The sequence below is a fragment of the Populus trichocarpa genome, chromosome 5, assembly GCF_000002775.5.
Source record: "Populus trichocarpa isolate Nisqually-1 chromosome 5, P.trichocarpa_v4.1, whole genome shotgun sequence".
Lineage (NCBI taxonomy): Eukaryota > Viridiplantae > Streptophyta > Magnoliopsida > Malpighiales > Salicaceae > Populus > Populus trichocarpa.
In genome coordinates, this window is record NC_037289.2 from 21,839,014 (window position 1) to 21,896,459 (window position 57,446).

At 34.4% G+C, this 57,446-nt stretch overlaps 2 protein-coding genes across 4 annotated transcripts; both read left to right on the forward strand.

The window, feature by feature from the left end:
• Positions 1-24,686: 24,686 nt before the first annotated feature.
• Positions 24,687-43,977, forward strand: LOC18099653 (protein SPIRRIG). The gene is made up of 19 exons (XM_006383615.3): positions 24,687-25,447; positions 26,737-26,806; positions 26,919-27,004; positions 27,823-27,958; positions 28,055-28,111; positions 28,395-28,568; positions 28,798-28,989; positions 29,153-29,218; positions 30,255-30,369; positions 30,565-31,736; positions 31,883-32,582; positions 32,723-32,825; positions 32,905-34,013; positions 34,131-35,781; positions 35,915-38,971; positions 40,716-41,024; positions 41,101-41,407; positions 41,550-41,696; positions 42,259-43,977. The coding sequence occupies exons 1-19, from the start codon at positions 25,272-25,274 to the stop codon at positions 43,432-43,434; spliced, it is 10,803 nt and encodes a 3,600-aa protein (XP_006383677.3). The 5' UTR covers positions 24,687-25,271; the 3' UTR covers positions 43,435-43,977.
• A 152-nt stretch (positions 43,978-44,129) lies between these two features.
• Positions 44,130-48,588, forward strand: LOC7476867 (pentatricopeptide repeat-containing protein At3g63370, chloroplastic). Of its 3 annotated transcripts, none has more exons than XM_024602353.2 (3): positions 44,130-47,625; positions 47,690-47,781; positions 47,871-48,588. In XM_024602353.2, exon 1 carries the CDS (start codon positions 44,432-44,434, stop codon positions 47,303-47,305), a length of 2,874 nt encoding a protein of 957 aa, XP_024458121.1. In that variant the 5' UTR covers positions 44,130-44,431; the 3' UTR covers positions 47,306-47,625; positions 47,690-47,781; positions 47,871-48,588. The 3 variants fall into 3 exon arrangements, with proteins under 3 accessions (XP_024458121.1, XP_002306801.3, XP_024458120.1); XM_002306765.4 differs by having other exon boundaries at positions 47,699-47,781; XM_024602352.2 differs by having other exon boundaries at positions 44,130-47,781.
• Positions 48,589-57,446: the final 8,858 nt, after the last annotated feature.

Below are 57,446 nucleotides of genomic sequence, written 5' to 3' on the forward strand. Positions count from 1 at the left end.
CTTTTAGTTTTGATGCGAGGCTAATATGGGTATTTGAAATTCTAGCGAAGTTACTGATTATTGTTTTTTTGTTTTGAAAAGAATGAAAATAATATTATTTTATTTTATTTTATTTTTAATATAAAAATGATAAAAAAATAAATTTAAAATAAATTTAAAATTTCTAAAAGAATACGGTCAAACTGCACAGGCCCTTGAAATGCGTGTTGATCCAGGCAGTTTTCTCAGTTCTTGCTTATTTTGGGTCCTGGTATCGAGAATAGGATTTTGAACGTTACATAGCCCAAGTGCGCAATTAATATATTCAGCTTCTACGTGCCAAACCAACAACCAGAGAAAGGGATCCATTAATTTCTATCCCATCTTGGAGTTTGGATAGGCATCTCATACCAACCATCGAATTTATTAAATTTTAATTTTTTTTATTTCAAATCAAAAAAAAAATTATGTATTTAGATTGTTTTTATTTGTTAATATCAAAAATAAATTTTTAAAAATATATATATTATTTTAATATATTTTCAAGTAAAAAATACTTTTAAAAATAATTATTACAACTATCTCAGTCTAAACAATAATCATTCATAATAAACATTCAATCACTCCTCGTGGTGATAATGGGTCACTTTTAATGTATTTTTTAAATGAAATTTTATAAAAAAAAATTAATTCAAGGCTATTTTTAATATTATGGTGGGACATGGTTAAAGATGTTTTTAAATTTTAAATTTTTTTTTATCTCAAACTTGTATTTGAGAAAGCTACACTTTAAAGTTTTTTTAAAATATAATTTTTAAAAACTGCAACTGTAAAAACTATTATATATTAAAGACACCCGTAGTAGTACCATCATGTATATAATTATTGAGCTAACAAACACTCATGGACAGACACTTAATAATTAATTCTAGATTTATGACTTGTGTTGATGTATGTACAAAATTAAGAGGGTTACGTTCTAGTCCCAATCTAAATAATGCATCATGAGAATCATTTACCAACTCTCATCAGTCGAGGAGTAAAAGCGTTTCACCTAACGAAAACTACTGGCATGTAGACCCGTTTAATGAGTAATCAAGAGGGGCACGTTTGAATATAACAGCAGGAATTTTGTTTTTGTATTTTAAAAATATTTTTAAATAAAATTAAAAATTTTTATGTTTTTTTACTTTAAATTAATATATTTATGGTGTTTTTAAATTATTTTAATGTATTGATATTAAAAATAATTTTTAAAATATAAAAAAATATTATTTTAATATATTTATAAATAAAAATACTTTAAAAAACAACTACAAATAAACTGTCAAGCTAAAAAAAAAAAAAAAAAGATTTTTTCATGTTATGCCCTCCAGCCACCGTTAAAATGCATAAATCAAGCTGGGAGGAGGAGACTATGATTAGGGGAAAGATTGATTTCAAATGAGAAAAAAAATAAATAAAGGCCTGGACCCCAGCTTTCCTTTTTAAATGATGATTAGTCCGAAACTCGCGCGCTTTCAAGTTCGAAAAATCAAACAGTGGGGGCCACTTCCACTCGGTTTTCCATTTGGGGTCTGTGGGCCTCGCTCGTCGGGATGGGAAAAGAAATTATTTAAATAATATATAAATTATTCGGCATAGTAAAATAGTGATTATTTGTTAAAGTATTTTTTATTTAAAAATATATTAAAATAATAATTTTTTAAATATGTTTTTGATATTATTATGCTGTATAATTCAGAATTATAAAAAAAAATAAAAATAAAAAATACATTTTTTCATCACAAAAACAAACATAGTTAGAGAAATTGAATGGGCTGGTGGAGTAATTTACAAGGATTTTATGTTGGAATAAACTTTAAAAAATAAGAGATTCTGCACAACACGAAATGATGAAAATTCAGTTTTATCGGCATAGATTCAAATACCAAATACGTTATGCTGCTCTTTCTATGAGTTCAATTTCGGTCATGTTTTTCGGCTCAACACATCGCCCACTGGAATATACATGCAGGCTTGGGAAAATTATATCCTGATTCTAGAGTTATAGCCTAGCGATGTTGAATTGAAAGATTCAAGCAATTGAATTTACATATAATAAAAAAATATCTAGGTGGTTAACGAGATTTAATCGTATTTCTTTTTTTTTTTACTCGCGTAAATAAATTAAATTATTTTTTTATAGACTAGTATTTTTTTTATTAACATGGGTGTCCGGTGTCAAAGAATCATCTCAACCCAATAGCTTAAGCTGTTAGGTGAGGTCCCAGGATATGATTTATATTATTCTCTAACACACACCCTCAAGTGAAAGCCCTTTGGACTTGAAACTTGCACAGGCCCACATTACCTTGTGCTTATTTTTTATCAAATAAATGGGGATGGTGAGATTCAAACTCGTGACCGCTTGGTCATCAAGGCTCTGATACCATGTCAAAGAACCATCTCAACCTAAAAGCTTAAGCTTTTTGGTGAGGTCCCAGGATATGATTTATATTATTCTCTAACATCCGGGTCAGCTTACGCGTACCTCGACTAATCCTATGTGCCCTGAAATTAACGACCATATAGGCCTCCAGTGGCCGTCATATTGGCAACACTATAGAAAAAACAAATCCCTTGATCTCAAACTCTTATCACTAGATCACCTCCTGCTAGAAAATTATAAACTAGTATTCTTGACACATGCATGGTGTGTTGATTTAAAAAAATTCTATAAGTACTAGAAAGATAATAAAAATACATTGTATGTGAGACAGATACTAAAAATATAGACATGAATAAAAATTCACTGTATCTTTTAATTAAATGTTCTTTTTTATATTAACAGATGTCAAGATGCATAAATATTTTTATCTTAGGGATCAAGTGTAGCATGAGAAAACAACCACAAATATTCTGTAAAGAAATAAGAACGAAGATCCAATTTCATAATTTGTTGAATTTTGATACAAATTTATTATTTATTATTTTATTCATATGTGGTGTGTCTGGAAATTAAGAATACAGGCATTAAAAAATCAATGTTTTGTTTGAAGAAATTATTTTAAGTTTTAACAGTGATGATAAAAGAAATTTAAATATATATTATAATTAAAAAAATCGGTTGCATGCAGCACCATGCTGGTTGTCTATGCTACCTTCAGGCAACGCATGAGACGTCGTTCGTATACTAAATAATGGCTTTCAATCTTTCATGGTATTGTTCAATTCATCATGTGGGTTGGCCATGCTACCCTTCAGTCAGTGCATTAAGTGTTGTTCGAAGGCTACATGATGGTTTTCATGGTATTTATCGGAGCATCCTCTTTTGTTATAATGCTGAGTGTGTGACTAACCAACCTCTGATTTTTTTTTTCTCATTCTTTTATTTTTATATTTAACTTTTCCAATTTTAAAAGTAACATTTCAATTTATTTTTTCTTAATATTTGGTTACAGTTTTTTCGATTAATTATTGATTATTTTATTTAAAATAATTTATAAAATTAGATTTTTTTTGATATCATCCCCTTTTAATTTTTTATCTATTAGATTTGGTTCCAGTTATTTTAATTAATATTTATTTTATCAACTTTTAAAAATGAATTTTTTTTGTGATTTCATCACCTTTAAGTTTTTTTTCTGTTAAATTTAATAATTATTATTTTAATTGTTATTTTATGTGCCTTTGATATTTTTTTAAAATTTAATTTTTTTCTGATTTCATGCTTCAACATTAAATTAGTTGAAAATTTAAATAATAATTGTAAAAGAAATATATATATATATATATAAGACAATTAGTTGCATGCAGCACCATGCTGGTTGTCCATGCTACCTTCAGACAGCACATGAGGTGTCGTTTAATTCATTACAGCATCCCTTTTATTATAGTGATAAGTGTATGACCAGCCAAACTTTGACTTTTTTTTTCTTTATCTCTTATTGCTTTCCACACTTGACCCTTCAAATTTTAAAATTAACCCTTTAATTTTTTTTTCCCTTCATATTTCATCATAGTTCTTTTGATTAATTAATATTTGTTTTATTTAAAATGATTTATAAAATTGGATTGTTTTTCAATGTCATTCCCTTTTAGTATTTTACTTATTAGATCTGGTTCTTATTATTTTGATTAAATTTTTTTTTAAATGAGATGATTTTAAAAGTTATTTTTTTTTGTAATTTCATCTTCCTTAAGTTTTTTTTTACCAAATCTGATCATTATTCTTTTAATTGCTATTTTTTTGTGCCTTGACAAATATTTTGAATTGGATCTTTTTTTATTTCATGCTTTAACTTTGAATCAGTTGAAAATTGAACTTCTTGATTGAACTCGAGTTTAGGATTTCATGGATTGCAAGTTTGGAAGATTAATCCATGTTTAGCACTTTCACCCCGGCTTGCTTGTTTTTTTAATCTCATAATCTCATGTTGTTTCATTTTCATATCTCAACAATTATTTGTTTAGATATCAAGTCGAGTTTTTTTTTTTCTATAGGATTTTTCACTACTTTTAAGAATGACCCAAGTTATATTAAATTTTTTTACTTGTCATTCTCTATTAGATTTAGTTTTTCTTATATTTTTTTAATTAAGTTAAGTTAATTAGTTAAATATAAGAGATGGTATTGACATCTTATTTTTTTATGAATAATTATTGCCTTTTTATTTTCGCTTTATTCACTGTCAATATTTTTTTAATTATACTATTAAATTAATCATGTTTATTGAATGTATTCATGTAAATAACTCGAGTTTTATTACTTTTTAAAAAATATCAGTGTTGTCAGAACATTAAAATTTTTATGTTATTAAAATCTAATTTGACATGTACATGTTGCACAGACCACCTAGCAAGGTACAATGCTTACTAGGGATTGACCTATGTTTTAAGGGTGTATTTGACTTGGAAGTGTAGAGGTTTTTTTGTTAAAGATACAATATATTTTAAGCACAAACTATATTTTTAAAAGCTATAAAAATATGTTTTTTTGCTCAAAAAAGCACAGGTCACCTCCTATTCAAACATGACAAGTTTGAATTTATCAGCATATAATTTGTATTGTTATGTGAAAAAAATATATCCCTTTTTTACAAAGCACAGGTCTTTTTAATCTTGACATGTAGATTTTTGTCAAGGTGATATAATATATTTGATATTTAATAATAAAACCTTACTAATACATGTTACGACTCTTAAATTTAGGGATATTTTTATCAAATATCTGGACGCGGGATTCATGTATTTTATGAATAGTCATGGATAAGAATTTTGCTTTTGTAATACCATGTTATTGGTTTCCTCCCCGACTCATGTATAATCAATTAGCTAGCTGTGATTAATATTTATTTTTATATTTTAAAAATATATTTTTAAAAAAATTAATATATTTTTAATTTTTTCTTCATTTTAAATTAATATTTTTCTAATGTTTTTAGATCATTTTAACGTGCTGATATCAAAAATAATTTTTAAAAAATAAAAAATATATATTATTTTAATATATTTCTGAGTGAAAAATATTTTGAAAAGTAACCGTAACCACACTTCCAAACAAACACTAATTCTTTAACTTATGTATTTCATGGTTATATCTAGTTTATTTCTAATGAAATCATCAAAACTTTAGGATTGAATTATTTTTTCTATAATTGTGTTTTGAATTGGAATGCGATGGGTTTAAATGTAGGTTTTTGTCGTTGGCCTGAAAAACAAGTTTTTTATTGGAACATAGAATTCTTTGATATTTAAATTAATAAATATAAAATGAAAAATAATGTATAACAAGGAGGAAATAATAGGAGAACATTAAAGAAAGTGTATGTTTTGTCTATGAACTTATATGAAGTTTTTGAATAAGGCTTGTGTTTGTTCACAGCTCTTATATTGAATGGTCTGAATTAGCTGCATTCACCCCACCCTTTTTATCTCGTGATTAATTTATTTATATATTTTGGTCATGTTAGTATGAAGAGTAGAGTGATATTATTGGTGGAAAAATTAATGATAGCTATTAGTCGCTATGTTTATTTTTTAGTTTAACGTGGGTGTCTGGCTAGTTTGTGCCCACCTCGACTAATTTCACGGGTCCTGAAGTTAACGACCATGTAAGCCTCCAATGGCTATCATATGAGCAACCACAGGGCTCGAGCCTGAGACCACAGAAAGAGCAAACCTCTTGATTCAAAGTTCTTACCACTAGACCATTATCTAGATGGTTAGTTGCCGTGTTTATTGTACCGTATAGAAAGCGCACGCAAATATATATATATATATATATATATATATATATATATATATATATATATATATATATATATATATATATATTGGCGAAAAAACTGGTAGCTCTGCATAGGCAAGATTCATTTGTGCCCGGTGGACCGGTGGTGCAACATGGAAGTCTTGGGGATAAATATATAAAGGTGTGTGTGTTCGGACAAGACATTGGATCTCTCTCTCTTTCAATTTTTTTTTTTTTTTTGCAATATCAATTTCTATATATATATATATATACATGTGTGTATATATGTATACATGTTTGTATCGCGGGAGAGATTAAGGCGCGTTTGTTTATCTTTAACTTTTATATTTGTGATGCAAAAAACTCAACAACATATTTGGTAATATATCAAATTGTTTTTTATACTATGATGTCGATTAACAAATTAAGTTTAAAATATAATTTGTGTGAAGTAGTTTTTACATATTTTATTAACCAGTTTCATAAAACGTTATTTGTTTTTGGGTTTCGAAAACGTTTTTAAAAAACTTTGAATTTTTTTTAATTTTTTACTTTAAATTAATATTTTTTGTGTTTTCAGATCAATTTGATGCGCTGATATTGAAAATAATTTTTTAAAAATAAAAAGATATATTTTAATTCATTTCCAAGTAAAAAACACTTTGAAAAACAATTATAACCACACTTCAAAATATAAATAACCAAATATTTTTTATATATTTTTTTTTGTTATCCATAACCTCGACCATAATTTTTAACATTTCTGCTTTATGGCAGGACGCTACATACACATACAATGTTAACTTTTCTATAATTTAATTGCTTTATGATAAAATTAGTCAATGTATTCACGTTATGCTGTGAGTGAGAATCCAAATTCATTTTTAAAGGTAAAAGAAAAATTTGTCAGTGTCATCATGTCATGAATGTATTTTTCAGTACTGATAGATTTTTTTAATTGACGAATAAAAGATAATTTTCGTGTTTAATAAAAGATAATTTAAAAATAAATGTAACGATAAATTATAAAAAAAAACAGTCAATGTAGAAACATCACAAAACATCCTAAATTTTTTAATAAACATGTTTTAACATCAAGACAACCTCTGGTCAATGTAAAAACCAGAATCAATGACTTTCTTTTCCCTCGATATTAAATAACTAAAACTTGATAGAAATAAAGTTTAAGAGCTATACATAAAATCCTTAATCAACAAAGACTAGAAATTGGATTTATCTATAGAATCATCAAGAAAATATTTTTTTAAAAAAATGAATTTGTGGAGTTAAATCAATAATCTCTCAAGTTTGATTTTGTATAGGTTAATCAATTTCAACTTTAATTGTTTTTTAAAAAAACTAGAATAAAAAGAAGAAGAGATAGCTTTAAAGCATGTCGTTGAATTCTCATCTACCAAATAAGTAAAAAAATCATTTCTAAATGATTTTTTTTTTATTTTTCACTTTTTATTTTTGAAATTTGAGTTTCATCAATTCTATTATAATTAATAAGGGAGCAAATTAAAGTTTCAACTCCTTTTTAACATTGGAAATGAAAATAGTTATAATAGTTATGTTTACAATTACAATTATGAATATAATAATTATAATCATTTCTGTCTCGTTTCCGACATATAAATTAGAAAATAATGGACGATCGAGGGTGTGAAAATGATGATAATTTCACAGACTTTAACGAAGCACATCATAGTGCATCATCAAACTACAAATACACGAGTAATCCGGACATGAAGGCTGAAAGAATTTCACAGTTAAGGTGGTTTATAAGAGAGTTATTATTTTAGAGTGTTTTTTTTTAGGATATATATAAAAATAATATATTTTTTTATTTTTTAAAATTTATTTTTAATATCAAATTAATTTTAAACAAAAAAAATCATGATTGATGAGAATTTGAAATTTTTATATGATGCCATCCAGAGGAAAAGCATTTCCAACCACTTTATTCAAACCAATGACCCACGAGAAACGATTCTAAAACGGTTGCGTTGCATGAGTTGCACAACCATTTGATTTTAGACGTGGTCCATGTGGATATTCATCGGTTCTTTTAGAGGAAGTGACCGGTTTATGCGTGATTTTTTTATTATTATATCAATTAAAGTTAATAAAACCTTGAGATAAATTGAAGTGAAAATCTCAAATCCAAACATAAATTTTTAAAAAACTATATATTTTTAAATGAGATGGTCACGACGACATGGTGCACACGATAACGATGAAGTCGCCACTACTCACTGAACTATCCAGACAAGCTTGAATAGTGCATCCAAACATCCAAACAAATGTATTTAATAAGAAAAAAAAGAAAAAGAAAAAGAAAGAAACGGTGAATGAATCATTGAATGCTGGGTTTACACTCCACGCGAGTGGAAGAAACACGCTAAGGTGGCCAGAAAGTGGGCAACTAAAATATGATGAGGCCATGACAAAATCACGAGACTGGCGGGGCATAAGATTTCAGAATCCACGCGGAGAGGCAAGGCTAGAACGAGACATGACATCTAATTTCACTAGTTCCAGTCTCTTAGCTTTTTTTATATTTTATTGCGTTTCAAACAGAGTAAATTTTTTTTAAAAAAAATACTTAATTTTTTTTTATGTTTCGTATTAAAAATAATTTTAAAAAAATAAAAAAATATTATTTTAATATATCTTTTTAACAAAAAAAAAAACTTTAAAAAACAATCATCAATACACTTTCAAATACTCATTTAATTTTAAAATTTAATTTGCTACATAAGCAGACTGCCCAACGGGTTGATTTTCGTTGATTTCTTTCAGTAAAACATGTAAAATGAGATTCGAATCAATCACGATGATTGTAATCTTTACAGAGAAATACTTATCTAATTTTTATTTTATCTTTCTATTTTTATAAATTATACTTTTTATCCTGTTTTACATCTTGAATAGTGTTTTTTATTTGATTTAAAATAAAAAAACATAATTTATAAAGATATAAAAGAAAACTGAAATCCAGTTAAATTATACAATAATTTTTGTGATCATCATTTTTTTTTCAATTATAGCAACGAATGTCGCCAACTGCGAGGACTTGTTGACAGGAGTGAGTAAAAAACTGAAAAATCAATTAAATCAAAAAAATTAAAAAAAAATAACCAAAAAAACCGAATCGTGAAAAAAAACTAATTAGAATTTTGAAATAACCGACCGGTTCGGTTTTATAAGATTGAAACTGAAAAAATCGAATTGAACCCAAACTAAAAAAAACCGAGCTAAACCAGTGAACCAATTTCGATTTAAAAAAAAAATTAATTTAATTATTTCTTTTATAAAAATCAAATCAAACTAAAAATAATCTCTCCTGTTTACTAATGCTACATGAGATTAGACCACCTAGGAGGGTGTTTGGGAGTGTGGTTGTGGTTGCTTTTCAAAGTGCTTTTCACTCAGAAAAGTATGCCAACAATATTTTTTTATTTTTTAAAAATAATTTTTGAGATCAGCACATCAAAATGATTTGAAAACATCAAAAACATATTACTTCAAAACAAAACAAAAAATTTAAATTTTTTGAAAAGTGCTTTCCAACAGCAATACCAAACCCCCTAATATTCCTCCAACCAAACTCCAAGAAAACTACAACCAGCAGCAGATAGGAAGGCAAAAACAAAGAATATAAAAGTACAAGCTCAAGCATTAACTACCCGTTTTTATGTTTTTCGTTTGGAGACGTTGGGCTCGAGGATTTGTAGACCAGAGCAGTTGGAGTTATAAAATTATTATCTAGGATATGTTTGATTACTAGAAAATAATTTTTTAAAAATAATTTTTTAAATTTTTTTTGTGTTTGTTTACTATTAAAAAAATTAGTCAATAAAAAATACTTTTCAGTCAAAAAAAATTTGGCTTAGTTTTCAGGAAAGTGTTTTCCTGAAAAATTTGGACAGAAATTACTTTCTGGAAGTTGTGAAAAATTTAAAAATGTCATATTATTTGATGATTATATCAAATTTGGTCCTCAAACTTTTAATTGCTATATATATTTTGTTTTGAATATTTATTTTTCAATTTCATCTCTTAAAATTTAATTTTTATATTAACTTTGGTCCTCATTTTTATAATTGTTATTTGCTTTTTCCTTATCATTTTTTAATTGAAAATTTTTATCTATCAAATTTGATCCTTATTATTTTGATTGTTATTTATTTTATTTGAAATAATTTATGAAATGTTAATTATTATTATTTTAATTTCTTCATCTTTTTATTTTTTTATTTTTTAGATTTGATCTCTATTATTTTGATTATTATTTATTTTATTTGAGATAATTTATGATTATTTTTTTTAATTTCATTCTCATTCAACTTTTTAATTTGTAAGATTTGTTCCTCATTGTTTTAATAAACTTGAGAAAAATAAAACATTAATAAGTTATTTTCCATGACATAACCAAACACTAGAAAGTGTTTTCCAACTTATTTTCTATTACACTACCGAACATCAGAAAATAATTCACTTTCCTGTAATTCACTTTTTCAGAATTCACTTTCCAAAAGAAAACTACTTTCCTGCAAACAAATAGGACCCTAGTGCATCTATAAGAGCTGGCCTCTTTTTTAATTTTTCTTATTTTTTTTAATTTTAATTTTTAATATTTACTCCACTTTAAATCTATTCTTATAAATTATTTTAATTTATTTTTTATAAAATTATCACATTCTCAAATAAATATTTTAATATTTAATCTATACTTCATTTTATAAATATTTATTTTTTATTGTATAATTAAATAATAAAACAAAATTTTTAAATCTAATAAAATCTATCATCAGATCCAAAAATTGAATGGTTAAATGGATTTAATATATCAAAATCTTGTTAATTTTTTAAATAATTGACATAATAGCATTGGCAAGAAAAAAAGGCTGGAAAAATACATAAAGCAAAGTATTGCGTTCCAAACGGGTTTGGCAAAAATTTGATTTGATTTTTATTTTTTTTATTTTTTAATATACTGATATTAAAAATAAATAAATAATAAAAATATTATTTTAATATATTTCTAAAAAAACATTACTTTAAAAATAATCAATGCCGCCCACACTTCGCATTGGTGTAGTCTTGCCATGAGATGATATTTTTTAATACCACCAACTACTATACAGGAATTGTTTTAGCTACGCCTCCACCTCCACCTCCACGCATGCCATACCATCATACGCCAATTAGCAGAAAAGTCTGAAGTAATCACTGTCCTGCCGAGTGAATCATCACTATACGCAAATTACCCACTCACTGGAATTGGCCTTTTGACAGCTTCCCGGGCAGACCTCGAATCAGTCCTCAACTATATATAGTTTTTAAATTAAGTCTCCAAACTATTATCTCAACAACTGCATTCTTTATACCTTTCTTCAATTAAACCCTCCTGATAAAATAATTGGAGACAACGTTGAATAAACACATTGTCCGTGGCGGAAAAAATTCTTGGTTCCGCCTAGAGGATCACAACAGAAAATTATTACGCGGTCTGCGGATGAAAATTAGCCAGGGATATAAATTTACAACCGATTTATTTTAAGAGGGATTTTTGTCAACGGTACTATTTGCAAAACAGGGAACTGTCAGATGTAGGAAAATGGTAACATCCTGAAAATGACAACCTCGCTGTAATGAGTGCAACTCACTTTTGGCATAAAATTAGAGAAAACCCATTGAAGTGAAAGCCGATCTCAAAATCATTGTTGTTGGATTTTATGTTTAAAAAAGGGTCTGGATTATTATGTCAATTTGTGTATTATTAAATAAATTCAATTTAAATATTTTATTAAAATAATATTATTTTACCTTTTTAAATTTCTTTGGAATTGACTTGATGAGTTTTGATGGATTAATCAAGTCATGAATAAACTTTGTAAATCAACCAAATTTTTTTTTCCGGGTTTTAACAGATCAAGATTTTTCTATTTTTTATACCAAACCCATAATGTTCATGGGCCAATATTTTTTTTCAATTTCTGAACTCTTTTTAAAGGTTCAGGTAGAAACACCCGAGCCCAAGAAAAAGGTTGAGCCCGGACTGAAACCCGAGCCCAGGTGCTTGGCGCACCTTTATGCTCATTAATGCTTGTGTAAGAGATATTTTGTTCCTCGTAAATATTGTCATGGTAAAATTACTCTTCAATCCCTCAACCCAATAAAAAAACAAGATTCAAGAGCTTTAAATACCCCTTGAACTACTATATAAAATACATGTTTTTTCTTACATTAAAAAGATACAAATTAAACACAATAACAACCAAAGTCTTAGAATTTAAAGTTCTTTAAGCATATTTATCACTATTTTTCTGTACTAAGCTGCTAACTTTATCATCGAAGGGTTCTTAAACACCCTAAAAGAAGATTTTTTGCAGGTATCCAGAAGCATTCGTCAAGAAAGTTTACTTAATATTGGAGAAATGAGCTATATACAAACATACTTTAACCAATCTAAGATTCAACCACTAAAAACACTTATCTTATAAATACTTCTAATTTTAACACTTCATCAATTGGCGTTGTCTGTTGGAAATTAATAAAAAAATCATCAATGTGCTTTCTCCAACTTGTTATAGACATTCTAAATCATTTCATAGCAGGTAACCATGATACATCCAAGCTTGAACACGTAACAAATTAGCATGGTGAGGTGAGTACTTTTGCCCAGCCAGACCTCTAACAACTAATTAATCAAGTACAACTCCTAACTCAAGCGATGCTAGCTACTTAAGGGCATAATCAAGCTAGACCGCCCCCAACAAATCCTAGCACCCTCATCATCAACACCCTTAGTAGCACTAGTACCCTCATGAAAACCAGAGGCCTCGGTACCGTCATAAAAGGACGCTTTCAATACTCGTAGACAATCACGCACCTCTAAAAGGTTTGGGCAAAATGACATTCGAGAAAGCGAGTGTATTTGAGGCATGATTCTTCTCAATACTGAGGGATTAATCCTACTTACCAATCCTGGCACACCTAAAAAGAATATCCAAGCTCTTTGGAACCAAGTAGATAAAAGATTGAAGATATATAAATTTTAAAATATTTCCAAGGAGATCATCATAGTCCTCGTCAAGTGCGCGACTCTCCCTTGTCCAGACAAGTTCTGAATACTTGAATTCCTCGAGATTATATCTCTATAAAGATGAGCCTTGATAACTATGCTAGTCTCGTCGATCCAAGGGAACATGTGCATAGTAGCTTGAGGTTAGTTACTGAGAAGAGTAATGCGATGTGCAAGATACTCCCTATAACTTTCAAAGGTTTAACATGTGCTTGGTATAACAACTTGAAACCAAGGTCTATTGCAGGATTCATAGATCTCTGTGCTAAGCTAGTGACATGTTTCAGCATAAGTATACCCGCGAAGCAGAGTTCCATGAAGTTCTTTAGGGTTACCTAATCATAGGGTGAATCCATATGAGCATACTTGAAAAGGTTTAATGAGGAGATGTTAAATGTAGAAGAACTATTTTAGCTAGTGGCCTTTGAGGCCTTGATTAGTAAGGTGAAGGAACATCTTCCATTAAGAGACATGTATGCCTTACCTGACACAAGCTTGCTTAAGGTTAAACAAGTCATGAAAAACCATATACAGGTGGAAGAGGTAAGCGTGTTGCGACACGAACCTTCCTATTTTTATAATGATAACTGACTTAAAGAACCTTATAGATGGAATCATTCCTTGATATGAAATTTGAGTTTTATAAACAACATGAAAAGGTCTTCTCGTGATCGCCAGTCATATCCCTAGGAGATTTTCAACTCTTCCAAACACAACTATCACTAAAGTCTATACCCCCATTAAAGGTAAGTAATTTGTCCAATATCCCCCACTACTAAAAGGCACTCCCTATATATGCACCTCTAATAAATATTGCATATTCTATCGGGACAAGGGACATGATACAAAACAATGTTATGCTTTGAAGAAAGAGATTGAACGATTGATAACCAAGGGCTATATTCAATAGTTTGTGAAGAGGGATACCCACACTAAATAAGGCAAAGAAGAATCTAGTCAACCTAACCAAGTCTTACTAAAAATCAATGTCATCTTGGGTGGAACATCAGCAAGAGGTGACAATGGGAATGGAAAAAAGATATACGAGAAGTAAGTCGTTACCACCACCCACCTCCCTAATACATGGTATCAACCCCTTATATTTACCCCAGAGGACAGGGAAAGGGTAAATTTTCCATACGAGGATGCTTTCATCATCTCAAAAGTTTTGGCTAATCACCGTGTCCATTTAATATTAATGGATGATGATAATGCAATCAATATTCTCTTAAGTGAAGTGATGCCACAACTAAGAATAAATCCCTTGAAATTAATCCTTGTGAATACTCATCTCATTAGGGTTGCAGGCACAAACATGCTGGTAAAGAGCGTCTTAAAGATCCCTATCACTTTCAGGAGTTTCCCTAAATATATAACTCTCCAACAGTCCCTTATGGTCATTGACACAAGCCTGACCTATAATGCCATCATAGGAAGACCTTTTCATGTATTAAAAAAAAATACTTAATTTTTTTTTTTTATGTTTCGTATTAAAAATAATTTTTAAAAAATAAAAAAATATTATTTTAATATATATTTTTAACAAAAAAAAAACTTTAAAAAACAATCATCAATACACTTTCAAACACTAATTTAATTTTAAAATTTAATTTGCTACATAAGCAGACTGCCCAACGGGTTGATTTCTTTCAGTAAAACATGTAAAATGAGATTCGAATCAATCACGATGATTGTAATCTTTACAGAGAAATACTTATCTGATTTTTATTTTATCTTTGTATTTTTATAAATTATACTTTTTACCCTGTTTTACATCTTGAATAATGTTTTTTATTTGATTTAAAATAAAAAAACATAATTTATAAAGATATAAAAGAAAACTGATATCCAATTAAATTATACAATAATTTTTGTGATGGTTTTTTTTTTTTCAATTATTGCAACGAATGTCGCCAACTGCGAGGACTTGTTGACAGGAGTGTGTAAAAAACTGAAAAATCGATTAAATCAAGAAAATTAGAAGAAAAAAATAACCAAAAAAACCGAACCGTGAAAAAAAACTAATTAGAATTTTAAAATAACCGACCGGTTCGATTTTATAAGCCTGAAACTGAAAAAACCGAATTGAACCCAAACCAAAAAAAACCCAAGTCAAATCGGAAAAAAACCGAACCAAACCTGTTTGAATTGATTTCGGTTTTTTTTTTAAAAAAATTTAATTTAATTATTTTTTTATAAAAATCAAATCAAGCTAAAAATAATCTCTCCTGTTTACTAATGCTACATGAGATTAGACCACCTAATATTCCTCCAGCCAAACTCCAGGAAAACTACAACCAGCAGCAGATAGGAAGGCAAAAACAAGGAATATAAAAGTACAAGCTCAAGCATTAACTACCCGTTTTTTTGTTTTTCGTTTGGAGACGTGGGGCTCGAGGATTTGTAGACCAGAGCAGTTGGAGTTATAAAATTATTATCTATGTTTGTTTTTTAGAAAATAATTTCTAGAAAATAATTTTTAAATTTTTTTTTGTGTTTGTTTGTTATTAAAAAAGTTAGTTAATAAAAAACACTTTTCAGTTAAAGAAAATTTAGCTTGGTTTTAAGGAAAGTGTTTTCCTGAAAAATTTGGACATAAATCACTTTCCGGAAGTTGTGAAAAATTTAGAAATATCATATTATTTGATAATTATATCAAATTTGGTACTTAAACTTTTGATTGCTATATATATTTTGTTTTGAATATTTATTTTTCAATTTCATCTCTTAAAATTTAATTTTTATATTAACTTTGGTCCTTATTTTTATAATTGTTATTTGCTTTTCCCTTATTATTTTTTTATTGAAAATTTTTATCTATCAAATTTGATCCTTATTCTTTTGATTGTTACTTATTTTATTTGAAATAATTTATGAAATGTTAATTATTATTATTTTAATTTATTCACCTTTTATTTTTTTTTACTTTTTAGATTTGATCTCTATTATTTTGATTATTATTTATTTTATTTGAGATAATTTATGATTATTTTTTTTAAATTTCATTCTCATCCAACTTTTTAATTTGTAAGATTTGTTCCTCGTTATTTTAATAAACTTGAGAAAAATAAAACATTAATAAGTTATTTTTCAGTTCATTTTCCATGACATAACCAAACACTAGAAAGTGTTTTCCAACTTATTTTCTATTACACTACCAAACATCATAAAATAATTCACTTTCCTATAATTCATTTTTTTAAAATTCACTTTCCAAAATAAAACTATTTTCCAGCAAACAAATAGGACCCTAGTGCATCTACAAGAGCTGGCCTCTTTTTTAATTTTTCTTATTTTTTTTTATTTTTAATTTTTAATATTTACTCGACTTTAAATCTATTCTTATAAGTTATTTTAATTTATTTTTTATAAAATTATCACATTCTCAAATAAATATTTTAATATTTAATCTATACTTAATTTTATAAATATTTATTTTTTATTGTATAATTAAATAATAATAAAAAAATTTAAATCTAATAAAATCTATCATCAGATCTAAAAATTGAATGGTTAAATGGATTTAATATATCAAAATCTTGTTAATTTTTTAAATAATTGACATAATAGCATTGGCAAGAAAAAAAAGGCTGGAAAAATACATAAAGCAAAGTATTGCGTTCCAAACGGGTTTGGCAAAAATTTGATTTGATTTTTTTTTTAATATACTGATATTAAAAATAAATAAATAATAAAAATATTATTTTAATATATTTCTAAAAAAACATTACTTTAAAAATAATCACTACCACACACTTAAACATCCCAATTCACTTTAAATATCTCAATTCACTTTAAATTAACCACCACAAAATGCCGAAGCGAGCACACTTTTCGTAGAGCATATTCTACTTCTTCAACACAGTCTGCTCTAATGACATAAGTGTGTTTGTTTTAGCTTTTGTGGTTGAGTTTGAAGTTGGGTACAACCCATTTATGCACAAAACTCAACCATAAAAGCTACTTTTTATTTCTTTTCTTAGTTTTTTTGGTGGGTTCCACACACAAAACTTCACCTCCACCTCAAAAATAAACACCCTCAATTAATCTACGCACGAGAATTAATTACCAGATCAATGCCGCCCACACTTCGCATTGGTGTAGTCTTGCCATGAGATGATATTTTTTAATACCACCAACTACTATACAGGAATTGTTTTAGCTACGCCTCCACCTCCACCTCCACGCATGCCATACCATCATACGCCAATTAGCAGAAAAGTCTGAAGTAATCACTGTCCTGCCGAGTGAATCATCACTATACGCAAATTACCCACTCACTGGAATTGGCCTTTTGACAGCTTCCCGGGCAGACCTCGAATCAGTCCTCAACTATATATAGTTTTTAAATTAAGTCTCCAAACTATTATCTCAACAACTGCATTCTTTATACCTTTCTTCAATTAAACCCTCCTGATAAAATAATTGGAGACAACGTTGAATAAACACATTGTCCGTGGCGGAAAAAATTCTTGGTTCCGCCTAGAGGATCACAACAGAAAATTATTACGCGGTCTGCGGATGAAAATTAGCCAGGGATATAAATTTACAACCGATTTATTTTAAGAGGGATTTTTGTCAACGGTACTATTTGCAAAACAGGGAACTGTCAGATGTAGGAAAATGGTAACATCCTGAAAATGACAACCTCGCTGTAATGAGTGCAACTCACTTTTGGCATAAAATTAGAGAAAACCCATTGAAGTGAAAGCCGATCTCAAAATCATTGTTGTTGGATTTTATGTTTAAAAAAGGGTCTGGATTATTATGTCAATTTGTGTATTATTAAATAAATTCAATTTAAATATTTTATTAAAATAATATTATTTTACCTTTTTAAATTTCTTTGGAATTGACTTGATGAGTTTTGATGGATTAATCAAGTCATGAATAAACTTTGTAAATCAACCAAATTTTTTTTTCCGGGTTTTAACAGATCAAGATTTTTCTATTTTTTATACCAAACCCATAATGTTCATGGGCCAATATTTTTTTTCAATTTCTGAACTCTTTTTAAAGGTTCAGGTAGAAACACCCGAGCCCAAGAAAAAGGTTGAGCCCGGACTGAAACCCGAGCCCAGGTGCTTGGCGCACCTTTATGCTCATTAATGCTTGTGTAAGAAATATTTTGTTTCTTGTAAATATTGCCATGATAAAATTACTCTTCAATCCCTCAACCCAATAAAAAGACAAGGTTCAAGAACTAATATACATGTTTTTTCTTACATTAAAAAGATACAAATTAAACACAATAACAACCAAAATCTTAGAATTTAAAGTTCTTTAAGCATATTTATCACTATTTTTCTTTACTAAGTTGCTAACTTTATCATTGTAGGGTCCTTAAACACCCTAAAAGAGGATTTTTTGCAGGTATCCAGAAGCATTCGTCAAGAAAGTTTACTTAATATTGGAGAAAGGAGTTATTTACAAACATACTTTAACTAATCTAAGATTCAACCACTAAAAAAACTTATTTTATAAATACTTCTAATTTTAACACTTCATCAATTGGCGTTGTCTGTTGGAAATCAATAAAAAAATCATCAATGTGCTTTCTCCAACTTGTTATAGACATTCTAAATCATTTCACAGCAGGTAACCATGATACACCCAAGCTTGAACACGTAACAAATTAGCATGGTGAGGTGAGTACTTTTGCCCAGCTAGACCTCTAACAACTAATTAATCAAGTACAACTCCTAACTCAAGCGATGCTAGCTACTTAAGGGCAGAATCAAGCAAGACCCCCCCAACAAATCCTAGCATCCTCATCATCAACACCCTTAGTAGTACCAGTGCCCTCATGAAAACCAGAGGCCTCGGTACCGCCATAAAAGGACGCTTTCAATACTCGTAGACAATCACGCACCTCTAAAAGGTTTAGGCCAAATGACATTTGAGAAAGCGAGTGTATTTGAGGCATGATTCTTCTCAATACTGAGGGATTAATCCTACTTACCAATCCTGTGGAACCAAGTAGTTAAAAGATTGAAGATATATAAATTTGAGAATATTTCCAAGGAGATCATCATATACCTCATCAAGTGCGCGACTCTCCATTGTCTAGACAAGTTCTGAATACTTGAATTCCTCGAGATTATATCTCTATAAAGATGAGCCTTGATAACTATGTTAGTCTCGCCGATCCAAGGGAACATGTGCGTAGTAACTTGAAGTTAGTTACTGAGAAGAGTAATGCGATGTGTAAGATACTCCTTATAACTTTCAGAGGTTTAACACGTGCTTGGTATAACAACTTGAAACCAAGGTCTATTGCAGGATTCATAGATCTATGTGCTAAGCTAGTGGCACGTTTCAGCACAAGTATACCCGCGAAGCAGAGTTCCATGAAGTTCTTTAGGGTTACCTAATCATAGGGTGAATCCACAGGGGCATACTTGAAAAGGTTTAATGAGGAGATACTAAATGTAGAAGAACTACTTTAGCTAGTGGCCTTTGAGGCCTTGATTAGTAAGGTGAAGAAACATCTTCTATTGAGAGACATGTATGCCTTACCTGACACAAGCTTGCTTAAGGTTAAACAAGTCATGAAAAACCATATACAGGTGGAAGAGGCAAGCATGTTGCGACACAGACCTCCTTATTTTTATAATGATAACTGACTTGAAGAACCTTCTAGATGGAATCATTCCTTGATATGAAATTTGAGTTCTATAAACAACATGAAAAGGTCATCCCGTGATCGCCAGTCATATCCCTAAGAGATTTTCAACTCCTCCAAACACAACTATCACTAAAGTCTATACCCCCGTTAAAGGTAAGGAATTTGTCCAATATCCCCCACTAATAAAAGGCACTCCCTATATATGCACCTCTAATAAATGTTGCATATTTCATCGGGACAAGGGACATGATACAAAACAATGTTATGCTTTGAAGAAAGAGATTGAATGATTGATAACCAAGGGCTATATTCAATAGTTTGTGAAGAGGGATACCCACACTGAATAAGACAAGGAAGAATCTAGTCAACCTAACCAAGTCTTGCTAAAGATCAATATCATCTTGGGTGGAACCTTAGCAGGAGGTGACAATGGGAATAGAAAAAAGATGTACGAGAAGTAAGTCCTTACCACCACCCACCTCCCTAATGCATGGTATGAACCCCTTATATTTACCCCAGAGGACAGGGAAGGGGTAAATTTTCCATACGAGGATGCTTTCATCATCTCAAAAGTTTTGGCTAATCACCGTGTCTATTTAATATTAATGGATGATGATAATGCAATCAATATTCTCTTAAGTGAAGTGATGCCACAACTGAGAATAAATCCCTTGAAATTAATCCTTGTGAATACTCATCTCATTAGGGTTGCAGGCACAAACATGCTGGTAAAGAGCGTCTTAAAGATCCCTATCACTTTCAGGAGTTTCCCTAAATATATAACTCTCTAACAATCCTTTATGGTCATTGACACAAGCCTGGCCTATAATGCCATCATAGGAAGACCTCTTCTCCATCAGATAAACATTGCTATCAGCACTAGATATCTTACCTTGAAATTCTATACTCAATAGGGTGTGGCCACAATACGAGGCAACCAAACATCTTCTAGGCAATGTATCTCTTAATGTCTTTAGGGTAAGAAAGCCTTGGCAGGGGACTAGCAAAGTGCCAAGCAAAAATAGGTGGAAGTTAGGATAGAGACCGTTGAAAAGTTGAAAGATGTACCTCTTAAAGAGATGGGGGTGGCCACCAAAATGGGATCTACTTTGCAGCCAAGTCAGGAGCAAGTTCTTAAAAGACTTATTATCACCTAAAAAGATAATTTTGCCTTTTGACGTACAAACATGCCGGGGATGAGCCATAGGTGGCCACACATCAATCTAACCATTTCTTCTACTCCTCAGAAAAAAATAAATTTTAGGGGAGAAAAACAAAAAACAATCACCAAAGAAGTGAGACGGTTACTTACAACCGATTTTATCCGTGAAGTAATGTATGTAGTTTGGTTGGAAAATATGGTAATGATGAGGAAACCCACTGAAAAATGACAGATGTGATAGATTTGAACAAGGCTTGCTCGGAGTTATGAAGGTACTTGACGAGTGTGGAGGCATAATACTCTTTCGAAGGTCATTCTGCCTAAGCTTTCATGGGTAGTGCAACGGGCTACGGGTGTTGGGAGCGGCCAATGACGATGGCGATACGGTCAAGTATGTTACCATAGTTGCCAAGATTTGTTGGGGTGACAAGGTTTGATTTTGACTTTGAGTTGCCAACACGGTCTAAGTGAAAAGTTACACCTGACTTGTGAGTTGTTGAGGGTCTAGCTAGGTAAAAGTGTTCGTGACAACAAGTAGATTTATCTTATGTCGTAACCAATAAGTGTTTTGGTTGTGTTATGGAATAACATGGAAATGTCAAATTTTGTTTTTTAGAAATTAATGGTTTTTTGATCAGTTTCCCATAAACGACGCCAGTTGATACGTCCCAAAATCCAAGATGTTTAGGAATAAGACTGATGTATTGGATAATTGACCGATCTCTTAGTTCAAGCAACCTGATCCATTCTTCATAGTCAATGTATCTAATGACTTGATATAGAAAGTCCAGAGGGTTGGTACATGGTAGCATGTGATGTCTGGTAAGCCAAGTGATCGATAGCTACTACGGGTATAAAGATTAAGGGTGTTTTTCATGGGTTGATAAAACTAGACCTGAAGGACTTGGTGGCCCGACAACACCTACAAGAAAAACACTCCAAAGCTTAAGTCGATATAGTGTTTATTCAGGTAGAATAAATATTCTCCAAGCTTAAATGTTCATTAAACCTTGTATCAGATTTGTGTTTTTTAGACATATGTTGTTTTGAGAGACAAGCTCTGCCATACCTTTTATCTAGAGAAATGAATCTCTCTGTATATAGACTTTTTAAAGATAAACATGTAAAGAAATATCTAAAATATCTTATATAAATATCTCTAAAATATTCAAGTTATAAGATATTTAATATAAATATCATATATAAATATCTAGAATATTAAATATTTATAGAAATATTTATAAAGTTGTGCATATTTTATAAAATATCTATATACTTTTTTCAAGTATCATCGTGTTGCAATTTTCAAAATGAATTCCCTGGCAGAGTTTGACATCTATATTCAAGATATAGACAAACATGCCCTGAATGCATTGATCATATGGTCGAGAATGACTTGGTAGCAATTGGACCTGACTTCATATTAACTGCCCCTTCGTCGAAGAGAGCACACTTTCGTAGAGCAGATTCTACTTCGTCAAGGTGCCAAGTGGGATTATACTGACCTAGTCGGCGCTAATGACATAAAATCCAAGCACAAGAATTACCAGATCAACGCCGTCCACGTTTCGCATTGGTCTAGTCTTGCCATGAGATTATATTTTTTAATACCACCAACTACTATACAAGAATTGTTTCTGTGGTAGCATTGTTTTAGCCACGCCTCCACCTCCACGCATGCCATACCATCACACGCAAATTAGCAGAAAAGTCTAAAGTAATCACTGTCCTGCTGAGTTTATCATGTTCTGGGAAATTTAGCAGTTGATTTCTTCCTGGGCAGGCCACGAATCAGTCCTCGGCCATATATAGTTTTTAAACTACGTCTCCAGACTAGTATCTTGACAATTTCGTCCCCTATACCTTTCCTCGATCAAATCCTTCTGCTAAAATAATTGCAGACAACGTTGATTAAACGCATGTACTGGTCATTTGTGTTTTAACTTGTACGTCTTAAATGCGAAAATATCCACTTATCGCTCCCAGTTAAACATGTCAGAACCATTTAAAATATAATTAAAATAGTTTTATAATACAACTTCACTGGTATTCCTCGCTGGTGTTCCAGTAAGGAAAGCATGCCTGTTGTTTTCTCCCATCTTCAGTTATTTTGATAGAAGGATTTGAATGAAGAAGGGTGCATGAACTGGGGACCTAGTTAATGAAATTAGCAGTTGGAGGACTCGATCGAGGAATAATAAAAGTTGGGGGACTGGTACAAGGTTTGCCGGATATGAGGAGCTGCAAAGTCACCGGTTCGTTTTCATCCTTGAGTGACAGGTAGCTTCTGGGATACAAAAGACACCATCACCTAACTTTTGCAGGCCGCTTAGTTGGAGATGAAAAAAAGCTGGGCAATAATCGATGAACATTTAGTATATAGTAGAGACTGACATGATCTACTCCATGCCTTTCCTTTTATCATACTACAAGCTTATCTTAAACTATATGTTTCTACCACGAAGGATTGGTCATCTCAAGTAAAACTGGTCTTATGTCGTCTTCCAGATCTCAAATCCACCTAATTCACCTCTGGTTTTCCCTGTAAGATGTTAGTTTGGACAGTGACTAATATTCCTTCACACTTAAATGAATAAAATCGACTATAGAATAGATTTTAAAAATGTTTTTTAATTGAAAATATATTAAAATTATTTTGATATTAACTTAAAAAATATTAAGTTAAAAATTCCTACTTAAATTTAAAAATTCATCTAGAAATTACACAGTGAAAATCTCACCATGGAACAAGGGCAGCGTTATCTTACTATTATGTAATTGAACTAGAGTTAGCTACTTAGAACAACCATTTCTTCATTTCATCATAGCATGTATTGATCATTGACATTAAGTACCATATGTAATATATGTATTTCAAAAATGTTTTTGAAATAAAATTATTTTTTTAAAGTATTTTCAGATCGTTTTAACATGATAATATCAAAAATAAATTTTTAAAAATAAAAAAATATTATTTTAATATATTTTTAAATAAAAAATATTTTAAAAAGCAATCAGTTGATATAATAAAACCAAAATAATTATTTAAAAATTCGTAAACTTTCAAATATCGAGGTTAAAAACAAGAAAGAGTAGAGCACATAAAAACAACCTAACACTTAATTTAGATTTTAAGGAATAGCAAGAGGTAAGATAATCAATAGTAGTCGGCACATTAGATGCCTTTGTCATTAAGGAACATGCAAAAGTTAGAGCGACATTCATTCAAATGCCGGCCAAAATAATATTAGTTCACAGTGAAGAAAAAGCCTCAAAAGTAGCTCTTAAAAAATTGCCACCCAAAGAAAAAAAAAAAGAAAAAAGAAAAAAGAAAAGGACTAATAAAGAGCTTCTTGTTGCCCAGAAAATTTTAAAGTTTAAACCTCCCTCGTAATCCCTCGTTGAGACCAAACGAAGACCAAAAAGGGTAAGAGGAAATCACGTTCCGTCCGACAATCTCGAGATGCCACGTGGCGTTCCTGAGCGTCGTGGATCCCACGCTGACGTGGTTGCGGGGAGGCAGCGTTTCCGTGTGAACGTGGATAGTCTTCGAAAACAAAATAATAACAAAAAATTATTATCATATACGGAAACGAAGAACGGGAAAGAAAGACGGAAAGAGAGAGATATAGAGCGAGAAACAAGGCGCGGAGCGGCAACACCACAGCAGTAGAGAGAGAATTTCTTGATAATAATAATTAATAATTATCATAAATTAATCATCATTTTGTTATACTTTCCTTTCTCCTCTCTTTTCTTTCTCATAATTATAGCCGAAGTCGCGTTTTCCTTTTTTTTAGGGCTGAAAAATTTCACATCTCCCTAAAAAAAATCAAAATTAAGTAAAAACAGCGAGACAAGGAAAGAAAAAAAATAACACGAAAGGAGAAATTAAAGCCGCCAGATCTTGCTGCCCATAAATCCCGACTCCTCATCACTTTCGAACATTTCTTTTCTCAATCGATTCAATTGTCTAATATTATTTCTTTGTTAATCTTGAGCAAGGGAAGGGAAGGAGAGAGATCCTTGCAGATATTTATGAGTACTAGTGTTGTAATAATATAGAAGGAGGAGTTGGATCTGGTGAAACGGAATTTGAAATCGTCGTCCGTCGTCGTAGTCTTCGTCGTCGTCGGATGAGAGGGAATCATAGAAGGGAATTGAAAGAGAATAAACGATGAAATGGGTAACATTGCTTAAGGACATAAAAGAGAAGGTCGGTTTAACTCAATCTCCTTCGCCTTCTAGTTCACCAGCTACTACTGCTTCTCCTCCTCCTTCTTCATCGCCTGCTAATTCACACAATGCTTCCTCTTCTACCACTTTTCATGACTTCCCTTCATCTCCTTCCAGGTTCTTTTTTTCTTCCTTTCAACAAATTTATTTTTGTATATATGTTTTTCAATCGCTTATGTTGTTTTTTTATTTAGTTGATGGTTGATAATTAATTCCGTACATTTTTAGCTGCACATTTGATATTGAAACGTAATCTGCGTTGATTGTTCTTGAATGTTGATCTGTAATTGGAGTTTATGAGCTCTGTTGACTATTATTTTGTTGCTGGGATTTGGCACTTTGTTGTTTTTGATCAAGTACTACTTTCATTAATTAGTAATTACTGTTAGTGGTGTGGAAATTTATATATTGAGTTGATTTGATTTTTTAGGGGAAATATGGATAGACTTTAAGATTTTATAGGTTTAAGAGAAAACAAGACTGCAATAGACTACGCCGAATGTAGAATGGACGAGGATGCCTTTGTTTTTTTTATAAAAAAACTAGCATGTAGGGGATTTGTATTCAGCTAGGCGCACTGTAGATGATATTAGCTTAGAAAGTGAGCTGTGGTGAAATATGATGATGGTTGGTGGATAATCAAGAGTGAAGGTGACTTCTTTCCCTGCATTTGCAATTTGTTTCTTGAAGCACCCCACCCACCCTTGTAACCTGATCAGGCTAGTTATTGTTGCTGTTGTTTCCTTGGTTCGCCACTGAGTTACTAGAACATGCTCATACTGCAAGTATTTGAATCAAGGTTTAGCATTTGGTGAGGCTCATGCTGGGCACCGGCTAAATGATAACAGGATTATGAATGCTTTCAAAATTCAATGCTGTTATTGTCTTTTGGATTTTTTTTGGGAATTTCCCTCCATCAATGTTTCCCTTTTTCTAGTAAATTTCCATATCCATTATACCTTCTGCTCGTTTTCTCTTTTCTGTCATACAAGGGATGCTGGTGATGCAGTTTTTGCCATATGTTTATGGCAGACGTTATAGGATCAAGTTCTGTGCATAAAGTTGCGCTTGAATATTTGAGAACCTTCATATTTGTAATGCCACAGGATCTTGTCCTTCGCTTTAGTTTGTCAACTTCAATTACCAGTTTCAACTTTTTTAGCATTATTTTTTCAGATTTAAAGTGAAGTTAAATCATAAGACACCAGTTTTCTGGTTGTTAATGCTGAATATCTGTATCTTCCTTTCTTGATATTCCATTCTAAATCTAGTCTTATAATTTTATGATCTATTCTGTTGTAAATTTTTGGCTTTAAATGTTCTAACTTCTGATCTATTACGGCATTCCAGTATGCCATTTCACACGTGTCAACTTTTTTGTTCTTTTTTTCCTCTATGAAATGCAGAGATCGACATGAATTGGAATTGGACTTCAAGAGATTTTGGGAGGAGTTCCGCTCATCCAGTTCCGAAAAGGTTCTCGATTCCCATCTTTTGTGTGCTATTTCATTACTGTTTTCTCTCAGGAAATCATCATCACTGGTAAAATGATTAGTGAGTGCTGATGGCTCTTTCATTGTCTATGCAGGAGAAAGAAATGGCCTTGAATTGGACTATAGATGCTTTTTGTAGATTAGTGAAGCAGCACGCTAATGTAGCTCAATTAGTTACCATGTATGGACGGTCTTCCACTTTTGATTTGCTGGGCTTGTTTTTGCTTTCTTTTGCCATTACATAATTCTCATAACCTGTAAGATTATCAATTGCAATTGGTCATTTGCCAAAAAAGGGATCAAAAGATCATGCTAGGCATGCAGTTTTTGTTCTGTGCATCTGAATGCAGTGGAATTATAGAATTTTCAAGAATTATAGAGGGACCATAGCATTTAGTTTTTCCTTTAGGTTTTACTACTTTAAAGGACTTTAGAGGTGTTTCCATGTCTGAGATTTGCAAAGTCTTATTGCAATATTTTTTTCCTTCTAGTTTTCCTTTCCCTTCTCTAAGGAGAATGTCTTATTCTTTGTTTTGTAGTTACTGTTTCACTTTCTATAATTAATATAGCTCTTTATTAACAAAGGCTTGATTAGCATAAGTTAGCATTTCTTTACTGATTATTCAAACTGCACTTTCTCAATCTTTTTCTTCTGAAAATTCTGTAGCAACTATATCTCTTGAATCTCGCAACAACTTTTTGTACAGGATCAAAGTCATGAAACTCATTTCTTATGTGCACAGAAGTTTCTATTGGCTTCCACCTTTCATCTCATTCAGAATTTGTTTTTTGCACAAGTTATATTCTAAAATCTATGTGATTTCCTCGGTTGCATAAGATATACAACTTTGGTTGCTTTGCATGAAATGCAGCTTTCAGTAATGCACTTCAACTGTAGGACTGGCTGTTGTTTTTATTTATTAAATAAGATTTCTGCTTTTAGTACTTTGCATGGTTCTTGGCTTGTTGAACATGTTTTCAATTTTTGATGAATCACAGGTTAGTTGAAACACATATATTCTCTTTTGTTGTGGGAAGAGCATTTGTAACCGATATTGATAAATTAAAAATCGGCAGCAAAACAAGATCTTTGGATGTAGAGAAAGTGTTGAGATTTTTCTCTGAAGTTACAAAGGTTTGCCTCTTAAAAGATTTTACCAAATGCTGTCCTTTCCTCTTTCATCCTGGTGATTTGTTAATGCAAGCCATGTTCTCCATGCTATTTGTTCAGGATGGCATCGGTCCCGGTTCAAATTTGTTAACTGCTGTTGAAGCTCTTGTATCCGGGGTATGTTTCTCTTACAATCACCAGCTTAAGATAAAAAATTAAAAAAAAATAAAAAGACAAAAAGCTTTGGGAAATTATATTTTTTTGCTACCTTAGTCAGAGTTCGGCTAATCTGCAGTCCCTTTTCAAAAGTGAAGGGATTGATTTTGAGTGATTGAAACTGTTTTACTATTGAAGCTGCCTGGTAAATGAGGCTAACAAGTAGTCAGCTAGGGCAAATTCCATTTTTATTTTCATGCTACTTTTGAGAAAGCACTTTAAGCAAGGTGTTTTTTTTTTCCAGCCTATTGATAAACAATCTCTCCTTGATTCTGGAATATTATGCTGTCTCATTCACATTCTCAGTGCCCTTCTGAGCACTGAAACCAATCTAAGGCAAAAGCTTACAAACTCCGAAGGATCATTGCCATCTGAAAAAGATCAAGATGGTGCTTTAGGGCAAGTTCGCCGGCTTGAGGTAGCTTTTTATGTGCTAGCCCTTCTGTTGCTGTTAGTTTCCATATAATGTTCGACACGGTTTGGGATAAACTTCAGTAACATTGTCTTTTTCATTTGCCTTTTATGTCATCATAGTCATGTAAAAAAAAAATTTAGCAGTTGTGGATACACATCTAAAGGACTAGAACTATGCATTTGAAGTCTAATATGCACTTTTCTTTCTTTCTTTCCTTTTATTTTCTGTATAGGTGGAAGGAAGTGTAGTGCATATTATGAAAGCATTGGCAAACCATCCTTCAGCAGCACAAAGCTTGATTGAAGACAATTCACTTCAGTTGCTGTTTCAGATGGTTGCTAATGGGTCTTTAACAATATTTTCTCGCTATAAAGAAGGTCTTGTTCCACTGCACAGCATACAACTTCATCGGCATGCAATGCAGGTAAATGTATAGCCTTTTGGCCCATATATGCATTAGTGGAGCTGCACTAGTGGAGTTGCACATGAATCCATTAAATATATAGTCACTTAAAAAGACTCAGATAAGCTTTATGGCTCAGTGTTTGAAAGTTGAAATTGGTTCTTGCTGTTTGTGGTTGCTCCAGATACTTGGTCTTCTTTTGGTCAACGACAATGGAAGCACTGCAAGATATATACGCAAACACCATCTGGTATTGGCTACAAACAGATAAGAATTATATAGAAAAGCATGCAGTACTGCAGGGAACTTGTAATTGACATTTTCATCTGCCACCATCTTTCATATTGAAGAATATGGAATGATGGAACCTTCTGGTTTTCTCACAACTCTACAAAATTTTACTGGGATTTAAATTGTCATTATGAGATGTTTTCCAATTCTCGATACAAAAATACCTGTGTTTGTATCACATAAATTTGTCTAAATTTTCTGTCACAATAATTGAAACTCTTAAAGTCTGCTTTTATTTGGTTAAATCAAGTAGTTGGAGTAGTTTAGACAAACTTTGATCATAAAAGCTCTATTAGTTTGAATGTAGGTATAAATGAACCCTAAGTGGAAACCACATAATTGTAATTTTCTAGCAGTTTGAACCATGGGATTACTGATGCAAAATGAGATCACATGACAATTGTCTAGAATGGGTTTGCTGCAATTTTTTTTGGATAAGCAGAGACAAGCTGCAGAGGGTTTTCTGCTAATTATTTTAGAAATATAAGAAGAGATCATAGTTGTTAATCCATTTCATGCTTTTACTTTTAACCAAGTGATCTCTTCAAGCTTTCCTGTAAATAATGCACCCTGGAATGAGTAGTGTATTGTGTACTCGCTAACCTTTTGCATGTGATCTTTCCCAGCAATATACTTTGTTAGCTAATTATATATACCCTGCTTTGTGAAGTCAAATTGCAATTGGAATAAACTCTGAGACAGTTCTGCAGCCTTCTGTCTGATCATGTAATTTTGAACATCTTGACAATTTTGAAACATGCCTCTGTTGCCTCAAAACTAACCTTGTTTGGGAAGTGTGTGGTCACTATAGTTTTAGCACATAATTTAGACATTCTTTTGCTAGTAAAGCTTTTTTTTTTTTTTTAAATCCTTTTACCTGTGTCTTTCCTTATTTATTGTCTTGTTTCTTATTATAATAATTGCCACAGTTTGCTGTCTTGTTTTATTTTCTAAAGATCATACTTATTGAGTGATATTCTCTGTTTCACATGCAGATAAAAGTTCTTTTAATGGCAGTTAAAGATTTCAATCCAGACTCTGGTGATTCTGCCTACACCATGAGCATTGTGGACTTGTTACTTGAATGTGTGGAATTGTCATACAGACAGGGTAATTTCGCAGTCAGTTTTACTTCTTGAATGGCATAAGATCAATGGATCAAAACTCTGTGGTCTTCACTGTTAAAATGAGATGTAAAAGATGTTAATTTATGGTTCCATAATTCTCTGGAATTCAAATAATTTTGAGCTTTAAAATTGTCATATGTATGTCACTGCTAATTTTTTGTACTATTTTGAATTGTAGAAGCTGGTGGTGTCAGGCTCAGGGAAGATATACATAATGCCCATGGTTACCAGTTCCTTGTGCAGTTTGCATTGGTTCTGTCCTCTGCACCACAAAATCAGGACTCTCAGTCTGTTTATTCCAAGACTTCTCCTGCCTTTGATGGCACAGAAGATGGTTCTCATGCAATGAATGATGAACAGAGACAGGAATTAACAGAAAAAGAAGACCCCTCATCAGCTCAATTATCACCTGCATTGTCTAGGTTGCTTGATGTTCTTGTCAATCTATCTCAAACTGGTCCTGCTGAATCTACAGCATGGTCTGCAGGAAAAAGTTCCAAATCTTCTCACACTCGACCCAGCAGAAGTCGCACGTCATCTTTAGATCGAGTTGCTGATGAAAATTGGGAGAAAGACAACAGTAAAGTTAAAGACCTTGAAGCAGTCCAGATGTTGCAAGACATTTTGCTAAAGGCAGACAGTACAGTACTTCAGGCAGAAGTATTAAATAGAATGTTTAAGATATTCTCAAGTCATCTTGAAAACTATAAGTTGTGTCAACAATTACGGACCGTTCCACTTTTCATCCTAAATATGGCTGGTTTCCCACCATCATTGCAAGAGATAATCTTGAAAATTCTAGAATACGCTGTGACTGTTGTGAATTGTGTTCCTGAGCAAGAGTTGCTATCTCTTTGTTGCTTATTGCAGCAACCGATAGCATCAGAGCTGAAGCACACCATACTCTCTTTCTTTGTGAAACTTTTGTCATTTGATCAACAGTACAAGAAAGTCCTGCGAGAAGTTGGTGTGCTGGAAGTTCTGTTAGATGATCTGAAGCAGAACAAGTTTCTTTTGGGCCCAGAACAACAAACTGTTAGCCCTAATCAGTCAGACAAAAAATCTAGTTCTAGTTTCAAGAAACACTTGGACACTAAAGATACTATTCTTTCTTCACCCAAGCTAATGGAATCTGGTGGCTCAGGGAAATTTCCTATTTTTGAAATTGAGGGTACAATATCTGTTGCATGGGATTGTATGGTCTCTTTAGTGAAGAAAGCTGAAGCTAGTCAAGCATTGTTCCGGTCAGCTAATGGTGTGACCATTGTTCTTCCTTTTATTGTGTCCAATGTTCATCGTCCTGGGGTTCTCCGGATATTGTCATGTTTGATCACTGAAGATATTGCACAGGTATGTCAGCATGCCATTTTACTGAACTGTTAAATGCTTGAATGGTCATAATAGCTACACATGCTCTCATTCTTGTATCAATTCCCAATTTTTTTTTCGAAAGCTCAGGCCAAAATAAACTTTGTTTTTTTTATTTATTTTACCAGACTCATCATGAAGAACTAGGTGTACTTGTTGAGGTTCTCAAAAGTGGAATGGTTACAAGCAGTGCTGGACATCAGTATAGGCTTCGAAGTGATGCAAAATGTGACACAATGGGTGCCTTGTGGCGCATATTGAGAGTTAATACTTCAGCTCAGAGGGTCTTTGGTGAAGCCACTGGCTTTTCTCTTATGCTGACAACACTCCATAGTTTCCAAGGTGATGGGGAACAGACAGAAGAATCTTCTTTAGAGGTTTCCATGAAGTTGTTCACATACTTACTGCGCCTGATGACAGCTGGAGTGTGTGATAATGCTATTAACAGGATAAAATTGCATACTATTATGTCATCCCACACTTTCTATGAGCTTCTATCTGAATCTGGCTTGGTTTGTGTGGAATGTGAAAAGCAAGTTATACAGCTGTTGTTGGAGCTTGCTCTTGAAATTGTGCTTCCACCATTCTTGTCAGCAGATAGTGATGTGCCAACTAATATGATGGAATCTGGGTCAGCTTGTTTTCTTCTTACTACCCCATCAGGCCTGTTAAATCCTGATAAGGAACGAGTGTACAATGCTGCGGCTGTTAGAGTTCTGATCCGCTCGCTGTTGCTCTTCACTCCCAAAGTGCAGTTAGAAGTACTGAATCTTATAGAAAGGCTTGCTCGTGCTGGCCCCTTTAATCAGGAAAATCTCACCTCAGTAGGTGCGAATGAAATTTTTGATCTTGCAATCCTTTCCATTTTATTGATTGTCTGTATTCTTTTGCCCTCTGGTCCCTGTGTGTGTGTTTGTGTGTCTTGTGTGTCTATCTCCCTCTCGCTCTTAATTTTGTCATTTGTGTAGGCTGCGTGGAACTTCTATTGGAGACAATCCACCCCTTCCTATCAGGCTCATCTACGTTACTTCTGTACATGTTGAAGATTGTGGAAGTTCTTGGTGCATATAGGTACGTCTATAGAGAATCCAGTGCAATTTACTTGACAATGGTTATCCTAGAAACTAATGTTTATATTTTTTGCTGATAGGCTATCTGCATCAGAACTCAGACTGCTTATTAGATATATACTGCAAACGAGGCTTATGAATTCAGGCCATATTCTTGTTGATATGATGGAGAGGTTGATTCTCATGGAAGATATGGCCTCAGAAAATGTTTCTCTGGCACCGTTTGTTGAGATGGATATGAGTAAAATTGGCCATGCTGCTGTTCAGGTGTCTCTGGGAGAAAGATCCTGGCCTCCTTCTGCGGGTTATTCATTTGTTTGTTGGTTCCAGTTTAAACATTTCTTGAGATCACAAGCAAAGGAAACAGAGCCGTCCAAAGCTGGCCCTTCAAAAAGGCGGAGTAGTTCAAATGGGCAGCAAAATGAACAGAATATTCTCCGTATACTTTCTGTTGGTACGGCTAGCAATGAAAACACATTTTATGCAGAACTTTATCTTCAAGAGGATGGTGTTCTAACCCTTGCTACTAGCAACTCTAGTGCCTTGTCTTTTTCTGGATTAGAATTGGAAGAAGGCAGATGGCATCACCTTGCAGTTGTTCATAGCAAACCAAATGCTCTTGCTGGACTATTTCAAGCTAGTGTTGCAAATGTGTATCTCAATGGAAAGCTAAAACACACAGGGAAACTAGGATATTCACCATCTCCGGCTGGAAAACCTTTGCAGGTCACCATTGGGACACCAGTTAATTGTGCAAGGGTTAGTGAGTTGACATGGAAACTTCGTTCTTGCTACCTTTTTGAGGAGGTGCTTACATCAGGGTGTATTTGTTTCATGTACATTCTTGGCAGAGGATACAGAGGGCTCTTCCAAGACTCGAACCTTCTACGTTTTGTCCCCAACCAGGCTTGTGGTGGTGGTAGCATGGCCATCTTGGATTCATTAGATGCTGAATTGCCTTTGGCAACACAGAAGCTCGAGAGTGCTAGCAAGCAGGGGGATTCTAAAGCAGATGGTAGTGGGATTGTTTGGGATTTGGAGAGATTAGGAAACCTCTCATTGCAGCTTTCTGGAAAGAAACTTATTTTTGCATTTGATGGAACATGTACTGAATCTGTTCGAGCATCTGGCATATTCTCATTGCTCAATCTGGTTGATCCTATGTCAGCTGCTGCCTCTCCTATCGGGGGTGAGTGATTAAAATCTGGATTTTATGTTTCAAACAAGTTATGCAGAGTAGAGGGGCTGTTACTTATCAGCTCCTGCTCCCTTGCATACTCCCTCATTCTTTTTATTTTTGCCTCAGGTATACCACGATTTGGACGCCTTCATGGAGATATCTATGTTTGTAAGCAATCTGTAATTGGTGATGCAATCCGCCCTGTAGGTGGTATGGCTGTTGTCCTGGCCCTTGTTGAAGCTGCTGAAACCAGGGATATGCTTCACATGGCTTTGACATTACTTGCCTGTGCTCTTCATCAGAATCCCCAAAATGTGAAAGATATGAAAAAATATAGGGGATACCATTTGCTAGCTCTGTTTCTGCGTCGTAGAATGTCATTATTTGACATGCAATCTCTTGAGATATTTTTTCAAATTGCTGCATGTGAAGCTTCATTTTCTGAACCAAAGAAGTTGGAACGCAGGCAAGCTACTCTATCACCTGCTGCCACTTTGCAGGACACCAGCTTCGAGGAACTCAGCTTGTCAAAATTTCGTGATGAAATTTCTTCGGTTGGATCTCATGGGGACATGGATGATTTTTCTGCACAAAAAGATTCATTTAGCCATATTTCTGAACTAGACAATTCTGATATGCTAGTTGAAACTTCAAATTGTATCGTCTTGTCAAATGCCGATATGGTTGAGCATGTCTTGTTGGACTGGACATTGTGGGTGACTGCCCCAGTTTCAATCCAAATTCAACTTCTAGGATTTCTGGAGCATTTGGTTTCCATGCATTGGTACAGGAATCATAACCTTACCGTTCTGCGTCGAATAAACCTTGTTCAGCATTTGCTAGTGACTTTGCAGCGTGGTGATGTTGAAGTTCCTGTTTTGGAGAAATTAGTGGTGTTGCTTGGGGTCATTTTGGAAGATGGGTTTCTGGCTTCTGAACTAGAGAATGTGGTGAGGTTTGTGATTATGACATTTGACCCACCTGAACTGAAACCAAGGCATCAAATAGCTCGAGAATCAATGGGTAAGCATGTAATTGTAAGGAATATGCTCCTAGAGATGCTTATTGATCTACAAGTAACCATCAAATCAGACGAGTTACTTGAGCAGTGGCATAAGATTGTGTCATCAAAACTGGTAACATATTTTCTTGATGAAGCTGCCCATCCTACAAGCATGAGATGGATCATGACTCTTCTTGGTGTGTCTCTCACTTCTTCTCCCACTTTTGCTCTTAAATTTCGCACCAGTGGTGGTTATCAGGGTCTTATGCGGGTGCTTCCTAGTTTTTATGATTCTCCTGATATATATTATATTTTGTTCTGTCTGATATTTGGAAAGCCCGTGTACCCAAGACTACCAGAAGTGCGCATGCTAGATTTTCATGCCCTTATGCCAAGTGATGGAAGCTATGTGGAGTTGAAATATGTGGAGCTATTGGAATCAGTGATTGTGATGGCAAAATCTACTTTTGATAGGTTAAGCATGCAGTCCGTGCTTGCTCATCAAACTGGTAATCTTTCCCAGATTGGTGCTAGCCTTGTCGCAGAGCTTGTGGAAGGAAATGCAGACATGACAGGAGAGCTTCAAGGTGAAGCTTTGATGCATAAGACATATGCAGCGCGCTTAATGGGTGGTGAGGCATCAGCTCCTGCTGCTGCAACCGCAGTTCTGAGATTTATGGTTGATCTCGCAAAGATGTCTCCTCCCTTTTCAGCTGCTTGCAGAAGGCCTGAGTTTCTTGAAAGCTGCATCGACCTTTATTTTTCTTGCACCAGGTTTGTTTTCAGACATGCTGCAATTTGTATTCTCTTTTCTGGATGCTACATTGAGAATTTTGGAACTGCTTGTTCCCAATTTTAATTACTCGAGCAATATTGTGATTGAATGAGCCCTTTTTTCCCCTTGCAGAGCAGCTTATGCAGTGAAGATGGTGAAAGCACTTTCTGAGAAGACAGAAGAAAAGGAGTTGAATGATGGTGATGATACCAGCAGTTCTCAGAATACTTTCTCTAGCTTACCGCTTGAACAAGAACAATCTGCAAAGACCTCCATTAGTGCTGGAAGCTTTCCTCAAGGGCATGCAAGTACAAGTTCTGAAGATATGCTTGTGTCCCTAAATGATGTGGCTGATGTTAAAGCAGAGATTGCCATCTCTAATTCCCACGAGGAATTGAAAAAATCAGCCCAAGGTGTCCCAGCTGTTCAGAACTTTGTTGGGGATAATGTTGTTCAGAATTCTGCCATCTCCAGCTCAAATGAATTCAATATCCGTAATGTTGATGGCAATATGGATTCCTTTCGACAGGCAGATTCCCTGAGTTCAGCATCTCTCAACATACCAGATTCTCCTATTATATCCGAGAAGTCGAGCACAAGAATCCCCCTCACACCACCATCATCACCGGCCCTTGCATTGTCATCTTGGCTTGGCAGCGCGTCCCACAAAGAATCCAAAGCTTCATTACAAGCCACTCCTTCCATGGAGTCTTCTGTGTCTGGTAGTGAATTTGATCCATCGGCGGACTTGAAGGCTTGTTCCCCAGGGCCATCTGCTGCAAACTCATTTTTTGCAGTTAGCCCGAAGCTTCTCCTTGAAATGGATGATTCTGGCTATGGGGGAGGACCGTGTTCTGCAGGAGCGAATGCTGTGTTAGATTTCATGGCAGAAGTTCTTTCTGATTTTATCACTGAGCAGATTAAAGCAGCACAGGTTATAGAGGGCATCTTGGAAACAGTACCTTTATATGTTGATGCTGAATCTGTATTGGTTTTTCAGGGTTTGTGCCTTAGCAGGTTGATGAACTTTGTGGAAAGGCGTCTTTTGCGTGATGATGAGGAAGATGAGAAAAAGCTAGACAAAAGTCGATGGACCTCAAACCTGGATGCTTTATGTTGGATGATAGTAGATCGTGTTTATATGGGCTCCTTTCCTCAACCTGCTGGTGTGTTGAAAACTCTGGAGTTCTTGTTGTCAATGTTACAGCTGGCAAATAAAGATGGTCGCATTGAAGAAGCAGCTCCTGCAGGAAAGAGTCTTTTATCTATCACAAGAGGAAGCAGGCAACTTGATACTTTTATAAATTCACTCCTTAAGAACACAAATCGTATGATAATGTACTGTTTTTTGCCACCATTTTTGGTCACCATAGGAGAGGATGATCTTCTTTCATGCTTAGGTTTGTTTATTGAGCCCAAGAAAAGATTACCATCCAATTCTTCACAAGATGATTCAGGAATTGATATCTGCACAGTTTTGCAGTTGCTAGTTGCTCACAAGCGCATTATTTTCTGTCCCAGCAATGTTGATACTGATCTGAATTGCTGTCTTTGTGTAAATCTAATATCTCTTCTCCATGATCAAAGGCAAAACGTTCAGAACATGGCAGTCGATATTGTCAAGTATCTGCTGGTGCACCGCAGGGCTGCGCTGGAAGACTTGCTTGTTTCTAAACCAAATCAAGGGCAGCACATAGATGTACTACATGGTGGCTTCGACAAATTATTGACTGGAAGTTTGTCTACTTTCTTTGAGTGGTTTCAGAGTTCTGAACTGATGGTCAACAAAGTATTGGAGCAGTGTGCAGCCATTATGTGGGTTCAGTGTATTGCTGGATCGGCAAAATTTCCAGGAGTGAGAATTAAAGGTTTGGAGGTTCGTCGTAGGAGGGAAATGGGTAGAAGATCACGGGATATTTTGAAGTTGGACCAAAAACATTGGGAACAGGTAAATGAACGAAGATATGCATTGGACATGCTTCGTGATGCAATGTCTACTGAGTTAAGAGTTGTCCGCCAAGATAAGTATGGATGGGTTCTCCATGCTGAAAGTGAGTGGCAAACCCTTCTTCAACAACTTGTACATGAGCGTGGGATATTCCCACTGCAGAAATCCTCGGCAACTGAAGATCCTGAATGGCAGCTTTGTCCCATTGAAGGACCATACAGGATGCGCAAAAAGCTTGAGCGCTGCAAATTGAGGATCGACACTGTTCAAAATGTTCTTGATGGACAGTTTGAGTTAGGAGAAGCAGAGCTGTTGAAGGGAAAATATGAGGATGGCCCAGATGCTTCTGATACTGACACTGAATTGTTTTTTCATCTTTTAACTGATGGCGCCAAACAAAATGGTGTGGATGGTGATATGTATGGTGAATTTCTTAAAGAATCAGATGATGTGAAAGGTACAGCTTCTGTTAGAAGTGGATGGAATGATGACCGAGCTAGTGACATGAATGAAGCAAGTCTTCACTCAGCACTTGAATTTGGTGTCAAGTCTAGTACCGTGTCTGTCCCAATGTCAGAGAGCATGCATGAAAAATCAGACGTTGGAACTCCAATGCAATCATCGTCTAATAAAGCAGATGGAATCATTGTCACTGAAGATAAATCAGATAAAGAACTGAATGATAATGGTGAATATCTGATCCGACCATATTTGGAACCTCAAGAAAAGATACGATTCAAATATAACTGTGAGCGAGTTGTGGGTTTGGACAAGCATGATGGTATATTTTTGATAGGGGAGCTTTCTTTATACATAATCGAGAATTTTTACGTTGATGATTCTGGGTGTATTTGTGAAAAAGAATGCGAGGATGAACTCTCTGTTATTGATCAGGCTTTGGGTGTAAAGAAGGATGTTACTGGCAGTGCTGATTTCCAATCCAAGTCAACTTCATCCTGGATCACAACAGTAAAGGCATGTGTTGGTGGAAGGGCATGGGCCTATAATGGTGGTGCATGGGGCAAGGAGAAAGTGTGTACTAGTGGTAATTTACCCCATCCCTGGCATATGTGGAAGCTCAACAGTGTTCATGAGATTCTGAAACGTGATTACCAGCTCCGACCTGTTGCTGTTGAGATATTCAGCATGGATGGATGCAATGATCTCCTCGTGTTCCACAAAAAGGAGAGAGAAGAAGTATTCAAAAATCTGGTTGCCATGAATCTTCCAAGAAATAGCATGTATGAATTCTGCTACTCATTACCTTTGAATTTTATAGGTTTTGATTTTTCTTCCATGATTGTTATATTTTTTTGCATACTCGTCATTATCTAGCAATTGCATTTGCTAATTAATTTTTGACTTTGTATAAATTCTTATGCTTCACATGTTGTGAATTTATGCTGTAGCCATGTATCAACTCTTTTGTTAGATTTTTCAAGTGTTTTAACAGTTGCACATGATTCTTTTTGATCTGGTAAGGGTTGAGTAGGATGCTTCATGTCTTGGTACATTTACATCTTACCATGAATGGAAAAAAGTTAAGAGACCAAGGCCTTTAAACAATTGATGTCTCAATGCCGATCTCGTGGGAGATATTGTGTATTGGCTTGTTGATGGAGTATGAAGAAAACCTTCTAAGTTTGATATCTGTATTTTATTTGGTCATTCATGATCTTTTTTTTTAGTTTTTAGGAATTTCATTATTTTCAATGTAGTAGTTGTATAAGTACGAATTTAGTTCTATTTCTTAGTTAAGTGGTTTTTCTGTTTTGCTATGTTTTCTGGTTTTCCTCTGCAATATCTTTGATGCTTATATGTAGCACCCTAGTTAGACATCCAAGTCAAGCTATTTTTTATTGATCTAGCAAATTGAGTTTCAGTGATTGATTCTGTGTAAGTTTTCTTCGTCACCTGGTTGTTTGTCCTAGCACTTGTCCGTAGGTTTCATATTCTTAGGTGTCATCACAGTGGAATGCAGGTTGAACAGTTTTATCAAGGACTTTTATGTTTGTGTGTTGCTCTCCCCACCCACCAAAGAATAATGATGATGACAGATGGGAAAATCTTATCTTTGAGATTGCTTAACAACTCCTACTGTATCTCTGAGCAATTAAACGTAAACTGCATTGCACAAAAGAAAAAAAGAGGGTCTTTATTAAATGAATGCAGACACTTTAGTGAAGGAACTGCTTCATCAAATGCACTGGTGATCCTTTTGGGGATTGGAAAATATCCCCATGTGTTTGTGCATTCCATTTTCAATTGTCACTTGAGATTTCATTTATACTTGTGAAATACATCTAATTAGACTAATACCTTCTCAAGATATGATTTTTGTGTGATTTTGTGGTTCACCACTCCCCTCCCTCCATGACATCCTCTGAGGTTGATGTAAGAAACTCTTAAATAGGTTGTTATCTAATATCTACTGCTAATGTAGTTTTGTCATGAAATTGAGTGGTGGTTGAATTAAAGATTTTAAAAATCTTTCATTTTCAGGAAAGTATAAATGTTATTTTATATTGCTTCTTGTTTTACAAATCTAGTGTTTTTGGTTATTGTGATTTTTAGCTTTAATTATGAATGTAAATTTTGTTATGTTTGGACTTTATTATGTTTTCTATATTTTAGGGTTTCATTTTAGCTTAAATGCTAGAAAGGGAATAAAGCACTGGTTTGAAGGTAGTGAATCATTAATGAATGATATTGATAATTAAGGTTATTGTTTTCCTCTCTATTGCTACTCTTCTCTATTTCTCACCCCCTCACCCCCTCTCTTCCCTGATTCTCTCTTTCCTTGTCCTCGATCACAATTTCCATTTCTTGGCAAATGGATATGCTAATAGTGCCTTAGAATCATAATAAGATGACATTATTATATTTATGTTGCTCACATGCTGATGCTAATCGACTTTTTAGATGCTTCTTTCTCGGAATATTTGAACAAAAGATTGCTTAATTCACAATTCTCTCGTATTTCAGGTTGGATACTACAATTTCTGGATCAGTAAAACAAGAAAGTAACGAGGGCAGTCGCTTATTTAAGATAATGGCTAAATCCTTCTCTAAAAGGTGGCAAAATGGAGAAATTAGCAATTTCCAATATCTCATGCATCTCAACACCTTGGCCGGTAGAGGATACAGTGATCTGACCCAATATCCAGTATTTCCATGGGTTCTCGCTGATTATGAGAGTGAAAATCTGGATTTGTCCAATCCTAAATCCTTTCGTAAGCTCGAGAAGCCAATGGGTTGTCAAACACAAGAGGGAGAAGATGAATTTAAGAAACGGTTAGTCCTTTTGTTTATACCACCATGATTATCCACTGCTTTCCATTTATTCTGTCATTTTTGGTTTTCTATTCAGATATGAGACCTGGGATGATCCAGAGGTTCCAAAATTTCATTATGGTTCTCACTATTCTAGTGCCGGAATTGTCCTCTTCTACCTTTTACGCCTTCCACCATTCAGTGTAGAGAATCAGAAGCTGCAGGGTGGCCAATTTGATCATGCTGATCGTCTTTTCAACAGTATTCGAGATACTTGGTCAAGTGCAGCAGGGAAGGGAAATACATCTGATGTCAAGGAATTGATTCCAGAATTCTTCTACATGCCAGAATTTCTGGAGAACATGTTCAATCTTGATCTGGGAGAGAAACAATCAGGAGAGAAGGTTTGTTTCTGGAAGTGCAAATTTATTTACTGTTAACTAATCTTTTTTGTTTGATTATTTGCTGGGGAAGGACTACAAAAATCATTCACTTTCTTTTGCGTACATTAAAAATTGCTAGCATGCATGGTTTTTTTTTTTCCAGGTTAGTGATGTCCTCTTACCCCCATGGGCGAAAGGCAGTGCTAGAGATTTCATTAGGAAGCATAGAGAAGCACTGGAATCTGATTTTGTTTCAGAAAATCTTCATCATTGGATAGATCTCATTTTTGGATATAAACAGAGAGGGAAGGTACGGTCAACATTCAGAACTTCTTTGCATCAGAAAATTATATTGTCCTTTTGCAGGTCAATTGAGTTACAATCCATGACCAACTGCTATGAAAATATTGATTTTTTACTATGTACTTCCAACCGGGCTTTTCATTCCATTTTACCTTCTGAGATGTAACCCCTGAAGCCCCGGTAGGAAAACAGAGACGGTGACGGATCAGCAGAATAAACCTCGTTCCAATGTTTACATGATATTTAAGTTGATTGCTTTCATTATATTTTTCTGTTTACTGCTGGTGGGTTTCATCCTTTTGTTTGAGAAACCACGAAGATCTGTGTCTGCCTGGTTAGCCTCCCCCTCCCCTAAAAAAGAAACAAAAAAATTCTCACACCTGCCACCACCTCCACTACTTTGAATTGCAACTCTTACACTAGAATACGCGTTTGATTGTGATGATTTAATTACTCATCATTGTCCCATTACTTGTGTGGGTGATTGGATCACTGTGCAGCTGTATGCTCTATATTAATTGTCCTTGTTCTGTTCATGATCTGATATTTTTTCCTTGCATAATTGACAGGCAGCTGAAGAAGCTGTTAATGTTTTCTATCATTACACATACGAGGGGAGTGTGGACATAGACTCGGTAACAGATCCTTCAATGAAAGCCTCCATTCTAGCACAAATCAATCACTTTGGGCAGACACCCAAGCAGCTATTCCTCAAACCCCATGTGAAAAGACGTTCCAATAGAAGGATTCATCACCCACTCAAGTATTCATCCCATCTCACTCCACATGAAATACGCAAGAGCTCATCTGCCATAACCCAGATTGTTACTGTTCACGAGAAAATTCTTGTGGCGGGCACAAATAGTTTGCTCAAGCCTACAACATATACCAAATATGTTGCTTGGGGTTTCCCAGATCGTAGTTTGAGATTTATGAGCTATGATCAAGATAGACTCCTCTCAACTCATGAGAATCTTCACGGGGGCAGCCAGATTCAGTGTGCTGGTGCTAGTCATGATGGTCAAATTTTGGTTACAGGAGCTGATGATGGGTTACTCTGTGTTTGGAGAATCAGCAAGGATGGCCCCCGTGCGCTGCGGCATCTGCAGTTGGAGAATGCACTTTGTGGTCACACGGCCAAAATCACATGCCTTCATGTTAGCCAGCCTTACATGCTGATTGTGAGTGGCTCTGATGACTGCACAGTTATTTTATGGGACCTCAGCTCCTTGGTTTTTGTTAGGCAACTGCCAGAGTTTCCTGTGCCAATTTCAGCAATTTATGTGAATGACTTGACTGGAGAGATTGTGACAGCAGCTGGAATTCTGCTTGCTGTCTGGAGCATCAATGGGGACTGCCTTGCAGTGATTAACACATCCCAACTGCCATCTGATTCTATTCTCTCAGTGACGAGCTGTACGTTTTCCGATTGGCTGGACACAAACTGGTATGTGACTGGCCACCAGAGTGGGGCAGTTAAGGTGTGGCACATGGTTCACTGCTCCAACCAAGAGAGTGCCTTAAGCAAATCTACCAGCAATTTGACGGGTGGGCTAAATTTAGGTGATAAGGTACCGGAGTACAGGTTACTTCTCCACAAGGTACTCAAGTTTCACAAACATCCAGTTACTTCCCTTCATCTCACGAGCGACCTGAAGCAGTTACTCAGTGGGGATTCTGGTGGGCATTTGCTCTCATGGACACTACCAGATGAGAGCTTGCTGACTTCATCTAATCGGGGGTGAGAAGTGGAAAAACTGATTTAAGCGTGATTGTTTCAGCTCGTGGCAGCTATTTATTATTTATTGAAATCCTATGCGGGTTTTGTCTACTACCACGGCAAAGGAAGTAAAGGATTCTATGTTCGTAATACATTGAGAAGGGAGAACAAGGCAGCAGGGCTGGCCTGGGATTGAAAGAGGACAGGCCAAAAAGAAGAAGAAATCTTTTATAGATGACTGATTAATGTCGAGTTCCTGGCAAGCATGAAGACCGTCGTGCCAGGCTTCTTATTGAAAAGGGAAAGTGGAGTCTTGCTTCTTGTTGTACTCTGGGTTCTTGGCGAGGACATTTTTGGTTTTGCACGTGAACAGAGTCATTAGGTGGTTTGTTCAATGTACATAGTTGGAATTACCAACAGTGTGTTATGAAGTTGTATAGAGAAAAGGTGTGCAAGGAATGGAGAGGTGTGAAACCACCTGGCCAAGTTAATTGGGCTATTGTATTCTTCGACTTAATTTTTTTTGCACAGTGCAACGGGGCACACACTGCCCATTTCTTGTTGAGAAGCGTGCTCTCCCCCCCTCTCCCTGCTTACTTCGATCTCCTTGTGCATTGTCTTTTCAGGCTAGTGTAGTACGCTCACTATGATGATGTTTCTTTGCTTATGGAATGTAATGGGGAAAGATTGTTGATCTTAAACAAAATGCATTTCTCGGAAACTGAAGGTCCTTGCACATGCTCTAATGGAGCATCCTAATCTAGAATGTTACGGGCTGTTCTTGTGGTTTGCCGAGTTGACTGATTTTGGATAGATTCCTTTCAGCTGCCATGTTGACGTAGGAGTAGAAGCCGCTCTTTTGCTGAAATGGGAACATGACAAGAAAATATCATAAGATTGAAAAAGACATCAACGAAAATTAAATGCAATGAAATAAAAACGAAACCTTAAAAATGAAAAGGTGATCTGCCTTGCATTGTTATCCTCCTTACCACCTTCCATTCTTGTGCAAAGTCTCTTTGATGGCTACGTCAATTTCACAATGCTATTACAATATCCCTAAAACCTTTGCCCAACTCCAAACGTTAAACAAAACCCATGTAGCGAACCCGTCTCTCAAAATCCCTAAATTCTCTCAGAAGATAAAAAACTCCCCTCTTAAAGAGACATGCAACCAAGGAAGCCTCAAAGAAGCTTTTGTCTCATTTTCTGCTCTTTTCACTGACTGTGGCAACTCACTTCTGATTAACCCTGACGAGGTTTATGCACCAATCCTTGAGCTTTGTGCAACCAAGAGAGCACTTTTACAGGGCCAACAAATTCATGCCCATTTAATAAAATCCAATTTAGTATCTGAATTTATGTTTTTGAGCGCAAAACTTGTTTATATGTATGGCAAGTGTGGGTCTATTTTGGATGCGGACAAAGTGTTTGATAAAATGCACGACAGAACTATTTTTACATGGAATGCTATGATGGGTGCTAATGTATCAAACGGAGAACCTTTAAGAGCCCTTGAATTGTTTAGGGAAATGCGGGTTTTGGGTGTTCCCTTTGATTCTTTTACTTTTCCGTGTGTACTTAAAGCGTGCGGTGTGGTTGAGGATATACACCGCGGGGCTGAAATTCATGGTCTGATAATTAAATGTGGATATGATTCTATTGTGTTTGTTGCTAATTCTCTTGTTTCCATGTATGCCAAGTGCAATGACATACTCGGAGCAAGGAAACTGTTCGATAGAATGAATGAAAGAAATGATGTCGTGTCATGGAATTCTATAATTTCAGCCTACTCTTTGAATGGGCAATGTATGGAGGCATTGGGATTGTTTAGGGAAATGCAGAAGGCTGGTGTTGGTGCAAATACTTATACTTTGGTTGCTGCTCTTCAAGCTTGTGAGGATTCTTCCTTCAAGAAACTGGGCATGGAGATTCATGCTGCTATTTTAAAATCAAATCAAGTACTTGATGTTTATGTGGCCAATGCTTTGGTAGCTATGCATGTTAGATTTGGTAAAATGAGTTATGCTGCTAGAATTTTTGACGAGTTGGATGAGAAGGATAACATCACTTGGAATTCCATGATAGCAGGTTTCACTCAAAATGGTTTGTATAATGAAGCTTTGCAATTCTTCTGTGGTTTGCAAGATGCTAATCTAAAACCAGATGAGGTTTCTCTAATAAGCATCCTTGCTGCGTCTGGGAGACTGGGTTATCTGTTGAATGGAAAGGAAATTCATGCTTACGCAATGAAGAATTGGCTCGATTCTAATCTACGGATTGGAAATACACTTATAGATATGTATTCCAAGTGCTGTTGTGTGGCTTACGCTGGCCTAGTTTTTGATAAGATGATCAATAAAGATCTCATTTCCTGGACAACAGTTATAGCTGCCTATGCTCAAAATAATTGTCATACTGAGGCTTTAAAATTGCTGAGGAAAGTGCAGACGAAAGGGATGGACGTAGATACAATGATGATAGGAAGCACCTTGCTGGCTTGCAGTGGATTGAGATGCTTGTCCCATGCAAAAGAAGTTCATGGTTACACTTTGAAGCGAGGTTTATCTGATCTTATGATGCAGAATATGATCATTGATGTGTATGCAGATTGTGGGAATATTAATTATGCAACTCGAATGTTCGAGTCAATAAAATGTAAAGATGTGGTGTCTTGGACGAGCATGATATCGTGCTATGTACATAATGGACTTGCAAATGAAGCACTCGGTGTTTTTTACCTGATGAAAGAAACCAGTGTTGAACCTGATTCTATAACTCTAGTAAGCATCCTCTCTGCTGCTGCTAGTTTATCTGCCTTGAATAAAGGAAAAGAAATTCATGGTTTCATATTCCGGAAGGGTTTCATGTTAGAAGGATCTACAGTGAACTCTCTAGTCGATATGTATGCTTGTTGTGGAAGTCTGGAGAATGCATACAAGGTATTTATTTGCACCAGAAGTAAAAGTCTAGTTCTATGGACAACTATGATCAACGCATATGGAATGCATGGACGTGGCAAAGCAGCTGTTGAATTATTTAGTATAATGGAGGACCAGAAACTAATTCCCGATCATATTACCTTTTTGGCACTTCTTTATGCATGCAGTCATTCAGGACTAATCAATGAAGGTAAAAGATTGCTTGAAACTATGAAATGTAAGTATCAGCTGGAGCCATGGCCAGAACATTATGCATGTTTGGTTGATCTTCTTGGCCGTGCAAATCACTTAGAAGAGGCATACCATTTTGTGAAAAGCATGCAGATTGAGCCTACTGCTGAAGTTTGGTGTGCATTCCTCGGGGCTTGTCGGATTCACTCAAATAAAAAACTTGGAGAAATTGCAGCACAAAAGCTTTTAGACTTGGATCCAGATAGTCCAGGAAGTTACGTGCTGATATCCAATGTCTTTGCTGCCAGTGGTAGATGGAAAGACGTGGAAGAAGTAAGAATGAGAATGAAGGGGGGTGGGTTGAAGAAAAACCCTGGGTGCAGTTGGATTGAGGTTGGGAACAAGGTTCATACATTCCTTGTAAGAGACAAGTCTCACCCAGAATCTTACAAGATTTATCAAAAGTTGGCTCAAATTACTGAGAAGTTGGAGAAGGAAGGAGGCTATGTGCCTCAAACGAAGCTTGTTTTGCACAATGTAGGGAAAGAAGAGAAAGTTCAGATGCTTTATGGACATAGTGAAAGGCTGGCAATTGCATATGGTCTGATGAGCACTTCTGAGGGAACCCCTATTAGAATTACAAAGAACCTTCGAGTTTGTGTTGATTGCCATACGTTTTGTAAGCTGGTTTCAAAATTCTTTGAAAGAGAACTGATTGTGAGGGATGCCAGCCGATTTCATCATTTTGAAGACGGAGTCTGCTCTTGCGGTGATTTCTGGTGACTATACAAATTTGTTCCTGAAAATTTGGCTCGCATAGGATTCTTATGGATTCTATTGTTTCCTACAATACCCATTACGCTGCTGTTACCTTGCCATATTCCAACACGGAGTTAAGATGGGTTTTAGGTCCTGATAGGCAGGACTATTGAGTGAGCATTATTCAGAAAGATTTCTTTGTTCTATCCCTGAAGTTGCCTCTGCGGTGCACTTCTTATGCAAGACTTGTATGGGGCAACAATGAGGTACCCTTCCCATATTATTATGCCGAGATAAAGGTGGTATGGGGGCAGATTTAGACACGTAAAATTCTCCAGTCTCATGTAAGTCTCATTATTTCATTAGTTGAATTCTAGTGAAATATAAAAATTGTGACCATGCCTTTAGATATTCCAGGTTCAAGTTATCAAATCATTGCTTCCGGAGTGATTGCGTGTACATTCAAATAGAATGAGCCCAGGGAGGGAAATTGTTAACCTGTAAGTACATGTCCATATCTTTCTACCGACATTGTTAATCATCAATAAATAATTTCTTACTGAACTCAGATGTTACTATGATGAATCAGGTAGACTAAAATCCAGGATGTTTGTGACTTTATGGTGATTAAGCTAGTCTTCAAATTCAATAACAAAAAGTGTAGGGAGTTGCCAACAAGTTTCCTTTTGGGGAGATTTCTTTTTTCTGGATGTTTCTGTGACAGTCGAAATACATATCTGAAACTTCAATTAAAAAAGGCCGTTGATCAGGCTGCCTATTGTTACTCTCAAAAGCGATGAGCTTTGGTTCCAATCAAAGACCAAAAATCAGAGCTTCTGTTCAAGCCCGCAACTTTACAACGTTCTAAAAAGCACAATCAGAGTTCTCATTTTACTCCCAAAGGCTGAATTTGCGGTAGAGGATCACTCAGCTGCTGAGTCTCTGCTGGAGCTCATCTGGATTTAGTCCCTTGAAGTAACCTCTATCCTGAACCACAAATACAGAATGATTGCTGCTGAAGATGGATTTTTGGCCTTCATGCATCTGGCTATTAACAAGCCTAATGGTGAATTGCTGCTGGAAACACATTGTCAATCATGAGAAGGGATTAAAATGTATATACCAAAATATGGAAGCTCGGAAAAAGAAAAGGGAAAAGTAAAAGATGTGAACAGGTATGTAACTTCTGCCGGCTCATATTATATTTCTGACTGTGGTTACAAAAATATATAATATTATTACTTTTGTGGAAGATTTTCTGATTGATTTGTAATCTTCATAAATAACTATGTTGAATATTTCTATAATTTTGTTTCTTTCTGGCGAGTATCAAATTATTTTTATGAGAACTTTCCTTTCTACGAGCTTATGCCATAAGCCAGATTAGCTTGAAATCCACCACTCCAAGCTTTCAAACTCACACTCCCATGCTGAGTCGAAAATAAAAGGTTAATTGTAAACATTTCTGTGATTTTACGCCCAGGAACATTGGCTAAAAGTAACAGGAGGCAGAGCTATTTGATATTGTTACAGGGTTTTTTTAAAAAATTATTTAAAATATATTAAAATAGTATTTTTTTTATTTTTTTAAAATTTATTTTTAATACTGGTATATTAAAACAATTAAAAATAATTAAAAAATAATTATTTTAAAGAAAAGAAAAGAAAATTAAAAAATTATTATTTTTTAAATCATTTTTAAAATATAAAAATCAAACAGGCTTTATGTTTCGAAGTGGACAAAAAGAGAAGGTAAAGAAAAGCTTATAGGAACTTAAAAAAAAGAAGGAAATTAAAGATGCCCCTGGTGTGGGACTCCACACGAACATACTCGGGTATATTATTTAGTTACAAAAATCTCTTACCGACCGAAGAATCCTCAGCTTTTTCCTAAAACATAGTAGAACTACAAAGAATTGTAAATGATGATAACACAACGTTTTCACCTATTTTAATTACCAGTGAGTTGAAGGAGAGAAGTAGTTCTGGTAATTTAGTGGAAGTGAGGAAAACACAACTAGAGCTATTGTAATATGCCCAGAGAAGAACAACATTAGTTAGAACTCGCTTATTACGCTGCTAGAAATTATGCTGGCCTATGAAATCTCTAGTCCTTCCATGGCCGCAAGTAGTCACTAAACAGTAGTAACTTTGTTTTGTGCTGCGGGCTCTATGCTAGCATGCCAGGAGTAAGAATGAGGTTCCTCTATCATCTTAGATGCCAGGCACATCACGCTATTAGGAGGAGGACCACTCTAGAGCCTGCAATTTATACTCACTCTATGGTCTCTACACGCACTTGCATTTCAAGATGGGAACCACATGATGAAGCATTGCTTGTCGGTCATCAACTACAAATGGTTATTGTTCTTGAAAGGGATATAAATTATAAAACGATTCTCGTGTGTTTGTACGTGAGCTTAGCTTGCAGAGAGAGAGCAGGCCTCTTGTTTTCTGCTTGGTTGGATGGTCTCTCCTTTGGATATGACCAGTGGCCTCTTTGATATCTGCTCGGTCATCAACTACAAATGGTTGTTCTTGAAAGGGATATAAATTATAAAACGATTCTCGAGTGTTTGTACGTGAGCTTAGCTTGCAGAGATAGAGCAGGCCTCTTGTTTTCTACCTGGTTGGATGGTCTCTCTCTTGGATATGACCAGTGTCGTCTCTGATTTTGCTCGGTCATGAATCTTAAGAATTGAAAGCCCCCTCCACGGTGCTCATTTGTATTTATTTATGCTCATGTTCATTACTATTAAAGAAAACACTAAAAGGGAAAGGTGCTTCGCCATGCATGTTGCACAGTAAAATGACATTTTTGTTCTCCATTATAACAGCCAAATATGTGAGTCCCGGGATTCATGATGTTCCAATCAAAATTCAATTCTGCCTCCAATTTGTATTTATTTTAAATGTGGTTTTTTATTATTATTGTTATTTGTATTAATTTTAATATTTTTTAAAATTTATTTATTTTTTAATTTTATCTTAGAGTATTTTATTTTATATTTAATTTGGTAATTATTTTTTTGATTAATATTTTTTATTATTTTCTTCAATTTTAATCCTTAATATTTTATTTTATTTTATTTTTGTATTCAATTGGAATCCTTATTTTTTTTTAACATTTTCTTATTATTTTTCAATTTAGTTCCTATTTCTTTTTCATTTAGTTTTTATATCAGATTTGATTATAATTGCTTTGATTGTTATTTGTTTTGTTTTTAATTTTTTAATGATTTGGGATTTTGCTTTTTTATTTTTCCGTGTCTACCTTCTACGAAATAATCCTGGTCTTAAAACCCAAGCTATTGGTTTCGAATAGTTACTCAGTTTAAGTTCAACTTTTTTTTAGGTTTTTTTTTGTTTTTTTTTATTTTCATCATTCAACATTGAATTTTGAATTTTGAGTTTTATAATTTGTTCTGATTTTTTTTATAGTGTCATCCTGACTCATTTCAGATAGTAGGATAATCGAGTTAGCCGGAGAATTTTTTTTTGTCAATGTTTTTTTATGAAATTGATTTTTTTTTATTTTAATCATTTAGTATTAAATTATTAACCTTTGAACTTTATGCTATTTTTTTTGTGAAGTTATTCGGGCGTGAGTTAATTAAGTTAATCCAAGTTTATTTAATTTTTTTCATGTTTTTTTTATTGATTTAACTATGGTTTTTTTTCTAGGTTTTTTTAATTTTAATCTTATATCACGGGTAACAAGTTAATCGTCAAATTAACTCAATTTTTTTATATTTTTTTAAATAATTTTTTAAATTTTTTTTCATTATATTAGGTTATTATTATTATTATTATTATTTCACATGTTATTCTAATCTTATATTAAAAAATATTTTAAAAAATAATTCTTACACAACTCGCAAACACCCCGCTGACAAAAAATATTACAGAACCTCCGAAAACTTGGATGGCACCCACCTCACAGGCCTAGCAGTCGACTATATATCTGAAAATTGCAGACTCTGTAACTAATAGCAACTGGCATGCGTCCAAAATGGATAAACAACCATTATATTGCATCTGATCATCAACTTTAAATCCATTTTGGTCCTCCTTTCTCTCATCTTTTTCTTCTCTCTCACTCACGGGCTTGCATTAGCCTTTATATCTCGTCTGAACCCAATTAACAGCTTCAAAAAAGGCTTCAAATTAGTGCCGCAGGTATAGCCTAGCTGCTTGTAGGAGGTTTGCGGTGAGCTGCAGTGGCCATACACAGCAGTTTTTGGTCACTGCAATCAAGGTATTGAAATGATCAAAAGAAAAAAGGGAATCCTGGAATTTAATATAATCTAGTCATGGCTTAAAATGCTATTTTAATTAAAATCAGGAGGTATTTTAAAGCCAATGCTGATTTCTTTAAACATTCGCAAAGGGAGATGTTTACCTTACTCAAGTATTTCGGTCCAAATATTTCACAAGCAATGGCATTTACAAGGGTAGTTCTTTAAAATGTGTGTGTTTTTAAAAAATGTTTTTGCATTTTTTATTGCAAGTAATTGAGCTTTTGACGTTGTTCATGTTTTTTAATAGTTTTTTTAATTTTAATTTAAACATATTTTAAACAATGTTTATGCTTTCGTTAAAGTTATAGATAATTTATATGCCCCTTTAATCTAGGATGCACCCGGATCGATTGAGAACATGTATTCTTAATTATTACATTACATTACATATATACTATATTATAATACCTAGGTAAAACACTGCCAGAGTGTTTTTCTTTAGTGCTTAAAACTGTTTTTTTTTTAATTGCAATTTAATAATAGATTTATCAAAATTTATTCAGTAGAGATAAAAATTTCAAAACAGGGATCAAAATATAAAACAAAAAGAAAACTCATAGCTAATCTAAAATACAATTTAAAAGATAGGAATCAAGGTGTAAAATAAGAGAGGATTAGATGGTCAAAAGGTATGAGATTCTTGGGCTCTATCTGAATTGGATTCCCGCTGGGGCAGATATAGGAGGTCAAGCGAAGATCAGAAGGAATAGCTTTCTTCATCATCATAATTTGCTTTTTTTTCCTTTACATTTCCTAAAAGTTGTGTAATTTCAATTTTAGTCCAAAAATTAATATTCTTTACATTTTAGTTTTTGGGTTTGAGAGAAGGGAAAAACATCGTCAAATTTCGGCTGATGAAAGAGAAAAACATTGGATGACACTAATTTTGTCCACTGAAAAGGCAGATCTCGGTGTCAGCGAGTTTAATTTGATAAGAGGAATTTCACTAAGGTGGTTTGTCTTTATTAAAAGAAGAGTCTATTGGTAAACAAAACAGCGGCATACGTTTAATTCAATAATTAATTAGATCTATAGATATTTGAGATGACATGAAAAATCATTCATTTAACAATAAGAGTGAAAAGTTTTCTCATTTATAACCCTAGTTGTTCTTGCTTTTACCGTTTTCTTTTACTTTCACTATTTGCAATCTATGTAAAAACAGTTTAGAAGATTTCTTGAGCAAGTTTCGCTCTTTCTTAAGAAGAATTGTCATTCTTGGTACCTCCACCTAACAATTTTTTTTTTTAACAAAACCAAATGGACCCTCGTAAAGTCAGATTTGACCTTAGAAGTAAAGACATTGCTTCCTTCAACAATGAGTTAATGTTTCGGCCAGAAACTGAAGAAAACAGCGAGTAATAAGGGTCTATCAAATCAGGCCTCAAAACTAGAGGAGGTGGAACTCTAGCGTCCACCCCTGGTAGGGAAAAGATAGTTCTCATAATTAAAGAAGCTCGTCCCCTAATGCCTTGAGAGAGGCCTGGGGGAGAGAAGACACTTGAGTTTAGCGTGTAACTGAATTCAATGATATTAAGTCTGACATCTTTCCATACACACAAATATCAAGGCTTAGCGTCTGGGGGAGCTCAAGATGTCAGACTCGCTTGCAATTGGGTTCAGCACGTAACTGAAATAAAAGATGTTGAATATGAAAGCAAACTAGATTCATGTCATTTGGGCACATTCTGTCAAACTTAGGTATGTTGGGTTAATACCTTATTTATTTGAGATTGTGGTAAAAATTATTTTTTAAAGTGTTTTTCACTTGAAAATACATCAAAATAATAATTTTTTTATTTTTAAAAATTTATTTTTAATCAATATATTAGTATATCAAATCAATTAAAAATACCAAAAACATTTAATTTATTTTTTAAAAAAATTAATAAAAAACCAAAACAAAAGGAAAACTTGTACCACCCTACAAAACTGAAACTTAAAAAATTAAATTAACATTCTGGACAACTGGTTATATCATTTAGTTGAGCCTTGGATGTAACTCGTTATTATCGCAAGGATAGATCTTGTCGCCACTATTAATTATCCATAAGCCAACAAAAGGGGATAGAGAGTTTTCTCGATGGGCGAGAATCGGCATTAAAACCACCTACAACTATGAATTGACAACTGACTTTGAACGGGGGGGGGGGGGGGGGGGGGGGGCTGTCACAAGTACAAATGATCGCTCGCTAGGCATGCAGTGAAATAGCAAGGAATCCAAACAAAATGCATCGAAAGACTAACCAAGCACTTCAATTAGAAACCCAATAATTGTAGAGTACAGTGACCTTCTGCCCCATAGGAGAAACAGTCATGTTTGAAAGTTGTGGTGTGATACCTTTCGGATCCTCTACTGTACTGTTGCCTCGTATGCACATAAAACAGTACTTTATGTGGGCACCAGCCCAGAGACCAGTAGCCTCCAACCTTGCCTGCTATGCCGCCCTATATTTTCTACCTCCAACTGTGACCCTATATTATCTCCACTCTTCTTAACTATACCATACTCCATCTTTCCATAGCCTCACCCAGCTAGACCCCCCCGGCTCTTAGCTGTCCACATGATGCCTCCTTTAATTCACTGTTGAACAAGAAGGGTTTTGTGTCTTTAATTTCTTAATGATTCTCTTCATCTTGACTCGTTTGCTTCTGCCTGAGCTTCCCCTTCTATTTATGTTATACTTGCATCTAAGAACTCTAGGGTTTTTCCTTCTTCCGTTCTTTCTTTCCTCTGGGGTAATTTCTGTTTTCCTTCGATGAAGAAAAGAAAGACTTTCACTCCTCTCATCAGCTGTCTCCGTTCTCTTGATCCATGTTTACATCTCTATATGTGTGTTTTTAAAAGATTTTTTTTGGGTTTTTTCCTTTAAATATTTCCTTTTGTATAACCAGAAACTGTTGTTCTATACCGTTCTATTTTCCTCAATGAAGGTTTTGCTTTTTAAAGATAAATTTATACAATCTTCAGATTATAGTTTTGAAGGGTTATCTCCATTCTCTATAGGCACATACTTAAAACTACTTCCCAGTACTTGCACCTTCCTGATCTATCTCCTTCAATAAGAAGCATCTTTTTGCTTATAAAAAAAAATAAGAGATGAGGAATCTTCTGCTTAGTTTCTGTTTTCATCCAATAACCAAAGAATGTGCAGGGAGTTGACCTGATCTGTTTTCGTGTGGTTAAAAGAAGTTCACAAGGGAAAAGGTGAAGCTGCCAGCATGATCTATCTTTGGTTAGAGAAGGATAGAAGCGAAAGAACTAACCCTAGCTAGGTCATGCTCTGACAGCCTCACTCCTTCCTATTTGGGGACCCATAATAGATTCCAGACACGTCTTTCAAATCTAAAAAGATGTTTAACAACTCACTGTAAGTATATTCTTTTCCCTCCCTCAGTTCTTGCGTGGTCAGGCATGCGTTTACTAACCTTTTCTTTTCCAATTGCTTTAGTTATTTGTCTCTCCTTTGCACTCTCCACTACGACTGATAAAAATATAGTGAAGTCAAATATCATGCCACACAATATGTACTAGCATGGATGTAATGAAATCCCACATTAACTCGTCTGGGTCCCCGTTTACTTAGCTTGAGTTTTTTGTTTGCTATGGTGAGGGCTTCTTTTTCCTTTCACGTTAAGAGAGTATGCCATAAGCTTAGAAACTGTGTCAAAAATCGAAAGAACATTCATGCCTACTTTAATGGAGGTCCATAATTTTCGTTCTCTCCTGTTATTGCATCATACTACATGTAAACAAAGAAAGTTAGATGAGATCATTAACTGGAATATTACCAGCAAAGAAAAAAATAAGAGGCTCTATATTTCGAAGTGGACAAAAAGTGAAGGTCAAGAAAAGCTTGCAGGAGTGCAAAACTGAAGAAAGGAAATTAAAGATGCCCCTATGGGATTCCACACGAACATACTCGGGTATATTATTTAGTTACAAAAATCTCTTACCGACCGAAGAATCCTCAGCTTTTTCCTAAAACATAGTAGAACTACAAAGAATTGTAAATGATGATAACACAACGTTTTCACCTATTTTAATTACCAGTGAGTTGAAGGAGAGAAGTAGTTCTGGTAATTTAGTGGAAGTGAGGAAAACACAACTAGAGCTATTGTAATATGCCCAGAGAAGAACAACATTAGTTAGAACTCGCTTATAACGCTGCTAGAAATTATGCTGGCCTATGAAATCTCTAGTCCTTCCATGGCCGCAAGTAGTCACTAAACAGTAGTAACTTTGTTTTGTGCTGCGGGCTCTATGCTAGCATGCCAGGAGTAAGAATGAGGTTCCTCTATCATCTTAGATGCCAGGCACATCACGCTATTAGGAGGAGGACCACTCTAGAGCCTGCAATTTATACTCACTCTATGGTCTCTACACGTACTTGCATTTCAAGATGGGAACCACATGATGAAGCATTGCTTGTCGGTCATCAACTACAAATGGTTATTGTTCTTGAAAGGGATATAAATTATAAAACGATTCTCGTGTGTTTGTACGTGAGCTTAGCTTGCAGAGAGAGAGCAGGCCTCTTGTTTTCTGCTTGGTTGGATGGTCTCTCCTTTGGATATGACCAGTGGCCTCTTTGATATCTGCTCGGTCATCAACTACAAATGGTTGTTCTTGAAAGGGATATAAATTATAAAACGATTCTCGTGTGTTTGTACGTACGTGAGCTTAGCTTGCAGAGAGAGAGCAGGCCTCTTGTTTTCTACCTGGTTGGATGGTCTCTCTCTTGGATATGACCAGTGTCGTCTCTGATTTCTGCTCGGTCATGAATCTTAAGAATTGAAATCCCCCTCCATGGTGTGCTCATTTGTATTTATTTATGCTCACTATTAAAGAAAAAATTAGAAGGGATAGTGTTTTGCCATGCATGTTGCACTGTAAAATGACATTTTTGTTCTCCATTACAACAGCCAAATAGGTGATTTCGGGGGGGCAAAATGATATTTTTACAAGGTTCAATTAGAATTCCAAAATTAAATGAGTGAAGAATAATATTTTTATATTTTTTATACTGACTTGTTTACTCTTTAAATAAAAAAATAAACTTGTATGGAGGGATGTTTTAGGTTTTTTTAATAAAAATCGAGGTGATATATCATATAATAAAGCTAGTGAATACAAGGCAGCTAGCAAGAAAGTTTACAAAGAGTCGTGTATACAAAAAGATGAACTAAAAGAGCTAGCATACAAGCATATAATGATAAGATCAGAAGAGCCACCGCAGCTGGCAAAGATGAGAGGATGCATGAAGGGGGATGAAGACAAGGCTTGTTAGTCCCACCTCAGCAAAGCCTTCAGAACCTCTAAGCAAATCTATAAGCCATGATGGTCCAATAAAAATTCTTTTCTGCTGATTTTAACCAAAGAGAAAAACGATGTAATATCAGTTCAAATACTGAGTCCCAAACCGGCATGACATCTACAAAGATAGTATGATTTCTTGCCAACCAAATCCCTGCCCACAAGATACGGCCATGAGCCAAAGAAAAGAGCTTTACGTTGGAACTTGCCTCTATTAAGGACACTCCACTGTCACAAGAGATTCTAAAGAACCAGGCATACACCATTGCAATTTAAAAAAATTAAAAGTTTTATTTTTAAAAAAATATTTTAAAAAATAATCACAATTACACTTTTAAATATATTATTAATTAAGGTTAGCACTGGTATGCTAAATATTCTATTTAGATTCCTAAACTATCATACAACAATATATAATTAGATTTCACAAGAAATCTTTTCAAATAAGATGTTTTTTCTCTGAACGTCAATTTATTATTGGTATTCTAAAGAGCCTAAACAATGCTAAATATAAAGTCACACCAAACAGATTTTTTAGCCTTGCTAT

Excerpts from the sequence above, each read along its gene's own strand:
- LOC7476867 (XM_024602352.2), top strand. The coding sequence starts at position 44,432 with ATGGCTACGTCAATTTCACAATGCTATTACAATATCCCTAAAACCTTT.
- LOC18099653 (XM_006383615.3), top strand. The coding sequence starts at position 25,272 with ATGAAATGGGTAACATTGCTTAAGGACATAAAAGAGAAGGTCGGTTTA. Across the intron at positions 28,990-29,152 it reads TTCATCGGCATGCAATGCAG|ATACTTGGTCTTCTTTTGGT; the intron begins GTAAATGTATAG and ends TGGTTGCTCCAG. Across the intron at positions 32,826-32,904 it reads GAAGTTCTTGGTGCATATAG|GCTATCTGCATCAGAACTCA; the intron begins GTACGTCTATAG and ends TTTTGCTGATAG.